The sequence below is a fragment of the Arvicanthis niloticus genome, chromosome X (genome assembly GCF_011762505.2).
Source record: "Arvicanthis niloticus isolate mArvNil1 chromosome X, mArvNil1.pat.X, whole genome shotgun sequence".
NCBI classification, from domain to species: domain Eukaryota; kingdom Metazoa; phylum Chordata; class Mammalia; order Rodentia; family Muridae; genus Arvicanthis; species Arvicanthis niloticus.
In genome coordinates, this window is record NC_047679.1 from 113,866,208 (window position 1) to 113,938,296 (window position 72,089).

Below are 72,089 nucleotides of genomic sequence, written 5' to 3' on the forward strand. Positions count from 1 at the left end.
CGGGGGGGGGGGGGAGGGGGGCTGGAATTTTACCCTGTGGGACCTACGTGTCCTCAACTGTTAGAGAATTGTGCTTTGTTAATGCTGGCAAGTCACTCCTGAAAACTTCCTGCAGCATTCACCTTCTGGGGCGTTTTTGTAAGACTCAGCATGTATTATTTGAAAGAGAGATTCTTTCCTGATTATAAAAGTAAGGCATAAGCAAAGTTGGGAGAAAGGTATCAGAGATCTTTCAAGACTCCCTTCCCACCCCCAGACTGTGTGTATGTGTGTATTTCTGCATGTGGGTGCATGAGTGCAGGTATCAGATCCCCTGGAGCTGGAGTTACAGGTGGTTATAAACCTGATAATGAGGGCTAGAGACTGAACTCAGGTCCGCTGCAAGAGCAGCGGAAGCTCTTACCACTGACTCATCTCTACGGTCCCTGAAGAAGATTTTTTTTTTTCTGAAGAAGATTTTTAAAAGTCATCTTAAAATACCATTTGTGAGCTAGTGAACAGTACAGCTCAACAGTCTTATATACAACAAATAAAGAACTTGATAATAAACCTTAAAGTCCTCCTGAGCAGTACTGTTCAAACAAAAGGTAATAAATCAGCAGAATGCAGTTATTTGACTAGATAAGAGCATCATCACAACAACAACAACAACAACAACAACAGTAGGCTTTAATGAAAATTATAAATTAGGCAAAACTGGTTTCTAGGTAATACTCCTTCCTCCCCCCACCCCAAAGTTGTACAGAATTCTCATTTGGGCTCCAGGATCTGCACCTGTGCTGTATAATCTCTTTCCTTTAAGTATGGGTAGGACCTGTGACTTCCTTCTAGTCAATAGAATATTACAAAGGTAATGGGTGTCACTGTCATAATTATGTTACATTATATAAGGCTCTGTGTCAGCAGATTAGAGGGAGAGCTTTCCCTGCTGGCCCTAAAGAAACAGCCGCGCATCATGAACATGTGATAGAGAGGGCTGTGTGGCAGGGGACATTAGCAGCAAGCAGGTCTGTGGGTGGCCCTCAGCCTTTGCACATACAGTCATGATGAGATGAGTTCTGCCGGCAGCCTTTCTGAACTTTACTGAGTGGATTCTTTCCCAGCTGAGCTCCCCGATGAAAACTGTGACCTGGCCAACACCCTGAGCACAGCTTTGTGAGATGGAGCAGGGGATTCAGCTAATCAGACTACGAGATAACATTCAAGTATGCGCTAAACCGCTGAATTGGTGATCATTTACCACAAAGCAACACAAAAAGCCTGCCACTCGGGCACCCGCTGCTCATAAGCTTTTATTTGGCCCCTTACCCCATGTAGATAAGGTCTTTCTTCAGTGATATTTAATGATTCTTCTTTTTAATTACATGCATGTGTGTGCCCATCTGTGGGTTTCTGCCCATGTGCATAGTGCCCACAGAGGCCAGAAGAAGGTATTGGCTCCCCTGGACCTGGACTTCCTTGACTTGAAGTGAGTCTAGGAATCAAACTCATGTCTTCTGCAAGAGCAGCAAGTCTTTTCATCCTTAATTAATTCCCAAGTCATTCTCCATATTTCAATATGCTGGCCTGCATCATACATAGAATGGTCTCTGGCTGACTCTCGTGCACACCATCCCTCCTAACCCAGATCTCCTCTTTTACACCTTGTTCTTTACCCATGAAACCTTCTGAACGTCTAGACCACAGACAAGTGCTGCCACGCTGTTTTTACTTGCATCACTTTTTTTTGTCTGTGGCTCATTAACTATCATGAGTTCACTTCTGAAATATTATTATTATTATTATTATTATTATTATTATTTTGGTTTTTTCGGGACAGGGTTTCTCTGTGTAGTTCTGGCTGTCCTGGAACTCACTCTGTAGACCAGGCTGGCCTCGAACTCAGAAATCCTCCTGCCTCTGCCTCCCAAGTGTTGGGATTAAAGGCGTGCGCCACCACTGCCCAGCCACTTCTGAAATCTTATTTTCAGAAAACACATAATATATCTATCACATAGAACATATAGATATCTAAAAACAGTATAGAAAACATTTGCAGATGTGTATGCAATCTTCCTGTTGTATTAAAATTGTATACCCATTGAAGCTCAAGATTCCAACTTGTGTACAGCACATTGCTAGAAATACCCCGCATCATCATCATCATCATCATCATCATCATCACCATCACCATCATCAGTGATGCAGAAGAATCAAACTTCGCACCTCACATGAGCTGGACAAACATTCTACTCTTGTGCTGCAACCCTACCTCATGGTCTATATTAAAAATAATGTCACAGGAGTTGGAGTGCTACATGCTTGTAGGATATGCTGAAGAGTTCAGGACCAGCCTGAGGTACATTTAAAAATTGAGTCATAGTCATATGAAGTGGAGAGCCAAGTGCAGTTGAACAGTTACTGAGTACTTAGATGGAGCCAGAGTTGACAACTTCCCTCTACTGAAAAATTAAGTTTCAGTACCATCGACCTTACATATTTCAATGATCGAGTCTACTACGGGTGCCTGGCACTTTGGTGGACGTTTCAATGACCCTGAGTTGAAGCAGAATACCACTCATAGAGAAAAGCTGCACAGACCGAACAGTGGTTTAAGTATCACAGGCTGGCCAATGTTTCAAAGCCCAAGAAAGCCTGTTCTTACAAAAGGACAGCTTAGGGTAACTGTTTTTGCGACAGTTTCCTTTTTAAGTAGCTACATGCTGAATACAACTAAGAAAACGACATGTAAACCCTGATCAGGAAGAGGGACTCATCTAAGGGAATTTGAGCAAGTCTGGCCAGGAAAGAAGTTTGCTGCTACTGAACGTTTTGGTCTTAGCCACTGGCAGGATTGATTGATTGTAGTTAGCATAGCGTTTTGTGTGTAGCCCGCTTAAACATCTGTTTCTATACAACTGTTGCTCAATTCTCTTTTCCTTTCGAATTACCGTCTTTGAAGCACGAAAGAAAATCCATCCAAACGACCTAACAAATTACCCTAACGGCTTCCAAATCCTTTAAAGGAGAAGCTGAGTTTAAAGAGGGTCCTTTACTCCCCCGCCCCTTACCTCCAGCATGGGTTCAAACTATAACTCTTAGGCTTGGCCCAAGTCCCGCCCTTTACCCAGTCATCTAATGAATATGTAAATTAAACATAATTGGCAGCCAATGGCGTGGGTCCTGGTCACATGGTGCTGATGGTAGGTGAGCAGACAGAAGTTGTGTCAGTGAACAGAGAGGGCTCTCAGTCTGGGGCGAGCACTCTAGTGAGCGTGGACGGATGCTTAGGCAGTAGTCCTGGCAGCGGCAGCAGCGGCGGGCAATAGTGGTGGCAGAAGAGGGGAAGAGAGACGGCCTGGAGACCTACACACACTCACACTTCCAAGTTCCCTTGGAGGGAGAGGAGTTGGGGCTGCAGAAAGAGGCCAGGAGCGGTCCCATCTATCCCATCCCGTTTCCCCCTTTTCCTCTTGCTCCCTGGCTCTGCGAGAGTTCAGGATTTGGGTAGCCATACGTGGCATTGAGGGCAAAGGGGCCGGGAGAGTGGGGACCAGAACCCGAGGTGTAGTAGAAGATGCCCATCCTGCTGTTCCTCATAGATACGTCCGCCTCCATGAACCAGCGCACTGACCTGGGCACCTCCTATTTGGACATTGCCAAAGGCGCTGTGGAGTTATTCTTGAAGGTAAAAAGAGGGGAAAGGAGATGAGGGGTTCGCTTTTGCGGGATGGGGGGGTTGGACTGTGGTGCTTCTGTAACGTTTGTATCGCTTCCCCTCGTTTCCTACGCGACCCCTCCGTCATCCCTCGCCCCGCAGCTGCGCGCCCGGGACCCAGCCAGCCGCGGAGACAGGTACATGCTGGTCACCTACGACGAGCCTCCCTACTGCATCAAGGTAAACAGGCCAGCGGGGGAGCGGTGGGCGGGAAGAGCGTGCGCGTCCACTAGCCTGGGGCTGTTGATCCCTTTTGCCTCCACCCGTGGCGACCCTGCGTCGCCCTGCAGGACAGGCTGGAGTGCCAGGCGCCGAAGGGCAGGAGGAGCGGGGCGGGTAGCGGCGGTCGGGGGTCGCAGAGAGGGGCGCGGAGATGAGCAGTCGGTGTAGAGAAGGCACGGGAGGGCCGAGCTCCGAGCACGGCTGCAGCAATCGCCTCCGAAGATGGCGGACATTTTGCTTTTGTATGAGGCAGCCAGAGGCAGGGTGAGGGCGCTGCTGAGATGGAAAGGAGGGAGGGGAGGAGGCCGAGGAAGGAGGGATCAAGGCTCTCGGTGTGGCTGCGGGCCCCTACGCCTGGGACTCCGCCCCGTTTTGCTCCTAGCCCCGCGCGGGTTTTGCTGCCGCCCGGGCTCCTCCTCTGGTCCCTCCTTCCATCTCTCGGCCCGCCCCGCCTGGGCTTCCTCTCCTTCCTCTCGCTCCCGTCCGCTTCTCCTTCACAGCATCTTCCCCTCCTCTTCCTGCCAAACGCGGGGCTGCACTAGCGCTGGCCTCCCAGAGCAGCTCCTTTGCATTCGAGGCCCTGGCCCCCGCCCCTCCCGTGCCACCACCCGCTAGGGACTGCTTTGCCTACGCTACTCCCGGCTCCCAGACCCTGCTCGCTCAGTCAGGTTGAGCCCAGTTCTCTGTTACCTTGGCGACAGTTGCTGTTTCATTGGAAATTCCTGCGAAGCAACCACAGAGCGTTTGGGGGAGGGGAGGGGCGCGGAGGGGGGGCGGTGCCCGGAAAAAAACCTTCTTAGGGAACTGGTTTAACTGGGGCCAGAGTTTTTTAGGGAGCAGGCCTACCTATTTGCATCCGAAATTAGGTTTGCTCTTAGCTGCTTAGGGATTTGCTAAGGGGACGATAGGACTCTGAGCAGATGCAGTAGGGCAAGTCAATGATTTGATTCTCAGGGTCTGACCCTTAGCCTCCGTGGAGTAGTTATTTGTGTTCCTATGGTGAAGAGATAAAGAACTGGTTCGCCTGCAGTGGTTAGATAAGAGGAACTCAAACTGTTAAATCATCCTGCATAAGGATCGTGCTTGCATGTTGAAATATTAGTAGGTTGTTACCATTATGCTTGATGTCTTTCACTGGTGCATCATGCGTCCATCCCGCCTAACCGCCTTCCCGGTCTAACTCAGCTCAGTAAATTAACAGGAGGTTCAGTCTGGATGTGTTGTAAGCCCTGGTTTAGTGAGTTGTTACCTCTCAAAGTAATTTGGCCAGAATGTTCTTTCAGACATAATGAAAGCGAAGATACTGATTTGGTAACTCTCTGCTTTGATTAAAAGTTTAGATTGTAGGTTTTTCCTAACACTATTTTGATTTCAGCTCACTTGTTTTCAATTTTTATTTATCTACCCCCCAAAAATGGAGCTAGTAAACGTCTTGCAAATATCATATTGTTTTAGAAATGCCAGTTTTCCAGGCCAGCCTGGGCTAACATAGTGAGAACCTAGAGCTGGAGACATAAATTTCAGTAATGGAACACTTACAGATATGAAGCTTTGCAAATCATTCTATCCTTACCATAGAAAAATAAAGTAAGATCCAGAGTCTGAATGTTTACACCCTCTGACTACTAATAACCGTATTTACGGGTTTTGTAGTGTGCCTATTTGAAGACATAGCAGTAATTTGAAGCAATGGAGGGGATAAACTACAAAACCAGTTCCTATCTATCGTTTTCTTTAAAGAGCCAGCATTTTTCCCCTTTAAAGGAATGTTGGTAGTTCCTAAAATAGTTTTTTGAGTTATAGGAATTACATGACTGCCTGTTGTGGTAGTGTATGCCTTTAATCCCCAGCACACAGAAGGCAGAGTGAGATGGACCTTTATGAGTTTGAGGCCAGCCTGGTCTACACAGCAAGTTCTAGGCCAGCCAGGGTTCTATAGTGAGATGCTTTCTTTAAAAAAAAAAAAAAGAAGAAGAAGAAAAAAGAAAGAAAGAGAAAAAAGAATTGCATGGCAATATTTACAAACTCCTTTCCCTTGGCTGGAAGAGAATACTTTGCCCTGCTTTAAAAGCCATTATTACATCTTTAAGCCTAGCACTGGAATTCCACGGCTCATACTATTTCTTTTCAGTGCTAGGGATACAAGTCTGGCCCTCCTGCATGCTAGGTGACTGTTCTGCACTGAGCTACAGTCCCAGCCAGTGCTTATTTAGACTCGGCTATCCCCACTTCTTTTATTCAGTGAACTACCCTGAGTTGCCACGCACTTTTTACTGGCTGGGTATTTTAGCCATGTGTTTAAGAAGCTTTCAATATTTGGAAGAGAAGAAAATGTTCAGTATTATATTTAGTGGAACTTTTATTGTAGTTTTTTTCTTTTGCCATGTTACATTCTACAAGAAGTATTCTACCTTTGGTTTCTTTTTTTGTTTGTTTTTTGTTTTTGTTTTTGGTTTTTTTTTTTTTGAGTCAGGGTTTCTCTGTGTAGCCCTGGCTGTCCTGGACTCACTCTGTAGACCAGGCTGGCCTCGAACTCAGAAATACTCCTGACTCTGCCTCCCAAGTGCTGGGATTAAAGGCGTGCACCACCACCGCCCGGCGTACCTTTGATTTCTTTTTCCTGTAGATCAAGTGTGAGAAGATACTTTATATACTATGTTTAATGATTGTTTTTTAAAATTGTATGTGCATTGGTGTTTTGCCTGTGTGCATGTCTGTGTGAGGATAACAGATCCCCTGGAACTGGAATTACAGACAGGTGTGAGCCACCAGGTGGGTGCTAGGAATTGAACCTGAGTGCTCTGGAAGAGCAACTGGTGCTCTTAACTACCTAGCCATCTCTCCAGCCCCTCTATGTTTAATTATTAGTCACTTCATCTCAGTCTTTATGCCTTCCCAAGCCTTTTCACTTTCTTTTATTTTATTTTCTTTTCATTTTACCTATGTGGAAGGAAAGATTAAGCATATTTCCTTTAAGATTACATAAAGATTTACATCAGTATGTAAATATTATTATATTCTTCTCCTTTCCCAACATCACTATTGGTAGACCATATTTAAGTAAGAGTTTTCTGAATTTCCATTTTGGACTTTACCTTTCTGCCTTGCCCAACCCTCTCCTCTGCCTGTGATAACCTCGTTCTTTTGCTTTTTAGGTTGCTTAGATCTTTGGGAATTTTAGAGCATCTGGTGATACTTTTCTTAAAATTCAGTATAGATTTTTACGTTCTAGTAGCTGGGAGTCCTATAGGACTGTTTTCTGTCACACGTGCTATCAAAAATAGGTCTTTCTTTGACTGTCAGCTGGCATCTTAGTTTCTACTTAAAACTTCATTCTCTCTTAGGGGCCCAAGATTCTTCTAGCAAAGTGATGGTTTGGTAGTATTTTATTGGTAGCAAGTTGTTCTGCAGAATAAATAAAGTAAATGTCATTTCAGTTTCTCTGAGGCTGCAGAGACATTGCAGCATTTTACTTCTCAGATCTGGATTATATCCAACTCCAAATGCTTCCAAATGAATTTTATTTTGCTAGTAGGTCCTCTTGTGTTGCAGCTGTAATAGGCATGAGTTGTGCATTTGCTTAGGAGATTTCTTTTTAACAGGCATGCAACTGTTCCCAGTATATCCACTTACAAGCTTTGACAATAAATCTTGGGCGCTTGTGCGAAGTTACTGCAGCAGGACTTTTTCACTAATGTATGCGGTCGAGTATGTAAATAGAGTATTTCACCAAAGACTTAGGAAGTCTCTACTGCACACTTCTTTGCATATAGCTGTCTGCTCTTTTTTTTTAATATTAGTCATACTGGTTCCATGCTGTGTGCTGGGTGTTGATGTAATTAAGTTTCATTTGGGGACCACGTATAAAATGCAAGCATTGTGTGTTAAATCTCTGTTAGTGTTGCGTCATAAACATGTTCCATCCATTGTGTTACAAGTGTTAATGCTCTCTCTATGCAGTATGCCTTCAGTGTACATAGCTAGATACTCCTGTTTCCTATTTTATAATACACTATGTATATTCTACAGTGGATCCTTAGAAGATGAATCGAGTACAGGGCTTTTAAAACATTGTGTGAGAGCTTTGTGGCAATAATTATAGTTCTTAATGGTCTTGGCTGAGATTCTGCTGTCTTGTATGTTTTGTTTTGTTATGAATCATAATTTCCTTTTATTCTTTGACTGGGAGAGGCAGGCTTGTCAGAAGAAAGCAAACTATTAGCCTGGGTTCTCTCCTAGTATAAGTATTCAAAATGATTTTATATTTTGAGCCACTTTATTAAAATTATTTTTATTTAAAGGAGATTTTTAAAAAATACAACACAGAATCAACTTTCTAGAAATAGTTGAAACATGCATAAATAGTGGTCAGAAGTATGTTATAAATAAAATGTAATGTTTCAGAGAAACACCCTAAGCAGGTAATTTGAAAACATGTATCATTTGAAAAAGTGACCAGGTCTCTTGGATGTTGCTATTCAACATTGTGTAGGTACTTTTGATTACTGGTGTCTGCATGCCTTTACCAATATGAACCAGAAAGAGGAAGAATTCTGCCTTACCGACTGATGAAGTAAACTCAAGATTAAAAAAAAATGATATATGTAATAGACATTTATTAGAATTTTGACTAAAGTGTTAAAGGAGCATTTTTGTTGTTGTTGTTGTTGTTGTTTTCAGTTTTTTCCAGACAAGGTTTTTCTTGTGTAATCCTGGCTGTCCCAGAACTCATGGAGACCCTCCTGCCTCTGCCTCCTGAGTGCTGGGCTCAAAGACATGTGCCACTACTGCCTGGATAAAGGAGTAACTTTTAATGTAGTCCTCCACTGAGGTTAAGAATCTATAGAAATGCTTTGGAGAGAAATAGAAATAGTAACAACATGACCTGTGAGAACCATCTTAGGCAATACAAGGTTCTTTTAAAACTCTAAATCCCAAAATGCTCAATTCACTTTGCTGATGAATTGTTTCCCCCATGATTTTGCCCCCTCCCTGCCCAACAAGGTTATATATTGCCCTGGTTATCCTGAAACTTTCTGTAGATCAGACTGGCTTCGAACTCACAGAGTTCATCCTGCCTCTGCCTCCCAAGTGCTGAGATTATGCCTAGCTTGATTTTAGCTTTCTTTCTCACTTCCCCTCCTCCCTAGCCATTTGAAGTATCTGACAGTCATTGTAAATTATCAAAAAGGGGGGTGGGTAGGGACTTAGCTCTAGAAGGCTATATCTCTGGCCAAAGTATAATTGTCCGAGTACAATGTTGCGATTAGGGATCAGCGGGAAGATAGGAGGAGACCACTGATAGAATTGGAGGAATCTATCTACTTTCTATCCTAGACCTCTCTTACTTATATCCAGTCATCCTTTAGGTGTCAATGTTTGCCACTTGTCACCAGGGCCACTGGTGTAGCTGACATTCAGTTGATAACTGGCCCTCCAGTCATTCTTCCCTGTCATTGCTAACAGTTTGTTAATCTTTAAATACAGGACAATAGTCATTTCTCTGTGAAAATCCTTCAAGCACTAGGTGTGGTGGCTCATGGTTGTAATCCCAGTTTGGTTTGCATATTGATACTTTGTCTCCAAAACAAAACTAAACCCGGAATAATGGCTTACTCCTGGGATTTCCAGCACTTGGAACCTTGAGGCAGGAGGATTGCCCCGAGTTCAGCTAGCCTGGGCTACAGAGTGAGATATTGTCTCCAAAAAAAAAGTGGAGAAAGATGAAAAATTGAAAAGTCCATCTGGATTTTCCATCAGATGTCAGAATAAAGTCCAAACACCTTGGCCTAAACACTAGTCATGCCTTTATCTGGATGTGTGCTACCTTTCCAACAATGTCTATCTAGTTTCTTTTCACATGAACCCAGGCTCCAATCACCAAGAGAAACTAAGCCCTCCTCCCCGAACTGGTTATACCTCTAACTTCTGTGTCATTGTATATATGTTGTTGTCTGTAGCCTGGACATACTTCAACTCATTTTGTTTGTTTGATCCAATGTATTACACTGTAGCCCAGACTAACTTTGAATTTGTAGCCGTCCTCCAGCCTCAGCCTCCAGAGTGCTGAGATCACAGAATTGTGCCACCATGCTGGGATTTGTTTTTCTCTCTATCCTCCTGCCTCGGGCTTCTGAGTGCTAGGATTAAAAGGCCCAGTGCTGCCACACCCTTTCAGCTTCAACCCTTTCTTGTACATTCTCTGAAGTGATTGGCCTCCTCTTCCTCACTTCCACTCCTAGCAGTGGAGCAAGTCCCCTTATGATTTGCTAAAAACGGTCCCTTAACACTTTCTCCACAGCCTCCACAGCCTCCACAGCCTCCCCACCCCACCCCCACCGCCTGCCTCTGCATTTAGCACTCTGATACTGTGTGTTGATATTCTTTTGGGGTATTGAATCCATGGCCTCATACATGCTGGGCAATCTTATACCTGAGATAGAGCCACAGCTCCTGGCATGTTAAATATATTAGTGTTCATCTTGGCCTCCCTGATATGAGCATCTGAACATACAGCTATTTGTACCTCTGGTACTAGAGAGTGCCCAGATCTTACTAGGTATTCAACAGGGAAAAACATTTCTGGCAATGTGTACATGCAAAAGCTACTCCCCCTTCCCCACCAACACCCCCAGTTTCAAGATTTTTTTTTTTTCTCCAGATAGTAATCGCCATTAACAATTCTAATTTATCTGCTTGCCATTTGCAGGGAAATGCAACTTTTATTACCGCTGTGATATGATCAAAATGGTGATTCCCAAGGGTGGTCTGACAGTACCTCTCTACCTCTGTAGTCTAGGCAGCAATTATATTTACTCTGTGCACTAAGCTTTGTTACAGAGACCTAGGGTAATACCAGGAAACACCCAGCTCAAGGGGAAAACCGGAAGGAGTCTACAAGAGTCTTGAGAACTCAGGTTATTTCATTACAATTCAGAGTAGTTCGGAAGAGAATTTTGAAACTGACGAGCTAAAGTTTGTATATTTCTTTTGAGAAGAAGGTGTCGGAAGTGGATTTGAAGAGAAATGGGGGTAGGTTTTGTCGTCTGTGCCTGTTTGGTTATGTTTTCCTAGCATTTGTTGAAGTGGGCCAGGGTGGAGAGGAAGTGGAGGTGGAGTAATACCGAAGGTTTAGTTGAGGTTGTCTTCTCTTTAGTTAGTGCTAGCTACTTTAAAGTGTTTCATCCTGGCACTGGGATTGGGGGTGTAGAAGACCAGGTGCAGGTAAGGAGAAGGCAAATATTTTCCTTTTCAGTTTGCCATTGCTTCTGGAAGAGAAATGAACTGCCGAGAACACAGGGTTCTTAGTTTCACAGTGACCAAACAAGGCAGCTGTTCTATGTCTTGGGGAGAAATGCGCTTTCTAGGGAAGGGCCAGATTGAAGGGCCCTCTGTGTGGGTGGGGGTGGGGTCTGAATAAAGAAAACCTTAACTCCTTTAATTTAGATCTTTAAGCGAGAGTCTCCTGTTACTTTCGATCTGGTCCAACAGCACGCACGGATACATGTTGGAAGCCTGGGATACTTATCTCTTGAATGCAGGGTTGCAAGTGGCGATTGACTCTCCAGGGCTTCCTTCCCAGGCAGGCCTTTTTAACCCATTAGGTCACTCAGCCAGAGAAGTACTGGGTTTATTCCAGTCTGCTTTGTTAAAAACACATCCTCTCTGCTACCATTTTCTTCCTCAGAACTCCCTGTCTGGTGCTGGGTGGAGGATATGGAAAAGGCTCCAACAGAGACAGCAAGGGACTGAGGGGACAGAGGCGGTTGGCATGTCTTTCAGATATGCCAGCAGCTATTCATGATTTTTACACCCGTTTATGTGCTCACCTCCATGTGTCACTCTGGTGCATGTGTGGAGGTCAGAGGACTTCGGTTCTCTCCTTCCAGTTATGTAGAACCAGGGATAAAACTTAGGTCTCCTAGCTCGGGTCAAGCACCTTTTTCCACTGGCCTATGGTTCTAGATTCAATCTTTTTCTACTGTTGGCGCAGCAGCCACAGCCTCTGAGCACTTTGAAAGCAGATGGTTTGTAAGTGTGCCGAACAATGCAAAATTTATTTGGTTATTTTATGTTAAGTAAATGTCATACAATTCCAGTTGGTTGTGTGTCTGTGTCTGTCTGTGTGTATGTGTGTGGTCTTACCATATTGTGCAGGCTGGCCTAGAACTCCTGGGATCAAGTGACTTTCTTACTGCTAGCTGCCTCTCTAGAGGCTGGGACTACAGGCACATGCTACCTACCATTCCTAGCTTTTACAGATTTTTTTTTTAATGCGGTTGCTTGGAAATATAAAGTTATGTGCATGTCTCGCAGTGCAGTTCCAGTGAGCAGTGTCTCTCTGTCATCTTTCTGAAGGTAGTTTCTGAGGTTCAGACCCAGGAAACTGTTTCGGAAGGAGGATCTTTTCTCTCAGAGTCCTGTTTAAAATGAACACCATCATAAAGGCCTCATTTATACATGAAAGGTTGTCTTACAGTTTAGAGTTGATGGCTTGATAACCCTCAGCTCTGGGGCAAAATATGAAGGCATCCTATTCTTGGCTGTACTGAAAGCTAGTTTGGTTGCTTAGGTTTTTGGATGCAGTTGCCGACCCAACTGGTTGGGTTAGATTTTTTTTCTCCTGGGCTAAGTATAACATAGTATACGTGTGAAAGAGTCTAACTGTGATAGTTCAGGATTCCATTTACAACATGTGTCCATTGGTAGAACTAAATGTTTCAGGCTTTCAGTGTTGTTAAAGTATTTACTATATCCTTTCTTAGATTTCCCTAGCTACTTGGTTCCAGATTCTACAGGAACACTTTTCTGCAGGAAAAGTAAGATAAAGGACACATTTTTCCAGCCCAACATAGTGCAAACCTAAGAAACAAAGGGAGTTTGAATTATTGCTCTCACGGAAGTTTATTTTAATGCCCCTTGCACAGTCCCGTCTTATCATGGGAAGTCATCAGAGGCTTAAAGAAGAATGCTTAGTGGTGGTGGTGGGGTGGTCCACCTGACAGGAAATCGCCTAAGATTCTTATTTCTGGGGATGCAACTTCCTAGTGGGGTTTCCAGGGCCATCTGATTGCATTATTACTATAAAAGCTCCAATTTAAAGAATAAATGTGTAATTATAAGGATGCAAGCACAGATAAGCCTGTTAATAACATGCAAAGTATGTGGGAGGGGCTAGAGCATGGCTCCATAGTAATTATTTAGAGTATGTAAAGCCCCAGCACTATTTTAGAAAAACCTTTATTTTAAAGACATAGATCATTTTAATACCCACGTTTTGGGTCCTCCTAAGTCTTATTTTATGGTCAAATGTATTGTCTAGACCTTATCATATGCCATATGCTTCAGATGTGAATGGACTCGGATCTGCTTCCTTGAAAAAAAAACCATGCATGTTTGCTTTCTAATAATAGCAGCTGACAATTATTGAGCAATGCTTATATACAGGGCAGTTTGCCAGTGAATATAAAGTGTTTATTCAGTTTATCTCACCAGTCAGCCTATGTCATAGTCATTATTATCACCACTTAATAGATAAGTCAGAGCCATTTATCTGGGGCCCAGAGAGGTTAAGAAACAAAGCCAATAGCAAGATGCCTGTATTTCCAGAGTCTTCTGATATAATAGTGCATAGTAAGGCGATCACCCAGCGAGGGAAAATTAGTACTGCAAAGGTTATTTTTATTATTTAGCTGGCTGTTTCTAGGTAAATATCATTGTACATTTTCATCTTGGATCTATCTCACAGTTGGAACCCTGTTTAGCACAGGTGTGAAGTTATTCTGGTGCTGAGTGGTTGGAACTTGAGATAGTGGATAGTGTATTCATGTATATTCTGTCAAGTGGGGAGGCTGAGTAGGCCCCAGAAGAACACTAGAAGGTTTGGCAAAAGCAACAGGGTAGTTCTTGGTTACTCAGTGATGACTAGAAATTACTGGAAAAAAATTTCTTTGCTTTACCAATCACCCGATAACTTTCTTCTGTGAAAAAGAAAAGTATTTAGTGCTCTCCACAGGAGCCATTTGGTGTCTTCTACTCTGCAACCTGTAGTCGAAGCAGGACTTTTTAAAGGTCTACATGCACCAAACTGTGTATGGCCTGTGCCGCTCCTCCTGCTGCTGTGGTCCATATCTCATCCAGCGCCCCTGCTCTCTTCAAACTGTGTTGAGAGAGTTCTCTCTTTCCTACTTAGATGGCCTGGAATTTAGATGGATTTCAAAGGAGTGGAGATTCTGGCAGAATGACCACTGAGATCTTGACAGGAGAAACATTGCAGGAAGACTTTTCTGGCAATGTGCTACACGCCCACAGAAAAAGCTGAGCTTTGTGTCTTAAATCATATTCTCCTGATTTTATAATTCATTAGTACTCACCATGCTCTGATCCAGCAGTTTGCAACCCATGGGTTGCCATCCCTTTGGCAAACCTCTTTCTCAAATAAAATTACATTACGGTTCATAATAGTAGCAAAATTGCAGTTATGAAGCAGCAACGAAAACAGTTTTACGGTTGGGGGTCACTACAACATGAGGAACTGTATTAAAGGGTTGCAGCATTAGGAAGGTTCAAAAGCACTGGTTTCATTACTTATGTCCACCCCTTGACTTGAATAAGCCAGTAAAATTAGTACCAAAAGCCAAACTTTGGGACTTGAATGCTATTGAAAAAAAAAAAAAAAAACTCGACAGTTTTATTTGTGCAGCTGAGGAATACTAGTGTTGAGAAAATATGGTTTATTACAGTCCTAGGTGATCTTTCCTTTAGGACTCATTGAGCAGGACTGAAGCGATGGCTCATAGGGTACAAGCAGTGCCCTCCAAAGCCTGGTAACCTGAGGATGATCCTCAGAAGCCTGGTAAGGGTTGGAAGAAAGAACTGAACTCGCAAAGTTGTCCTCTGCCTTTCACAGCTGCACTGTGTCACGTGGGCCCACACATTCGGTACACATATGCACAATAATGATAATAAAATCATACCAATTCCTTGAGCTTTATACACTTCGTTGCAAGGAGTTTCCCCTTGCCCTTAGCTAAGTTTGAAATGAGCTACCTCTTCCTTTCAGCAGCTTGTTACTTCCTTTACTCTGCAGCTCTGCTTTTCTGTCTTTCCATCTTTGTACTGTCTTTTGAATTTTTTTTTCTCTGATGAATGCATCCTGCTCTTTCCGTAGTTTGCCATATTCTGTCTGCATGGATGCTTCCCCCCTTCCGTTTTTCACCCAGCTACCTCAGAGGACTATAAGATGTCCTCACTGGCTGGCTGTTCTAACCATCACACCAGTTACAGCGTCCATGGATCTGTTGTCCTGTGGAGATGGAATCACGTAGGATTAAAAGCAAACCACCGTGTCGCTTTGATCCTTTCTTCCCATCTTTTTTTCCTAAGGCCTAGCTGGTGTCCCTTTGACAGGCCTCCTACACCCTTATCTTCAACTCAGTTTTGCTGCCCTTGTAATTGGTCTTCCAGGGACCTCCCATGTTCCTACCATCCATTCAAACGAACTGTTCATTTTCTTTAAAATTTCATCTCCTCACATTATCTTCCCCGTGAACCTTCAAAGACTCTCCATGTCTATGGGGGCCAAGTGTAACTTTCTCGGGTTTTTAGAGCTCTCTGGGACCTGACCCATGTGTCTCTTTATAAATGCATACTTCATCATTTGTGGCCTAACACTTCAGCCAGACGAGTCTCATATACCTGCTGAGTGTGACTCTCCACTCTGTCTTCAACCCTTAGAACCTCAGCTAACAAAGGACCTAAGAGATCCACAGCCTGGCAGCTGAAGGACAGGGATGGGGGAGGGAGGGATCAGGAAGGAAGTGAACTGAAAGGTTCCCATTAAGGGTGTGACTTGAGGGGGATGATGTGACAGAAGGTGCTTTTAAATTGTTGTTCTAATGGTGAGAGGCTCCCAGGGAATGGGGGAGGGAACTGGAGTATGACCTTTAGTGCTTTATTAGCCTGAACCAGACCAAAGTGGTTTGCTTTAAATTGGCCTGAAGTTGCCTAGAAGCACATTTGTTTAGTGAAAAGGCCCAGTCTCTGCATTTCTGTCGCCATGGAAGAGAGCCCACATAACTAGGCAATAGACTGTGGGATTCTTGGGTTAGTATCAAACATTTAATTCAGCCAAGGCACTGGAAAGTAAGGACTCCCTTCTGCTTCGTTTCTTAAAGAATGTCAGTGATGTATAAAGCAGGTCTCTCATTTGCATGAAAATTTCCACACGTATATAAACACTGTAAATTTCCTCTCTTCTCTCTTCTCTTCTCTTCTCTTCTCTTCTCTTCTCTTCTCTTCTCTTCTCTTCTCTTTCTCTCTCTCTCTCTCTCTCTCTCTCTCTCTCTCTCTCTCTCTCTCTCTTCAGACAGGGTTTCTCTATGTAGCCCATAGCTGTTGTGGAACTTGCTCTGTAAACCAGGCCACACATATCCACCTGCCTTTGCCTCCCAAGTTCTGGGATTAATGGCAGGCACCATTATGTCCCATGTGAACTTCAGTTCAAAGTGGTGCTTTTAGGCTATATGTTAAAAGTAGATTCAAAACCTGAGCATAGTGCATCCTGTCTGCAAAATGAGCCTTCCACTGCCCTGGCTTCCTGCATGTTGTGCCTGCGCTAGAAGGCAGGAGACCTAGGTTTTTAACATGAGTCTGCTACTAATTACACCCATGACCCCTGAGCAAGTTACTGAACCTTTTATGGTGTGAGTTTCCTCATCTGGTAAACGGCAGGATCAGACTGGCTTATTTCCACAGTTCCTTTCTGAAAAGGGAGTAGGAGAAAGCTATAGGGCTGAAAGGCAGGAAGCGGAATAATTGAGGAATGGAATTCAGTGTGATTTAACAATTACTTGAAGTTTCAGAAAATCACTTGCTCAAGTTGGTCAGTGGCACCTCACTTTCTAGTGCTTCTGTTTGCTGCTGCACTTGCTTTTCCTAAGTCGCCTGTCAATGATTACTTTGGAATCCAGGTGCTGAAGGGTGAGAGAGCAGACTAGCTTTCTTTTTATGTGTGGATTTTCAACAGTGAATGAATGCTACTTTTATTTTGTGCAAATCAACTCAAAACTTCTCTTGAGATAATTTTTTAAAAGGAATTAGTCCCCTGGGAAGAGATGCTGTACGATACTAGAAAGCCATAAATGACCATCCTGTTCCAGGAGACTGTTTGCATTGCTTAGAGTCATACCTGACCACGTGTGTTTTCCCCTAGGCCATTACTGTGAACTTTTATCTTGTATATGTGTCCATAAAGATGTCTCACTCTACCTAGGCTAAATGTCACATACTTGGATTCCTAGCAGTCAGAAGGCAAAGGCATAAATAAGGCTAGTGAGTTCGAAGCTAGCCTGGGCTATATAGTGAGACTCCTCAAAAAAAAAAAAAAAAAAAGTCTCATCTTAGAAGCTAATATTAAAAACGAAAATCTGCACAGTAGCTTTTAAAAATATTTGTTTAGTTATTTATGTGTATGTGTGTGTGCATGTGCATGCACAGAGGTCAAAGGAGGCTGTAGGAGCCCCTGAAGCTGCAATTACAAATGGTTGGGAGCCACCTGATGTGGCTGGGTGCTGAGAACCAAATTCAAGCCCCTTTGAAGAGCTATGAGTGCTCTTAGCCACCAAACCATTTTCCGGCCTCCAAAAGTGCTTTTTTTTTTTTTTTTTTTTTTTTTTTTTTTTACAGTTAATTTTGAGAGACCTGCTTTAGGCCTTAAGCTTGCTACCACTAAACTAGTTCTCCAAATCCAGAGGAAGGTTTAAGATTTAAGTTTTGTTCCATTATCTATAGCAGTAGACTCAGACAGAAGATTAAAGTTTCTAAACTATTAGTTTCTACATGTGCCTAGCCACTGACTGCTGAAGATCAGATTTCTTCTGCTCTTACCTTACTTTCCACTGGCTTGTTTGTTTTTTTGCTTAGTTCACTTAACACACGTAATCCTGTGAGTCTTTGTCAGTCCTTTGGAACACATTTCGACAGGCAATAGAGTGATAAATAAGCTTTTGTAGTAATATATAACAGGAACACTTTTTAATGAAGTGGATTTTGTTTTGTTTTAGTACAAGAGACAGTCTTGTTCAGTAGGACTTCCAGAAGCACTGGGAAGGAACGGTAGCATTCCTTGTCAGCAGGCAGAGAAATTCTTTAGTGGATGAGAGTGGACTTTGCATATTTTAGCAAATTTAAGACACTAGGGCCCTCAAGGAGTAACTCAAACAAAAAGGAATCAGAGAAAGCACGCATTCCTTAAACAAGTAAGTGTGTTGTAAGAAAGAGCTATACTAATTAAAAGATGAACCAAATGCACCTGTTGAGCCTCCCAAGGCTGTGTACCAGTACCTTTAGTCAAATGCAAAAGCCAAGGGCTGCTTCTCTGTGAGGTCAACATTAACCTTTTCTACATAGCAGTTTCCAGCAGGCCAGGGCTATAGCTCAATAAAATAGGGGGAAAAAAGTGAAAATCTTCACAAAGAAAACCAAGTTAAAATTTTCCATGTTGGGGGAAATAGGAGAGGGTAGGTACACAAAGCAACCGTTTTATTTCTGTAATGCTATGGCATCTTCTCAATGTATACTTCCTAATGTTAATACCTCCCTTCACAGGTAAATAGATAAACAATTTGAATGGCTATTTATTTTAGTGACTTCATCTGCCACAGTGTTCTATTACTGATACAACTCTATAGATTGGAGTGCAGACCTGACTGTGGTGACTCTTGTCTATAAACTCAGCATTTTGGAAGCTGAGGCAGAGGACTGTCATGACTTTAGGACCAGGACAGTCTATATATTGAGTTCCAGGGTGGTTTGGGCTACAGAGAGTGTACCTGAAATAAAAGCTAAAGGTGAGGTAGGAGAGATGGCTTAACAACTTAAGAGCACTTGTTGCTCTTCCAGAGGACTAGAGTTCAGTTTCCAGCACCTACATGGCAGCTCATGACCATCTGTAAGTACAGTTCTGGGGGATCCAATGCCTTCTGGACTCCCTGGGCACCAGGTGTGCATGAGGTACACATATACACAGCAGGCAAACATACACATAAGATAAATGCAAGTCAGGTTTTTTTTGTCTTGTTTTTTTTCGAGACAGGGTTTCTCTGTGTAGCCCTGGCTGTCCTGGAACTCACTCTGTAGACCAGGCTGACCTCGAACTCAGAAATCCGCCTGCCTCTGCCTCCCAAGTGCTGGGATTAAAGGTGTTCACCACCACTGCCCGGCACAAATCAGTTTAAAAAAAAAACAAAACAAAACAAAACTAAAACCTCCAAACAAAGAAACAAACAAAATAAACAAGCCCCGAAATTTGGGGGTGAGGATGGGTGGAGAATAAAATTGGAATCCACTTTAATGGCAAGGAGGGAATTCTTGACATTGAAAGCTTTAAGTTGCACAAATATTTGGCATAAAGCTAAGGGCAAGGACCAAGAGAAAAATCATATGTCTTCTGGAGAGACAGAGTTGATTGGAAAAGCTGGGCATATTTTTGTTACATCATTCCATCTTGCTCATCTGTTTACTGACACAGACCCAGTTCTTGATGACAAAGACGAACAGTGTCAAATTGAAGAAGAATGTAAACTGGTTAAAAAATACTGTTGAAATTGCTTTATTCCAGTGGTCTGGGTTGCTGCAGAGAAAGCTTTCCTTAAACTTATGGAGAGCAGATGGAAAAAGGAAAACTGTTTATCCTTCAACAAGAGAATTGATGGCCCTACTATATTTAGACTTTAACTTGGGACATCTGGGAAAATGCTCAAATCCGTTAATCATCTAGTTTGTAACTATCTACAAAGAAGCTCAAGGTCGAGATTAGCCCTTTAGCATAGGCTTATGAAGAACAAATACTATCAGGCTGATTTCATTTCCTTTCATGCAAAACAAAATGTGCGTTGAGGAGGGAAAGCAACATGTATTGTCTCCCCGGTATCAACAGCAGCCCTTGTTATTCAGTCGCTATGAAGGGCTCTCCTCAGCTGGGATGACTTGGACTATACGCTATCAGGAGAATGTCAACTGTGCTCCCAAATGAGGCAGTGCAGTGGCTCAGCACTAAATTGGGGTTATTGGAAGCTCTGCTATTCCAGAGAGGTCACTGACTGCTGTATAAGAGAGGCTGGGATGTGACAATCCATAGCATGTAATGATTTATGTTTATTTTTCATTTTTTACTCTTTGAAAAGATCCACTGCTAGCTAACCATAGTAGAGAATTTCAATCATCTATTTTTTTTCTGCTTATAAATACTCAATTTACAGATAGTTTGTAAGGGACACTTCCTCTATGGACATTTAGGTGCAGCTGTCCTAAATACCTTTATGCATGGCTTTGGACAGGGATGTTAATACTGTGTTTATCAAACGTTGGAATCATCTTAAGTCAAGCAAGGTCACTAATATTTTGGAAAAGGATTACAAACGACCTTTCGAGCCAGAGCAGAAAGGGCTCTAGCAGCGCTCTCATATCCCTTCCCTTCGGGCACCATGGACCTTCTATCTCCTTTACTTGCTTATACCTCCTGCCAAGGCTTAATAGAGGGCAGAGTTCCTCTATTTAAAAAATAAAGAAAAACCCTACATCAGAGATGTGGTCTCTGGGAAATGGGATGATGTCCAAGATGCTGAGATTAGAAGGGCTGCTAAACACTCTCCTTTTCCTCCATTTGAAAGCAGTGGAGAAATAGACACAAGAACCAGCTAAAGTCCCTTTTGTTTGTTTCTGAGACAAGGTTTGGCTTGCCTCCAACTTACTGTCCTCCTGCCTCAGCTTTCCCAAGAGCAGAGATTACAGGCATCACCTGTGACAGTCAGCTCAGAGTTCTAAGTAACACCTTTCTTCCAGAGGAAAGCTTGACTAAGAATCCAGTCTAGATGTGTGTTGGTCTGTTTAAGAACAGGACTGTGCTCGTTTCGGCAGCACATACACTAAAATTGGAACAATACAGAGAAGATTAACATGGCCCCTGCACAAGGATGACACACAAATTCGTGAAGCGTTCCTTTTTTTTTTTTTTTTTTTTTTTTTTTTGTAATACATATATGTGCCTTTGTGCTCAGCTTTAATCATTATGAACCATTGATTGGTAAATAAATAAGTTTTGATTGAGTGGATAAAAAAAAGAGCAGGACTACCTCATAAGTACTACAGGTCAGAGAACAAAGCAGGCAATTCAAAGGGGCTTTAGCAACTGTCTGGGAAAGACAACACTGGCTGCTTGGTTCGAAACTTGGCAGTTAGGTTAGAAGGTACAGATGGTGGTAGTAAGAAACCTTCATTGTAGGCTTCCCACCTCTGAGGAGAGTCTCTACTGTGTTCTGGTATAACTGGGGAATAAGTAGCTAGTGGCCAGTTAGGCAGAGCTGAGAAGTGGGTCACCCGATGTGCAGAAAGCCCTATGTTCTGTTAATATGAAATGATATTTTGAGTTGGCTATGCAAATTTAAAGTAGACTTTATAAGGCAGTAGGTGTTTTCCTTCTGTAGGTTGGTTTTACTTGAATGACTATTATAAAACATAGAATTACAGGGTAAGTAAATGTTTCTATAAAGATTGTTATGGGGTGTAGAATTATGGGATATGAAAATTAGAAGGGATGTTAAGATGTTAAGAGGTTTTTTTTTGTTTTTTTTTTTTTTGACAGAGTCTCACTGTATATCCCTGGCTAGCCTGTAACTCTCTGTGTAGACCTGGCTGGCTACAAACTCACATTGATCTGTCTGCCTCTTCCCTTCGAGTGCCTGGGTTAAAGGCGTGTGCTATCATGCCTGGCTTAGGGTTAGTTTTATAGCTCTTTCATTTCTTAGATGAGGAAATAGTTCTTCAGACATTTATTTTGGACTGTGCCAGGTTAGTTCGTGACAGCCAGGACTAAACCAGGGTCATATAATTTTGAATTTACTGCCCAAACCCTAAGAGTCCTGAACTTAGCCATCAGGGAAAATAGTCAGGCTAAGTAATATGAAATTTGAAAACTCTACTAACCTTGACCTTAGACATTAATCTAACAGCATGTGTATGACGTCACTTAGAGAGCTTGTGTGAGAGTGTACAATGAAGTGCTTTTAGTGGGAGGCACACGCCCTAAGATTAGGCTCCCTTCCTTCAAGATACTGGCTTGGCCTTGATAAACCTCAGCGTCTTCATCTAGAAAATGGATATAACAATAGTAGCGCCCTTCTGTGAGCTTCTGATTTTGAGGCTGAGAATGATATCTTAGATTCGGCATTACCATAGATGAGTTCCCTGTGACTGAGCACTGGTAAATACTGTCTGCCATTATCCACCATTCTCATTACTGAGACACCTTTCCAGCTTAACCTGCAAAGACAACAAATGCTTCCTTTCGGACTTTGCTCATCCTGGTTTAGGGTTAGTTCTTTGTCCTAAATCTCCCTTCTCTAGATCTCTTATCTTACCTTCCTCTTTTAGGCCTGCCCTCCATTACCGAGTCATAACTTGTGCACTTCAAATGTTTTTTCAGTTTACTCTGCCTTCATCCTGTCCCTATTCTGGTCCCGACAGCCCCAATCCTGGATTACTATATAGTTTCTTTTTCTGACTACTGTTTTCCTTCCTCTGGTCTGTTTTGGTTGTTTCTACCAGACTGATTTTTCAGAGGCATTGTTTTATCTTGTTTCCCCTGGCCCTGAAATCTCTAATGACTCCATTGTCTGCTCCGTCAAAGGCCAACCCTCATGCCTGACCTCCATGTCCTTAGCAGATTCAGTGACTAAAAGAAATAATACAATGTCTGCCATATGCAATTTAAAATATTAAAGTAGCAGTGGTTTAAAAAACACTTGTGTGATTGCACAGGCATTTAGTCCTAGCACTTGAGAGGCTGAGGCAGAAGGGACAGGAGTTTCCCTGGATGTATGTTACACCACATCTGACTGCTTTCTCTAGTATATTTTTTTAAAGACTTATTTTATTCTTTAATTACATATATGTTGGTATGTGCATGTTAGTACATAAGCCCTCAGAGGCAGAGGACTAGGATCCGCTGGAGCTGGAGTTAAAGGTGGTTGTGAGCCGCCCTGCACTGGTTGACTCCAACTTTTATTCTCTACAAAGCCAGTATGTGATTCTAACCGCTCAGCCACTTCTCCAGCCCCTTATTAATTAATTTTAGCTGAATATGTCTCAAAGAGTATCATTTAAGTATAATCAATATGAAACAAAGTCTATATGCTATTTGGGGGAGGAGTCTATATGCTCAAACTCTCATGTGTAGAGCTAAGGAGGTAATTCTGTGGTAGAGTCCTTCCTAGCGTGGGAAGAGCCCTAGGTTCTGTCCTCAGCACCATGAAAAAATGTCTATATGTATCACATTTTCATTTTGACTACCCACATTTCAAGTGTTCAATAGTCACATGTTGCTCTACTTGTTATCACTGTCACTTCCACAAAAAAAAAAAAAAAAAAAAAAAAAAAAAAAAAAAAAAAACCCCAAATCTTCCCTCTTCCTTGATTGTTCAAACAAAATAGAATGGTTGGGTTATTCTAAGCCACTATGAAGTGTGGGCATACTTTATAAGGGCAATTCTGCAAGAATGTATGGAAGAGACTGTCTTATAGGAGAGTAGAGTGTCCTGGAAGTAGAGTAATTTGAAAGAAATGCCTGGCTGGGGGTACTGCTCAGTGGTGTAATGCCTGCCATGAGACCAGAAGTCAATTCTGCAGTCCAGATAAAAGAAACTCTTCTGCAGTAGTGACTGGGACTGTAGCTCAGTGGTACAGTGTGTGGTAGAGTGTAGCTCAATGGTACAGTGTGTGCTGAGGATTCAAGAGACTAGGGTTTGCCGGGCAGTGGTGGTGCACGCCTTTAATCCCAGTACTTGGGAGGCAGAGGCAGGTGGATTTCTGAGTTCGAGGCCAGCCTGGTCTACAGAGTGAGTTCCAGGACAGCCAGGGCTACACAGAGAAACCCTGTCTCGAGAAACCAAAAAAAACAAAAACAAAGAGACTAGGGTTTGAGTATCTGTACTTCAACAAAGGGAAAGCACATTAGCTGTCCTGAATTAAACTGCAAAAACTGTAACCTCACACAATGAATGGAAAACATTAACATGTCCTTTTGCTTATTGTTTCATCATAATGTTTTTAAGGAAGAAATTAGTTACATTAATAAGGTTTCGTAATTTTATTTCGGGGTGTGTGTGGGTGAGACAGGGTTTCTCTGTGTGGTCCTGGATGTCATGGAACTCACTCTGTAGACCAGGCTGACCTTGAACTCAGAGATCCACCTGCCTCTGCCTCCCAAGTGCTGGGATTAAAGGTGCACATCACCATTGCCTGGCTGGTTCCATAATTTTTTTTAAAATTCTATCTCCCAGTCTTTCTTCCTTATGGAAAAGGAAATAGGGTCATTTATTTTCTTTCTTGAAATAGGATCCAGGCTGCTATCAAGAAAACCATTGCTTTCAACGCTTGCTGGTACTCAAGTATAGAATGACATTAAAACTTTTTCATGTTGTCCAATTCAATATAAAGGCTAAGAATTTACCTAAAAGCAGATGTTGGATATTTCGATGTTGAAACCATTTGTAAAATGCTTTCAAGCTGTGCTATTAAAGGACATTTTAAGGAGTAAGTGTCCTGACAAATTGATGATTAAGACTGGTAGAAACCAGGATGCACACAGTCTTTTAAACACCAATGAGTTAGCCCTCTCTGACCCAGTGCCTTGTGCATGCTAGGCAAACACTACCAGTGTGCTGCACGTCAGTTTTCTAAGTGCTTGGTTACAGCTCTACACCACCATGCCCATTAAACATTATGAGTATTTATTGGTTTATTTATGTATTTCCTGTGAGCACGTGTGGAGGTCAGAGGACAACTCTCAGGAGGCGTCTTTCTCTTTCCACTACATGGATCTTAGGGAATCAAAGTCAGGTCAATTTATTTATTCATTTGTGTGTATGTGCATCTGTGTGTATGCATATGGTCATGTGTGCCATGGCACACATACTCAGGTCAGAGGACAAATTATGGGAGTCAATTCTCTCTGTATTGTGGGTCCCAGGCTTGATGGCACACACTTTCACTCTCTGAGCCATCTTAACCCCTCCTTTTGAGATAGAGGTCACGCTGGCCTTCAGTTTCATTTGGAGCCAGGCTGGGCTGTCTCTACTATATGAGTGCTGGGTTTACAAAGAAGGTGCTACTACATTAAAAAAATATTTAGATTGTTCTTTAAATTTTTAAACCCTTTTTGATTCTTTGTGAATTTCACATCATGCAACTAAATCCCACTCGTCTCCCTATCCCTCCATAGCCACTGGTTACCCTTTCAACTTCCCCCAAAGAAAACAAAATGAATGTTAAAATAAATACAATCAAAAGAAAAAAAAAAAAGAAAACATCTTGCCACGGAAGCTGTACTCTGTGCCACATTATACCCTTTTGCCAGATCAGCTTCACTTTCAATTGTTCATTGCAGTGAATGATTGGCCTGGTTCAAGGCCTCCGGCTTCTGCTATGCTCTCAACATTAGATCTCATTGGTACTCCTCTCAGATAATCCTGTTGTTGCCCTGAGGTGTCACCGTGTTTAACAATGTTGATGAGTTTTTAAAGTGATTTCCAAATAGTACACTCATTTCTCTTTAGTCATACCCTGACCTGTCCTGTGGCCCTTTAGGAGTTCAACACTTAATATAAATGTAGACGTAAGTTTATAGTGTGAAACTGACTTTGCTGAATGAAGGATTCCATCATTCATAAGTTTTCCCAAGCCAGAAACCCAGACCTAACGCATGACCCCTTCTCCCTCACTCATTCCGCTAAACTAAGTGCCAAATCCGTACAAGTCCGCCTTTTGAAGTACTTCACTAGTCTGCAATAGGCTCTCATCCTTGCCGCCCCAGTTCGGGCTTTCATCACTTTCCTCTTAGCTATTGCAACAGTCTCCAAACCAGTTTTGCTGCCTTGAGCTTCAGCCTGCCCTCCACCCCTCAATTTAGTCTCCAGCTCCTAGCAGAACCATCTTGCTAAAATGCAGATGTGATCATACCGCTCCCCTAATTAAAAAGAACACCGAGTTCTTCCCAGGGCTGCAGATACAATCCAAACTTATGAGTGTGCTGTACAAAGCATTTAATAGTCAGAGCCCAAATTATCCCATTAGCCTTGACTTCTGCCTTATATCTAGAGCAATAATAATATTATTAGTGGTTCTCTAGTAAGACTTATCCTTTTAGGAACTGTTTTCTTTCTACTTCTTGCATCAATGGGATGTATCATCTTCAGGCTTGTTCTAATGTCCCTTCATCTCCACACTAGTCATTTGTTCTTTTATCCTTTGTGTCTTATTGTTTATTGAGAGACCTTGAAACTAGAATACTATTTGTTGTAGTTGTATTGATAACGAGCATTAACAGTTGGCTGTTAACCTTGAGATTTTTGGTTCTTTGCTGCTATTTATAGCCTCTGGGAGCGCCCAGAAACAGTTGCCTCATTGCAAAACCTTTTTTTTTCCTTCTTATTCTAGATTTGGGACCTTCTGAAGCTTTAATAGTGCCAATAGGATGTCTCCAAATAAATAGGGTTCTGCTTCATCTATCTATTATCTATCTATATCTATCTATCTATCTATCTATCTATCTATCATCTATCTATCCATTATCTATTTATGTTAGCTATGTGTATTATGTGTGCTTGCTTATCTGTATATGTACCACATGTGTTCAGTTGTACCAGAGACCAGAAGGTGTTGGTGTCTAGGAACTGGAGTTATGGGACAGTTGTGAGCCACCCAATATATATACTTGGAACTAAACCTGAGTCCTCTGCAAGATCAGCAGGTGCTTTTCTCCACTGTGCCATCTCCCCAGTCCCACTACGTATATAATTCTTTATTGTCATTTAAAAGTGAAACTATTGCACAAGAAGAATCTTGAGTATCAAAATTCATGTAATTCAGACATTCAGTAGCCCTTTTCTCTGTCCAGGACACCAGGACAGTATTTTTAAAGATACACACACACACACACACACACACACAATTTATTCTCTCATCACTCCACTAGTAACCTGAGGGAGCCTGCATGTATGAGTAGGTTTGGTTGAGTCTGAGTATAGAATACCTTCTTGAAACAAAGCCCTCCTGCCTGCTGTCATGAATGATTGTGTTGTTTGCTTGACTTCTTTGTCTTTAATCATTAAAGCTGGCAGAACTTTTTTAAAGTGACCATTTACTTTGGTTCCACTTGAAAAGTCAAGATATAGAGTAGAATTAGTTTAAAGAGGGATTAATTTGTCAGACTTTTGATACTGTGTTATTTGGTGTGTATTTGTCCTCTATATTATTCATTGTATAATTGAGAATTTCTTTGTCAATGTTTGCTTTTCAGGCTGGTTGGAAGGAAAATCATGCCACATTCATGAGCGAACTGAAAAATCTCCAGGCTTCTGGACTGACAACTCTTGGTCAGGCTCTAAGATCCTCCTTTGATTTGTTAAATCTCAATAGACTAATATCTGGAATAGACAATTATGGACAGGTAACAATTTTTTGAGTAAATACAGTTAATTTATTTTGATGACTTGGGGTAAGAGTGCAAAATTGGGCAAGATTTGTGGCACCCATAGTATCAAGCAAAAAGAGGTGCATGTGCCTTTTAGATGTACACGTCATAAAAACATTAAATAGACCCAACTTTTTTGGTTCTTTATATCAATTCATCAATCAATGGTTTATATAGTAAATGAAACTCCTATCATTTAATAATCAGAAATGTGGCAGTATAATGAAAAAGGTACTGTAAAATGTTGGAAGAAGACAGTTGGAGAGAAATCTTCTGTGTCCTTTCTTCTCTCCCCTTCCCCAAATCTGATAATTTTTTTTAAGCTCTCGAAAAAGGGGGAGGGCAGAGAAGAACTTGCTCCTGCCATCATTGTCCTTTTCTATCCTGGACAGTATCCCCAGTGACATTGTCCAAGCTGCAGAGCATATGCTACAGAGTCCCCCAATCTGTGCCAGGATGTTAACTCAGGTGAACTAGTTCATGAGTATGGGTGAGGCTTTTAGTTCTTATATACTAAGGAAAACTTGATCATGTTTGAGGGATCACTGGTAAGGCAGATGTAGGAGTGTAAGAGCAATTGTCTACTTTACACAGCTCTAATATTTTTTTTAAATATATTTTAGGGGAGAAATCCATTTTTTTTAGAGCCGTCTATTTTAATTACCATCACAGATGGAAACAAGTTAACAAGTACTGCTAGCGTTCAAGAAGAGGTGAGATATAATTTCTTTGAATTTCATTTAAATAGCAGAGAACATACAGCTATTTTGGTGGGAGGCATGTATTTCTAGTTAAGAATAACGTTTGCAACAATCTATCTTGGTAGTCCTTGAGAGATGGCTTAGTTCTGCTGAATTCCATGAAAGCGAAGCAAACCCGTTAACTCTTTCTTCATTTTGATCTGGGTTGCTATATTGAACCTTTTAAAATTTTGCCTTGTCAGCTTCATCTTCCTTTGAATTCTCCTCTGCCTGGAAGTGAACTAACCAAAGAACCTTTTCGTTGGGATCAAAGGTTATTTGCCCTGGTGTTGCGTTTGCCTGGAGTGGCTTCTACTGAACCAGAGCAGCTAGGGAGTGTCCCAAGTGATGAATCGGCCATCACGCAGATGTGCGAGGTCACAGGAGGTACTGGTGTTGTGTCATATCTCTGAAGGAAGAACTGTGGGTAGGAATGTAGAGTTGTTTCTTACTAAATGCCCTAGCTAGCCTTTGCTTGCTTGCCTCTGAAATCTGTGATCTCTGCTGTATAAGTTCAGACCACTTTCCTGCTACTGCAGTTGTGATGGTTCTAAATTGGATTTTGGGGTTTCAAATGCTTGTGTTGGGAACCAGTATTTGGTTTGACCAAATGGTGAGCTCTTTATTTTTCTCTCTGGCATAGGTCGCTCCTACTGTGTGAGAACACAAAGAATGTTAAATCAGTGTTTAGAATCACTAGTTCAAAAAGTACAGAGTGGTGTAGTTATTAATTTTGAAAAAACAGGACCGGATCCACTTCCTGTTGGAGAAGGTACAGTAATCGTTTTCTTTTAAAGCAACAACTTTTTAAACCATAAATACTATGTGTGAGAATGATCTGAGATTGAAAAGACATCAATCATGCAGTAGAATCTTCAGTAGCCATCTGCATTCCAGTCATTGAGAGCATCCATCAAGACAACTAATGTATGACCACTGCCCGTGCATGTGTCAGGTGGCCAAATTCTAGTAACCTTCATTTCATGTCAAACATTTCCCTGAGAAAATTTCTGCTTTCTCTGACCCTAGTTTCTGGATGACATTCATTCATTCCTTTTCTCTGCTCCCAAAATATTTGGATATCCACTATAGTGTAGCACTTGAGTAAGTGGATCTCATTTGGAGCTTGTGATGACCAAGAGCTAAATTATCTTTATGAAATCTGTGTTACTAACCACCCCATAGGAAAAGAGTGTGTATGTTTATTCAGGAATTTACAGTATTCTGTAAGGTCATTTCTTGGTGTTTTCTTGACCATTCTTTAACTGCAGTATGTTTTGACATCTACAAATACAGAAGCCATAGCTAATTTTGCATAAGGAGCTTAAACCATATTGAATCTCCAGATGGCATGTCAAGTGGATGTTTCTGAATGGGTTTCAGAGGGATCAGGGGGACTAAGTTATGCCTTAGTAACACAGTGCAAGATTGCCTTAAAGCTTGTTCTTGATTCTCCTTTCTCTTAGCATGCCTGTGTGCACAGACATGATGGAGGGTGGGGAGTGGAGGGGGGGGGACAGGGACAGGGAGAGAGACTGAGATTTCATCATGGTGTTTTGTTTGAGCTGACTCCCTTTGGTAAGGCTAAAAGGACCCCGCTATACATGGCAGAAAGTGATACATTTTTGTCAAAAGAAATGAATCTTGTGTTTCTTGACTTATTTTACTCTTTGGCTCTTGTATCCCTTTGAGAAATTATCACAAAATAGAGATTCCTTTGCCTGGAGGAAAGGACTTAAGTCACACACATAGTTTTATGCCTAATTTCAGGAATTTCTTGGATTTCTAAGTTAAGAATATCTGCCAAAGAAGACTGGGGCTTCACAGCATACTTTAAATAAACAATATATGAAGGGTGTGTTAGTAACTGACTGCCCAGCCCATAATTTTGTGTTTACTTCCTTATCATGAGTAGAGTGGGAAAGTTCCAGATGGCAATACTAGTTGGATTTGTTGTCATATAAATAGCTTAGGTATTCTTTCCAGCTCCATTGTTTCTCTTTATCCAAAGTTCTTTTAATCTTGAAGAATCTGATAAAAGTAAATAATACTTAGCTCAGAAAGGTAGGCATCCCCATTAGTGTGAGCCCAACTTTAGAGGGATTCTCAAATGTATTTACATCTTTCTCCTGGAGCCTATGAATCACTAAAAGAATCTCCTGGCCTGAAGTAATGACTTGTTGAAAATAATACCAAAATAAGTAAATCAAGAAAAATGATAGTAAAATATCCTTCCTACTTATAATTTAAACTACAAATCATGGCATAAAGGGGTTTTTGTTTTTGTTTTGGACAGGCAAAAGAAGTAAGCTTAATTTAAATAATTAAAACGCATTAATGATATATTACTATGTGGCCAGATTACAAAGAATTGTAACGGTGTATGGAAAAACATGGGGTGAATTCTCCCATGACGACCTTGAGACATTTGCTTTACATTCCCTGCCCCTATATATACACAGATTATGTCACAGAGATGTCCTCTCTCTTCAAGTGAATTTGGAATGTGTATGTTTTGCTTTTGAGGTCATTGGCTTTAGAGCAAAAATGTAAATGGAATTTATAATCTATTTTGCCAGATCCCCAAAACGTAAAGACTATCCATGGAACAAATGATTTCATCTGCCTAATTTGGTAACTGAACTCTTGAACAACCATTGTGTTGTGATGTGTTTAATTTATTTGTCCAAGTCACACATACTATAAAACTAGTTTTGTGCTAGTTTTCCACACAACTTCATATTTTCATAGTAGATTAAGAATGTGGGAGGTGTTGAGTTAAAGGGAAAATTAGATTAAAATTGTCTCAAGAGGGAAAGCAGAAATCCTTGGGTGGTCACTGTTCTTCCGTCCTTCATTTTACATAAACCATATTTTTGGTTTTAATTTGTCCTTTGCCTGAAACTGAAAGTTGTGTGCAAGAAGATAAATAACTGTGAAAAGCAGCTGTGTCTTCTCTCATGTATTTCTCTTTGTAGACACACTGATGGATTCGTGCAGGCCAAGCAACCTATCTGCTGCTCAGCCATGGCATAGTTGTCATAAACTCATCTACGTACGACCCAATTCTAAAACTGGTGTTCCTGTTGGACATTGGCCAATTCCAGAATCATTTTGGCCAGAACAGAATTTACCTTCACTAGTAAGTGTTATAAATTAAAAGGGTAAACACTGGACTGGGTTTTTAATTCCATGACAGTGAAACTTTTAAAAATGACTTTAAGGCTTTTAAGCTGTGCCTGAGGCAAGCAGATACCCACTCTTTTGGTTGCCGTCTCTTATTGAAAGGCTAGGTCTGTACCTTAAAGCAGGGGAGAGGAATGAATGGTCTTTATGTTTTCATACCGTTTTGTCTTTTGTACTGTTGCCTTTACCATGTGGATTTTAAAGCATTGCTTTTAATTTTTTATTTTTACATTTATTTAGTGTGCCTGAGTGTGTAACCAAAGCTAGCTTGCTTGCATGTATGTATGTATGTATGTATGTATGTATGTATGTTTTTTCAAGATAGGGTTTCTGTGTATAGCCCTGGCTGTCCTGGAACTCTCTTTGTAGAACAGGTTGGCCTTGAAATCACAGATATCCTCCTGCTTCTGCCATCTGATACCCAGTGATAAAATAGCTTCTCTGTTGTTCTAGTGTGGTGCCCCAAATACTCAGGCCTTTGACGTCTCACCAAAAGTACCCTCAGCTTTAGCTATTCAAAGCAAACCTGTGGGTATGAGCAATGCTGTAAAATCCCTTTGAGGCCTCGGAAGTTGTGACCAAATATATAAATATAGTTTATATATTTTGAATATGGCTATTTTGATGTGTTTGAAAGCAAATTAGGAGGTCATTATTTTTAATGTTTTCTCCTCCCTAAAGGATACATTTTTCCAAGTAGCATTTGTATTTATGATCTATCTAGCTATGTGTTTGCTTTTCTTATTTTTATTTTTCATAGCAATATTGGGAGTTAGTGCTTCACATGGTCTAGGCAGGTGCAGCCCTACATTGACTATTTTACTGTGGAAAATAAAATGGAAAAAATGTGATCTTTTTTTTTAAGTATAGAATAGAGTTTATTTAGGGACATGGGACGGGGAGTTGAGAAGGTAGTAGAGGCAGAGAGAGAGATCGTAGTTTTTACTGTCAATATTAGTGTACAAGAAGATAAATAACTATAAAAACCAGTGTGACTTCTCACACGTATTTCTCTTGTAGACACACTAGGATCCACATATATATGTCTTCTTGAGCCTGAGTTACCTTGTTTAATAAAGCGTTTCCCAGTTGCACCCATTATCCTACAAATTTGAGAATTTAATTTTTATGGCGGAAATTCCATTATATATACATTTTTTTTGCCATTTATTCATCTACTGATGGACATCTCAGTTCGTGCCATGTTTTTAATCAAGTGACTCTGTTTCATAGGAATTAACATTTGTTTTACTTTTTTTCTTAAGATGGGTTCTCACTCTAGCTCAGGCTGGCTTTGAACTCACGGGCAGTCCTTCTTACTCAGCTTCTCAAGTACCTATAGGCATGCCCTGGTGAGCCATTTACTTTTCAATGATTAGTGATTGTGCAATGTTTAAAAAATTATCTCTAAGCAAAGGTTTGTCTTTTGGTATCTGCATTTGGGAAAGAGAGTTGGATGCTCTAGTTAGTCTTAGTAACAGAGAAATTGACTTTTTCAGGGACAGCATTTAGGAAAACATGAGGCTATAGGAAACACATTCTGCTCCCTATTCTGAAGTAAAGAAAGCCCAAGTAATTCATGTGTGGGCTGTGTCTGAGGAAGCAGAGTACAAACATCATTGCTCTTCTCAAATACTTTACTTGCCTCATTCAGATAATCTGTATTTTAAGTTCTAGAAATTTCCAAACTGAACTGTGTTTTCTTCTGGGCTACACTTTTGGATTCTTATATTTGCAGGCAGGAATAGCTGTGGAAGGCTCAGAAAAACTACACACCTTTTTGTCTCTTCTGTGGGTGAGGGAAAAGGTTTCTTTGTTTTCTTCTAGGGCTCCAAGGAGGCAAACCTGTCAGCTCTTAGCCCCTTCAAACCCCTAAGTAAATGTCTCAGTGACAGATTTATGGGTTTTACTCTGGTGGTTATTGATGTTTTAAAAGAATTCACAGCTAAGAAATCAGAAACATTTTACAACACTGGTTAAAATTGAAATAAGGGACTGCTACAATAATGGAAACTCCAGTAATTGATAAACAGTTCATATTACCATTCCCCCACATGTGGAAGGTCAGTGGAGAGCTGGTTTTGTCCTGTTTCACACATCTTATGAGTTTATAAATGATAAAAAAACATCTCTCAGCCTTGCTGTCCTCCTGTCTCTGTGGTGTTCTCTAGTTATACAAACCCAGTGATAAAATCTCTGTTGTTCTAGTGTGGTGCCCCAAACACTCAGGCCTTTGAAGTCTCACCAAAAGTACCCTCAGCTTTAGCTATTCAAAGCAAACCTGAGGGTATGAACAATGCTGTAAAATCCCTTTGTGCCCCGGAAGTTGTGCCCAGATCATTCTCACTGTGTCTCTTGCCCTTCCATACCTTTGCTCTTTTTCTTTTACTTCTTGGTGGCTTGAGCTCTGCCATTACTTCATCAGAAAAAGACCAAGATTCTCCTTGCCCAGTGGTGTCTCAATTTTCCACCCTATGATACAGAGGAATCTATGATACAGGGAATGCTTAAAGGTCACAAAATGGATTTTGAAGTGCAAGTTTATCCTATGGATGTAAGGGTTACTTTAACCTAAGTAACGTAGATCATGTTTCACTGAAATTCTAGCTCTGGACTACCTTATTTTCCCTCTTCCTAATGCTAAGTAGAGGTTAGAGGTGAAGAACTTGAGTCAACCCCCTCCCCCCCATGGAAGCCACTGGGGATTCTCAAAGCTCTAAAAACTTTTGAATACTAGTCTGTATCTTAGTGACGGTTTGACAAAAATATAACAGGGCTTTCAGAATGGTTAAAATTGTGAGCTTGCTTGATATCCAATCATATTTCCTCTCTTTCTCTTTTTAGCCTCCACGAACATCACATCCTGTTGTGAGGTTTTCCTGTGTCGATTGTGAGCCAATGGTTATAGATAAACTTCCCTTTGACAAATATGAACTTGAACCGTCTCCCTTAACTCAGTACATCTTGGAAAGAAAATCTCCTCATACTTGCTGGCAGGTACTTATCTAATCATTTTGGGATCTAGGAATTGTCTATAAAAGTTTCAACATTGGGGAGGGTAGGTCTAGACAGATAGCTCAATGGTTAAGAATGCATTTTGACCAGACTTGGTGGTGCACGCCTTTAATCCCAGCACTTGGGAGGCAGAGGCAGGTGGATTTCTGAGTTCTGAGGCCAGCCTGGTCTACAGAGTGAGTTCCAGGACAGCCAGGGCTACACAGAAAAACAAACATAAAATGCATGCTATGGCTGGAAAGATGGCTCAGTGGTTAAGAGCACTGGCTGCTCATGCAGAGATCCCGAATTCAATTCCCAGCAACCACGTGGTAGCTCACCACTGTCTGTAATGGGCTCTGATGCCCTCTTCTGTCATACAGGCATATATGCAAATAGAACATTGATATACATAAATGAACCTTAAAAATTGCATTCTAATCTTACAAAGACCCCAAGTTCAGTTCTGTTCTTCACATCAGGTAGCTCCCAGCCTCCAGTGATTATAGCCCCCAATGATCTGATGGCATCATTCTCACCTCTGGATTTACCATACATGCACATACTCCTCTACACACATACACATACTTTAAATAAAAATAGGGCCTGAAGAGATGCTCTTGCAAAGGATACAGATTCAGTTTTAGTATTCATGTGGCATGGGGCAGTTCACAGCTGTCTATAACTCCACTTCTAGGGATCAGATGTCCTCTACTGGCCTTTGTGGGTATCAGGGATATATGTGGTGTACATACATATATACATATATATACACATACATACATACAAAACACTCATAAAATAAAAGTAAATAAATTTTTAAAAATTTAAACTTTAAATAGAATAAATTAAAAGATCTTTTAAAAATTATTTTAAAATATTTCAAATTTGGTGATAATTATAGTGTCTTTTTAAAAATGCAATAAAATAAACTACACAGCCAAGAAAATAATTTTAGAAAGGTAGGAAGCATTAATGCAGTGTACATTGTCATGTATGGAAGTAGAGTCTGATGAAGTCATGTATTTGAGGATTTGTGGTTAGGTAGACAAGTTCATATCTGTTCCCCAGGTTAAGACTCATTAAACTATAGGGTGTGATTCGATTCAGGTAAGATCAAGACTCTCAGCTCTTATTTTGAACTTGACAAATGAGAAGTCCTGGATATTTTGAGCCAAGAAGCAAAAACTCTGAGATAACCTTCTGTATGAGTATAATGCAATTAAAATATGGTTTTGTTAATACAAGCTCCACTGATGTGTGGACTGGGAATTTTCTAAGATGAGGCAAGTGCAGAAGATACCATTCACTGGTTTTTCCAAGTACTGTACCGCAGTAAGAAAGACTTGCTCATTGCTTAGCAGAGTTACCTATGGAATTTGACTTGTTAAATTCTAGACTTGACAGTCACAGCTTTCTTATTTGGGGATACAGCAAAAAAGTCTTACATTATAAGTATGTCTATAAGACATGAACTATAAGACCACATAGCATGCAGGCAGGAAGTTTTGGGTTCTATTGACACAGGGAAGTTTCAGACTCCCATCTGTTTTGTTCTAAAATATGAAATCACTAATGCACGGTACATACACACTACTTGAATTCTTTCAAGATGCTAAGGCTAGTTCAAAAGAAGAGGAACAGGCTTAAATCAGGTGGAAAGAGTTAAGAAACAAAATTTTAACTACAGAACTGAACAGAAGTCAAACAAGAACAATTACATACTGTATACTTGTATTTTTCTATATCCAGACAGCTAAAATTACCTTCCTCTGTCAGAAGTCAGAATGTTTCCTCCTCCAGGGTAAGAAACCAGAAAGGCGCACAATTGGGTTTCTTATAATGTAAACAACAGCTAGGTCAAGAAACAGAACAGGACCAGCAACTCCCTCCTCTCCTTTTCTGGAATATTCACCAAGCCATATACTTGTTTATCCTTAAAGTTCTAGAAACGTGGACAATAGAAGACTAACTTAATGATAGGAGGTTTGAATTTCTACCACAAAGTTAAATAAAATTATACATCTCACCTTTTTTCTTAAATTTTCTTTCCACTCCTTCACAGCATCTCAAATGCCATCATCCTGTCCTGACTTCATACTAACTTGATCTGATTGATTTGTGTGATTGAAAAAAAAAAAAAAAAAAAAAAGAATAAACCAAGACCCAGGAAACTCCTCAAAACCAAAGTAGAGAAGGTGTTTGAATCGAGTTGGAGAGAAGGCTCAGTCAGTAAAGAACTTGCTCCACATTCATGAGGACTTCAGTTCATTACCCATTTAAAAAAAAGCCCATCGACTACATATACCTTTAATTATAGCATGGAGAAGTAGAGGCAGGAAGGAGCTCACTGGCCAGCCAGGGCAGCTGAAGTGTTGAGCTCCAGGTTCAGTGAGAGTATGTTTCAAAAATAATGTGGAGAGCATTTGAAGACAACACTCAACATTAATCTCTAGGCTTATACGCATGTATATGCATGTGCACCTGTATATACATATGCACCTGCACGCACATGCACACACACATGCATGCACACGTGCGCACACACATACACAGTTTTTCTTGATGTATTGTTCTTATTATAGTTACCTGTTTAAAATTTGAATTGCAACAAAAATCTAGAAGAATCATTTTCAGCACTGTTTGTGTTTTATGGAGTCATCAATTACATACGAGAAATTTCTTTTTTTTGTGGAGGATTGTTTTTTGTTGTTGTTTATCAAGACAGGGTGTCTCTGCATAGCCCTGGCTGTCCTGGACTCACTCTATAGACTACTTTGGCCTGAAGCTCACAGAGATCCACCTGCCTCTGCCTCCTGAGTGTTGTGATTAAAGGCATGCAGCATTACACCTTATATTTCCATAATAACTAAATTTAAGAAGAATTTCCTGAACTCAGGTGATATTGCTATTATGAAGAACTAGTGTGATAAATGGCTGTTGTTAAGGGAACCCTAACAAAGGTCTTTGGGAAGGAATAGAACCAGGTCTCTAAAAGTTAGCGCTGGTGTCCTCATTTGGACTAAAGAATTTAAACAAGGAACACAGATAAAGCATGGTAGCTGGAGGATGCTGGCACAGTATATCAAGTGTATGGAAGCTGACAATATAAGACATACCAGATGAGAATCAAAAGAATATAACTAATGTTCTAGTCTTTAAGTTTGATATAGCCAAGAAAATGCATTCCAGATTGAAAGAAAGCATCTCTTTGCTGCCTCGGGAAATTGACAATAGTTTCTGTCTACTAATAGGTTACTCTATACTTATTTATTGAGTGAAAACTCAAGACAATAGTAGTATTGTGAGAAAGGCTTGCATAATCTTACAAATGGCCTTTCTTTTTGGAATACTATTTTAGCAGCAATTAACCAAGCAAATATCCGGGTCTTACTGATATGTGCTGGGGTCTCTGAGTGGTCACCATATCATCTAGTTTCACTTGTAATATAATTATGGAGTATCTATACTTTGAATATTCATATTTAAGCACGTTATTTTTACATAGCCCTATGCAAAATTACCTAGTCTATTTTTTGAAGTGCTGTGCCACAGATGGTGCTGTGAGGTGTTGCCGTGCGTCTGGCTTTATGTAAAAATGATTATTGCCATAACTACATTGCTTCATGTTCCTCTTAGGTGTTTGTTACCAGCAGTTCAAAATACAATGAACTTGGATATCCATTTGGTTATTTAAAAGCTAGTACGACTTTAACTTGTGTAAACCTCTTTGTGATGCCTTACAACTACCCAGTTTTACTTCCTCTTTTAGGTGAGTAAAATATGTGCTACTTAATAATCTTTAAAATGTGGCAGAAGTGCTAGGTAGATAAAATAAGCATTTCAAATGCCATCAGAGAATAATCAATACCAGAATATGTAAGTGTGTCAAAACAGATTTGGAAAGATAGAGCTTTGTTCTTTTCAATTTTTTTTTTTGTTTGTACATCAAATAGAAGACATAGATACCTGATGTTTGCTGTTCTTCAAAGTGCACGCTCTATTAATCACCCTCCCTTCTCCATGTTTGCCTTAGCTGTAGATGAGTTTGACTTCCCTAGAAAACTAGTGTGTGTGTGTTTACATGCTCATGTGTGTACATATTGTGAAGGCCGTAGGTCCATGTCAGATATCTTTTGGAATTACTTGAATAGCAGTATCTGTTTATAGTAATACCATACATACTACATGACACCCTTCTAGTTGTAAAGTTTTGAGGGTTTTTTTTTTTTGTGAGAGTTTCTAAATGTTTTGCTTAAAAGATGAAACATTTACAAAATTTGATCATGGTACTACTATGAAAGTACAATGTGTTTAAAAGGCAGTACTTTGTTGATATTTAAGAAATGTAAAAGTAGGTCATCATAAATAAATCAGCATGGTTGGTCTGTATAGTTTAGCTACTTTATTTTTTAGTCCAGTCTGAACATATCTTCTTTGTAATAGTTGCTACTGGTAGAAAATATCTGATCTATGATAGAGGATACTAAGATTACAAATAAAGGGGTTGGGGGCTTGCTGCTCTTCCAGAATATGCAGCTTCCCGGGCTTATAACTACCTAGAACTCCAGTTCCAAGGATATGACACCCTCTACTGGCCTCTGAGAGTATTGCATGAACATGATGCACAGACATGTTGGCAAAAGAGTCATGCACATAAATAGAAACAAATAAATCTTTCTCAGATTACTAATAAAATATGCTTCTATTTTGTGTAATCTCTCACCTATCTTAAATATGTCTTTATGATCTCAGTTTCCACAAATATATAATGAAAATGGTGTAATTTTTATTTAGACAGTAAACAATGTTAAGAAAAGTATACTTTTGGTCCATTTTATTGCACTAGGATTAACATACAAAAAGCTATACATAATGAAACAGCACTACAATTTATGTTCTAAACATGCCCTATTCATGTCTTTCAAAGGTTTTCTTTATTATTATTATTTTTGTGACAAAAGCATGTAACGTAGGATCTGCTCCCTGAATAAAATTTCTGTATACAAAACACTGTTGCTAGAGGCTGGAGCTTGGAGACTCTTATGGAAGAACAGGAGGAAGGATTGCAGGACTTGAAGGGGATAGAAACTCCACAGGAAGACCAACAGAGTCAACTAACCTGGACCTTTGGGGCTCTTAGAGACTAATCCATCAGCCAAAGAGCATACACAGGCTAGAGATATGTAGCAGATGTGCAGCTTGGTCTGCATGTTGGTCCTGAACAACTGGAGCAGGGACTATCCCTAAAGCTGTTGCCTATATGTGGGATATGCTCTTCTAGCTGGGCTGCCTCATCTGTCCTCAGTGAGAAAGGAAGTGCCTAGTCTGGCAGAGTCTTGAAGTGCCAGGATAGAGGTAGACGGAGTTGCTGGGGCACCTACTCAGAGGAGAAATGAAGGAGGAATGGGGGAAGGACTGTGGGAGGGGACTACTGGGAGGTGGGCAGTGAGCGGGATGTAAAGTGAATAAGTAAAAACAAAAATTTAATAAAAAAGACATTGATGCTAAGTATAGGCATTGTGCTGGAGGATGTTATACTGTAGGAAAGGAAGGAGACATACAAGGACAAATAAGGACACTCAGCCATCTTTCCAGCTCCATCCTTACTGCCTTACTGTTTCTAACAGTGCCAAATGCTTTAGTCTATTTCTTGTCAGTTTTTTAAATATTAGGGATGAAATACAAGTTCTTGAGCAGACTAGGCAAGCTCCCCTACTGAGCTACATCCAGCTCTTGTAGATTTCCACATAATTGCCAAGTGTCTTCAAGAAACAGCACAGTAGAGCAGGGTTTCACTGCTTCCTGTTAAGATGGGAATGGTCTGTAAAGGGCCTGAGAGCTTTAGTCAGGGATGCTTCTGATCTCTTCTTTCTTCTACCCTATAGGAGAAGAACAAAAGACTTGCTTTTATGGCTTTGTAAATGTATTGAAATTTGTTTCAGCAAGAGTAAATAATTTATTAGGGCAATAAAGAAAAAAGTATACAGTTACTTTTCTTTCTTTCTTTCTTTCTCTCTTTCTTTTTTAAACATCTTTCTGTAGCTAAGCCTCCATAGTTGTATATTTATTTATTTATTTATTTATTTATTCATTTATTTAGTGTAAGTACACTGTAGCTGTCTTCAGACACCCATATGAGGGCATCAGATCTCATTATGGATGGTTGTGAGCCACCATGTGGTTGCTGGGATTTGAACTCATGACCTCTGGAAGAGCAGTCAGTGCTCTTAACCACTGAGCCATCTCACCAGCCCCTACAGTTACTTTTCTTAAGCAAAGTGCCTCTTCAAGAATTGACCTATTTGAGGAGAATATATGTGTTTTTTCCTCTTAAGTAGAATATTTACCTTATGAAGCTTAAAGAACAGTAGAGGATCTGTTGGTACTAATGCTGCCTTTATAGTCGGTACGGCAGGTAGATAGATGTTGATGGCTGCGGAGACCAGTTGGAATTATTAAATTAGAAATCTCTTTCTCACAATGGAAGGACATAAAGAGGGTGTTTGGAAGCTTTCATGCAGTATGCATAATGTGTATATTTAGATTTCTAAAATAATTGTATTTAACTATTAAAAGATAAGGAATGTCTGCATATTTAAGGTAAATACCTTGAGTTCTGTGGGTACACATGATGCTCAAGGGGCTTGTTAAACCGGATGTGGTGGTGTGTGCCTGTAATCCCAGCAACTGGGTGGCTGAGGCAGAAGGATGATGAATGAACCGAGCCTGGCTAGGTACATTTAAACCTTATCTAGGCTACACAGTGAGACTTTACCTCAAAAAAAAAAAAGGACAAATGAAAACAAGACTGGGGCTGGGCAATGGTGGCCCACACCTTTAATCCCAGCACCTGGGAGGCAGAGGCAGGCAGATTTCTGAGTTCGAGGCCAGCCTGGTCTACAGAGTGAGTTCCAGGACAGCCAGAACTACACAGAAACCCTGTCTCAAAAAAAAAAAAAAAAAACAAAACAAGACTGGGAGCATGCACATGCCATGGCATCTGTTAGCATTCTGTCTAAACTCCACCCCCACAGTTACCTGGCAACAGCCAGGTAGGCCTGACCCACTATAAAAGGGGCTGCTTTCCCCCTCATCTCTCTCTTGATCTCTTGCTCTTCTCTTGCCTCTTGGTTCTCCCTGTTCCCTCACCCTTTCCCCCCTTCCTTCCCCCTGTCTCTACTTGGTTATGGCCAGCCTTCTTTTCTCTTCTCTTCTCTTCTCTTCTCTTCTCTTCTCTTCTCTTCTCTTCTCTTCTCTTCTCTTCTCTTCTCTTCTCTTCTCTTCTCTTCTCTCCTTCCCTCCCCTCCCCTCCCCTCCCCTCCCCTCCCCTCCCCTCCCCTCCCCTCCCCTCTACTCTCTCTCCCTCTACTACCCTCCTGGCTCCCCTCCCCATGCCCTGAATAAACTATTCTATACTATACCGGTGTGTGACTGGTCCCTAAGGAGGAAGAGATGTCTCTGCATGGGCCCCACTGAGACATCCTTTTTTCCCATACCTCTCCACACACCCACAGAACATATTCTTTATCTCTTTATCTTTTTTAAAACACATCAGCATCTGTGTGGAAGTCAGAGGAATCTGTTTTCTTCCTTCTAGCATGTGGCTCTGAGGGATTGTCTTGACTTCAAGCTCCATAGTTGCTGAGCCATCTCACTGGGCCCCACCCTCTATGGTTTTTCTTTGTTGGTTTGGTTTCCCCCTCCACCCCCCACCGCCCAGACAGGGTTTCTCTGTGTAGCCCTGGCTGTCCTAGAACTTGCTTGGTAGATCAGGCTGGCCTCAATCTCAGAGATCCACCTGCCCCTGTTGCGGCTGAAGGCCTGTGCCTGGCCCACCCTCTGGTTTTAAACCAAAGAAACATTAGTTTGTCAACCAGTGACTATGGATTCCCCCCCCCCCAGGAGAAATTATAGTAGAATTACTAATACATAACACAGGAGGAAAATATTTCAAGCAGATCCAAATCAGTATTATATTTTAATATTATACCATATAAGCTTAGCAAATGGAAGATGAATGTATAATTGATCATCTATTTCATTATTTAGATAAGTACAATAGATATGCTTCTTGACTTATTATGGGGTTAAGTCTAATAAGCCGTATCTTAAGTCCAAAAATGCCTGTACTACACCTACAGTGCAGATCATCATTGCATAGCATTGGGAGAAAGTTCTGTATCTTATATCACTAGGCTAAGGAATGACCACAACTTAAAAGTTGAAATGTGGTTGCTACTGAATACATTACTTTCCTCCCATCTTTAAGTTTTTTTTTTAAAGTCCTAAATTGACCTGTTATAAGTTGGAGACCATCTTATATAACTTTGGTAGGTATAACAACCAGGAAAAATGGTCAGATAAATGCCAATGAAATAAATATTTATCTAATGTAAATAATATCTGATTTCAGGTTGTTAGCTGTTCAGTTTTAGAGCTTGCAAACTGTTTCTAGGCTAACATAATTGCTTGATTTTGTGTTACAGATGACTTGTTTAAAGTTCACAAGCTTAAGCCAAATCTGAAGTGGCGACAGGCTTTTGACAGCTACTTAAAAACTCTGCCTCCGTACTACTTAATAGTATGTATTTTTTTTGTATGTGTATATATATATATATGTATATATAAACTGTCACTGATGATTCTTGTCATAAGGAATAAGGAATCAAAAGCTTTACCCCTGTAAGAAGATAACTATCTTTTTACTTTACAAACATTTGTGTCGTCATTGTCTTCTCAAATTGTATGCAAGAGTTTAGAGGTGACATGGCGGCACAAAAGAGCATTGTCTTTCTCTGTTTCCTTTATTTTTAACTGCCATGGTCATTGTTGTCAACACATCTATGTTTCTCTTATTACAACTAACCTTACCCAATTGTAATTCTGGAATGTAAGAAAAAAATAATGTCTCAATTCATGTACACCAACTTCCCTTTTGAACTCTAGAAGCTCAGTGGGCATTTCACACCTTAAACAAAGTTTGGAAGAAATTATAGTTCTTTATAGCCAGTTAAATGCATCCCTGACACAACATGATGTGGAAGCATTCGCATTAGAGAGGATCCAAGGAAAAGAAAATATGGCTTGCCTTCATTCTGGTTTTTATACTTTGAGAAAACTATGTGTAATGATTCTGAACTGATCATGTAAGCAAGATGATCAAGGCCATTTCAGAGGTCGTTGTCATAACTTAATGCCACGTTTCTAGAGGTTAAAAGGCCGAGTCTTCAATGGGACCATTGTTGGGAGGGGTAGTGGGGTGTGTTGCTATTTCCCATGGCAAGCGTGGGCTCTGCAAAGTTGATGCAATGGGAATTGATTGATGTTGGGGATTAAGACTGAAAGCAATGTACTTGTTTGCATTGGCTGCTACTGGCTCTTCTTACCCACTCTCTTCTGATTTTTTTCTGCTCCTTACTTCTCTGCTATTTTCATTGCCACTTTTTAATGTTCCATGTTTGGTTTTATGTGCAGCACCTTGACTTCTAAGAAATGAATCATGTCCCCTTGCCCCTTATAACTGAACTTTTGAGTATTTAAGATTTATTCTATTCTTACTGTTGTGTATTTTGTTTCCTTATAGCCATTAAAGAAAGCACTAAGGATGATGGGAGCTCCAAATCTGATATCAGATAATTTAGATTGTGGACTTAGTTACAGTGTTATCTCTTACCTTAAAAAACTCAGCCAACAGGTAGTATTGGTAAAAACGAACAAACCAAAATCCTTTGCCCTCAGAAGTGCATTTCCTTATTCTTTAGTGTAATTGTAACTTTTCAAATTAAATGTGTATATATCTCTACACTTTATGGATTAGTAATAATGTGATTCTCTATGGCTTTTAGCTTTACCATTAAATGCCGTTAAGGGTCTGTCAGTATCATTGGATGCTGTGCCATTTCTCCTTCTGCCTGCCACTTTGTCCTGCCCATATGCTGGCTGATATTTTGTGGCCTAAGAGGGGCAGAGGCTTAACAGGATTCTCTTGTGGGTCACATTTTGTCTGTCCTCCAACTAGTTTCTCCTCGATTCACTTGGCTAGCGCATCGCCCTTTTGTAAGTCAGCACATCAAGGTCTGGTGTGATTCCATACCTTGCCCGATTTTTCAGGCAGCATGTTAAGTTCTTCTACTCGAATGCTAGCCCTTGGACAAATACCTGCCTGCTTTTCCCTGGAGAAGGGGGCACATGAGACCAGTATTCTTCAACCTGGAGGGTGATAGACCCCAAGGGACCTGGAGAGTGGAGTTCTTCCTCCCCTCTTCTTGCCCGTCATCTTTCCCTTTAGACCCTGCCTCATTCACCATTATTCAACTTGTCCCTTGCCTGCCCCTCTCTATTAGCACCCCATCATCCACTCACCCCTCCTTATCATATTTCTCACTCTTACCTAGACTATTCTTGTAGGATGGAGATATTTGGAAACTTCTTTGCTAGAGCACTACGGCCACACAATTGTGTTGTGTGATAAATGAATGCAGCCGCTTTCCGCTCTTATTCACAAATGCATTTTTAGGTAGGGAGTAGCATTTGCAGTAACTACAGCATTTCAAGCTGGGCATGTTTGCAAATTTGGCCTTTAGAAAACTGTCTTGAGCAAAGTGTCAGATTTCACTAAGGGCCCTGGAAGGCTCCATAATTGGGATGCTGACACGCCTTGCTAGGAATGAGCAAAAACTTAAACCCACATTCTAAAGCTCACAAGAGCGTACTACTCTAGCATGCTCATAAGTGCAAAAGAAAACAAAGGCAAGCCCCGACTTTTGACCTAACAAGTCCCCTGACTCCCAGGCCTCCCTGCTAATAGACTGTTGTTGTAAATACCTTGGTTATTTATTGATCTATTGATATTTTTTAAATTTGATGTTTATGTTGGGCCTTTAAGGCTTTGTTAAGGTATGGCCACAAAGGAAGGAAAGTGAACAGAGTTGAAACTAAATGCTAGTGCTGGGACTTTCTGGGACACACTGTATTCTTTTATTGAATGAGCTTTCATGGTCATTCAAGAAAACAGAACCTTTATCTACTTCTGTCTCATATTTCATGACTTAAAAATTTGCTTGAGTTCATATTTATATATATTTTTTTTCCAAAGTTAGTTAGTGAAAATAAATATCTCTGGCCAATCCATAAAAAGTAAAAATTTATTGGGGGCTTATTGAACATTAGTGGAATTTTATGTTTTAGAAAAGGAAAAGATTGTTAGTAATTTTTACTAATTTTTTATTCTCTAATTACTAATTTAATATCTATGTCACCATTGTTCCTTGAACCATCTTAGATGTATCTAAAACACAAAATATGCCAAAAACCCTGCTTTCATTCATTCAAGCAAAATCAATTGATAAAATGTCTTTTAAGGAGATTTCTCAATGTTAGTGATAAACTTACTGAGTAGACATTAAAAGTCATTTGCTTAGTAATATTTGTTCAATTAAGCTTTGGTTTTATAAGACTTCCTGGATAATCTGATATTTTTTAAAAATCATAATTTTTAATGTTTTCAGATATAATACCAATCTATATGATCTGAATCTAAATAATACTTTACATGTATAAGTACAAACTTTTAAATCCATGTGTCTGGATCCAAACTAAAGGAGTTGATTTAGATTAGATTTAGCAGTAAGGAGATGTACTTTTTTGTGTCTATGAATGAAATTCTTGCCCATGGTTTCTATTTTCTCCATGAGTCGTTCATAGTTTTGACACTCCAAAAGACACTTTGCATGAAGTCCTTTGTCTTTCCAGTCCCCTCTGTGTTTGCTGTGGTAGAAGAAGCATAGGGAGATTCACTTACTGTTTTTTTCTGTGATTTGTACATGAAAACTGTTTGGTGGGGTTCTTAAAAGTATTTTTCTTAAAGAATAAAATGATATGGTAGATATTTTCATAACATATTCTGTACTTCCATTTTAGACCAAACTAGAGTCAGACAGAATTCTAGCATCAGTGGGGAAGAAACCCCCCCAGGAAATTGGTATCAAAGTGAAAAATCATTCTGGATGTGGCCTAGCCTTGGCTCACAATAAGAGTTTTAGAAAACTGCTGAGAGAACTCATAGGGGAAAGCACAGCAAGGCTCACAGAACTGAACACCAAAGAGTTTGCTGGCTTCCAAGTGGGGCTCCTAAACAAGGTAAGTTGTGACATTGAAAGCCAGGCTCACCTCACTTGACCTCACTTGCTCTAGCATTTTTGTTGTCTGTGTTGCTTTAGTTTGAAACAATGGCCTATTTTGGGGGTTGTTTTTATTGTTGTTGTTGTTGTTGTTAGTAGTAGTAGTAGTATTTTGGTTTTGTGAGACAGAGTTTCTTTGTGTAACCCTGGGTGTCCTGGAACTAGCTCTGTATACTGGGCTGGTCTTGAACTCACAGATGTCCACCTGCCTCAGCCTCTGCCTCTGCTAGGATTAAATATATGCACCACCAGGCACGGCTTAGGGTTAGTATTTTTTTTTTTTTCCGAGACAGGGTTTCTCTGTGTAGCCCTGGCTGTCCTGGAACTCACTCTGTAGACCAGGCTGGCCTCGAACTCAGAAATCCGCCTGCCTCTGCCTCCCAAGTGCTGGAATTAAAGGTGTGCGCCACCATTGCCCAGCAAGGTTAGTAATTATTAACAAAGCCATTTTAAGATTACTTTGCCAGCACATACAAGCATGACATTAGATGTATAAGATACATTGGTATCAAGATAGGGTTTTTTTTTGATACATTGGTTGGTAGGAATGGGTAGTAAACTGGACAAGATACTGCAGTGGGCAGGCAGATCCTGTGCACATCCAGTACCTATGACAGAAGTAGCTGGTAGTCCTTGGAGAAAGCCTCAGCCAGACCACATGACACCTCTGGCCCCAGGCTTTCTCTTGGAGGAAGTGAAGCTGCTCAGAGCATCTCTGCACTTCTCAGTCCCTGGCCTCTAGCAGCCTGGCCCATGCTCTGAGCTGAAGCAGGCTCCAAGGGCACTGCCGCCGGGCGCTAAGCCAGTTCTGCACAGTGTGCAGTCAGCACTTGCAAGGTTGTAGGGAGATGGCTGCATTCTGCCTCACTGTCTGCTGGGGGAAGAGATGTAGGTTTCAAGCAGTGGTACTGCAAGGCAGCTACAGGCACATATAAATCTTAGAATTTGGAATTTTAAATAATATACTTGAAAACTGATAATTCCCGGTGACTTTAATGACTTATGGTGTGTTAGCATTCAGAACAATAACTAGAAGTTTCCTACTGGAAAAAAATGGCTCCACCCAGTAGTATTAAATATTGTTCTCTTCAGTAAGACTTTAAGGGGGTTAGGTATTACATTTCTCTATTTAAAAGCCTTAGGAGTAACTGAGATTATTCTATTTGAAATAGGATTTGAAACCTCAGACATATAGAAATGCTTACGATATTCCGCGTAGAGGACTTTTAGACCAATTGACCAGAATGAGATCCAATCTACTGCAGACTCGGAAGTTTATTGTTGGACAAGATGAAGGTAACTAAACAATGGCCTACTTTTCCTTAGAACAGCAGACACAACTCCGAGAAAAGTCTTTATTGCAGAATGATGTTGTAATGTGTTAATGTGTACAAAGTTCACATTCACTCAAACTCCACATCACCTCAGTTTTCATCTCCCTCAAGTTTTAAGGCAAGCCTGTAGGAATTAGCATCCCAGACCACTGGTGCCGTTATTCTATGTGGTCATTCAAGCAAACCTCAGAATCACAGGAAACACATACTGATCCATGCCCATTTGAAGAGGAAGCATTTCAATAGCTTGCTCGAACAGGTTGGAAAGTGCCAGAGCTTAGGTCTGACAGATTTCCAAACCTGTATATTCAGACATCGATTATGTCCAGCCTGCTATGATGAAAGTCAGTAAAAACCTGCTCTCCATGAGAGTAATGAACTCTAGTCATGTCCAGGAATATTGGGGCTGTTTGCAGTGTTTCTTTATCCTATTTTGTTAATTTTGAATGAATGGGGGTCAGGGGCTGGAGAGATGGCTCAGAGGTTAAGAGCAACTGACTGCTCTTCCAGAGGTCTTAGGTTCAATTCACAGCAACCACATGGTGGCTCACAACCATCTGTAATGGGATCCAATGCCCTCTTCTGGTGTGTCTGAAGACAGCTACAGTGTACTCACATATATAGATAAATAACTCTTTGAAAAATTGTTTTTTAAGAGATGAACAAACCCCTAGCCAATTCTCTGACATTATACGTGTGTGTGTGTCTGTGTCTGTGTCTGTGTGTGTGTGTGTGTGTGAGAGAGAGAGAGAGAGAGAGAGAGAGAGAGAGAGAGAGAGAGAATGGAGAAAATGTATTTAATCAAATGCTCAGAAGGAAAGATCATTAACCAAGATGCTCTGCGTGACAAGACAGTACCATAAAGAGGGGCATGGTTGCTCAGCACTCAAGAGCCTGAGGCTGGAGGAGTCTACAGATTTGAGGCCAGCCTGGGCTATAAAGTGAGACTCTTTTCCAGATAACAGAGAGAGGGGCTGTAGAGGTGGCACAGAGGTTAAGAGCATTGGCTACTCTTAGAAGAGACCCGGGTTCAGTTCCCAGTACCTACAATGGTGGCTGTACATGGACATTTGTACTGCCCATGACTTCAGCTCCCCCTGTCTGACACCTTCTGGATTTTGCGGGCACCCCGTGTGTATGTAGTACACATACATACATGCAGGCAAAACATACACATAAAATGAAAATAAATCCTGTTTCTTTTAGAAAACAAAGAATACCAGAACACCATGGAGTCTAAGTGCTTCAAAATGAAGTACACAGGGTTTTGAATTCAAGTGGTCTAGCCGTCCAGCAGCCATGGATGAACTGGGTACCTGAAAGGGGGCTAGAAATGTAAAAAGAGACAGAGGGGCAAGAGAAGCATGAAGCCAAGACAAAGGTTCTGATCAAGGCTCAAAGTTTAATATTCAGCACTGAGTTTATGTAGGGGAAGCCCAGCAAACCCATCCTTCCGTTCAGCTGGATTATATTGCAAAGTAGGCTCGGCGGGCAGTCTCTTCTTCTAAGTCCTTGCAGGAAGTTGCAAGTGTAAGCAAAGCAGCTGACTTCACCTCGATGTTAAGGTCCTGTGTGGCAAACAAGGTCTGTTCACTCTGCTCAAGGCTGAGAAGGGCACAAAGTAGGGGTACACAGGAAGCCAGCCCATTCTTAAATGGTGTTGGGATGAAGTTACTCTGGTCCTTGTGAAGTGAGCCCGTAGGTACTATAGTAACTGTAGACCACTGATTCATATAAACAAAGATGATACTAGATGCCAAAACACTAGATTTAAGATTTCAGACTATAATGCCGAGCTACATGCTGCTAAGACTGCTATGACAATATCCATATACTTCAGCTGTTATCAGTTTCTCTGCCGGTGATTTTACAGATTCACTTCATAGTGTCCCAGTTGCACAAATGGGTAACTATCAGGAATATCTAAAGATGCTGGCTTCTCCACTACGAGAACTCGATCCAGATCAACCGAAACGTCTGCATACTTTTGGCAACCCATTTAAGCAAGATAAGAAGGTAGTATATCTATTTCTGTGTCTGTGATATTTTTTTGCTATAACTCTTTCTGCTTTAGCCAAATGTACACAAATCAGAAGTAAATATGACACCAAAACCTCTGTGTGGATTGAAAGTGGAGTCTCCTAATGCAAATTGTGTTAGCTGAATAAAATAATAGCTGTCTTTTGTTGTATATATACTAGGACTTGGTGCTTTAAATGATGGTGTTTGCACCCAGAGGTGTTTTGAAAGCTTGCATCTACTCTATAAGAAGAAACCTAGGCTTAAATTAGCTGTCAAATCACTGTAATATGGTTGACAAAGACAGGATTTGAGTTTACATCTTTCTGGACCCACATTCCATATTTATTCATACGACTACACACTATTTCTTTTGATATAGAGAATACCAAGTGTTTCATCCATTTCCACGATCAGCTCTTTACTGCTCTATTGAAATAGTTATGTGTATGTCCCTAGAACCATGCCTGTACTATTTGGTGTCACTTTGAATTATTATAGAGTTCTAAATATGAGGGGTGTGTGTGTCTTGTGAATTACTGACTTGATCATTTAATGATGAAAAGAAATGGGATTATAGCTATACACTTCTTTCTATAGGTGAACATGGATATAAATCATGGATACATTCGCTATCTCTCTCATAAAATTGAACTAAAAAGTATTCCAACTTATGCCAACCCTTAGTTAATTAATGATTTTTTAAAAATCTTTTTGTTGTGCCTTGTTTTTTTTTTTTTTTTTTTTCATGTAACACTGGAGATAATGATTGCACCAAACTGACAGAGCTTTGTGGGGTATTGAGTTATACATCTACGCTGTTTAGACTACTACTGAGCATGTACTAAAGACTCGGTTAAAATGTTGTGTCTTGTTTTGTATGGTTACTAGGGGGAGAACATCCTTTAGAAAGATATTTTTGCCATGATTTTTTCCAAGTTATAAGGCACATTATTGGGCTGTCTATGATGATAGCAGGTTTTATCTAAGATAAGGTATTGCTGACTCTCATTTTTGTCTGTTCTCACTTTCTGAGTGTCAAGGCAGACAGGCATATTTGAATCCATATTTGAGGTTGTGTCCGAGGGAATTCTGTTCTCACATCTGCCCACCATTCATTAGCTACATGCACAGCTCTGTACAGGAATGGTCAGTGTTTCTTAAAGCCTTAAAAAGGGTTAGTACAAGATAGTTTTTATACTATTAAAAGGTTGACTGTGGGTGCCAGAAAGATGGCTCAGCAAGTTAAGAGCACTTGCAGAAGACCCAGGCTTGATTCCTAGCACCCATATTAGGTGGCTTACTACTTCAGTTTCAGGGGGAATCTGATACCCACTTTTGGGTTCCCTGGGCACCTACACACACTGTGCACACAAGCATGTATGGGTGTACACACATAAATTTCTTTGAAAAGATTTTTAAGGGTGACTGTTTTTTTTTTCTCATTTTGAGGCTTTCTAATAACCTTAGACAAAAACCTGCATGTTCGTTTTCTCCTTGTTCCACTTAGATGGGATTAAAATTGGGTTGCATTTTCTGATAAACAGAGTTGCTATAAAAATTATAATTAAGGCTCATCTAAATGATGCTGTGCATGGCCAAGGAAGTGTGTGTATGAAAATTGCTTGAACAGTTATTTTGTTTGCTTTTTAAGGGTTGAACTTCTGTTTTTAAAAAAATGTCCATTTATTTATTTATATTTATTTTTAGGGAATGATGATCGATGAAGCAGATGAGTTTGTAGTAGGGCCACAAAACAAAGTGAAACGTCCTGGAGAACCCAACAGTCCTATGTCATCTAAGCGAAGGCGGAGTATGTCCCTGCTGTTGAGGAAACCACAAACAGCACCTACTGTAAATAACCATGTGGGCGGAAAGGAAGCACTCTCAGCCTCCTGGCTCCCATCTTGTGCAGGCCTCATAAAACACCCCTTTGTACATCCAGGTACACAGTAGTGCTGCTGATTTCCTGATGGCTCCTAGACGACTAACATGTTAAAAATGTCATTTGCCTCTGTACTTCTTTCTATGTTTATTTATTATTTTTTTGTTAATAAGCAAACCATTATTAAAGCATCTGTGGTAGCAGCACAATAGACCTTATGGGGAACAGAGACCCCGATTCAATGATCTTAGCAATATGAGTGGAGAAAAAAAAAGATCTATTACATAATATTAACCATAATATTAGCCATGCTAATTAGTGATAAATACATGCTTAGTAAGTATCCTCACAGTGGCCAGTACAAAAATGAGGAGCTCTGAGCATGTCTGCTTGCAACCATTTGAGGTTGGGGAGACTAACCAATTTCTAAGGTCGTAGAGCAACGAGGCTCGGTATTAACAGGTTAGATCAGCAGTTTTTCTTCGTGCCCACAGCACCCATTCATGATTGAACTGGTACAATCTGACGTCCGCCTCCTTGACCCCAGTGGAATAACCCTCAGGTCACCAGTGCTTTCTGCCCATTGCCATTCCTTCTCAATAGTGTTTTGACTGTTCATGCCCTGCTCTATGGAAACAGATTGCTTTTCCAGCCAGGAGTGACTCCATCTTTTACTGTTTGCTCCCTTTCTTTCTCACAGTTCAATCCTGGAACCTCACCTTGATGTTTTCTCTTCCTATGTGGCCTTGAGGCTTTAAAATTGGGTTTCTATATAAACAACTTTCAGTTTTTATATCTCTAGACTACAATTCATTCCTCTGCTCTCAACTCTATATTTACCCATGGATGTGGTGCCTTCATCTTGGAGTCTAGTTGATAACCATGTTTTGTCTGTCTGTTTGTTTGGTTTTTGGTTTTTCAAGACATGGTTTCTCTGTGTAGCCCTGGCTGTCCTGGAACTCACTCTATAGACCAGGCTGGCCTCGAACTCAGAAGTCCTCATGCCTCTGCCTCCCAAGTGCTGGGATTAAAGGCGTGCGCCACCACTGCCCAGCAATAACCGTGTTTTATTTGTTACAACTAAATGCCCAGCTTTGCCTTTCTCAAGAACAGCTCTCCTAGCATCCTTCTGTGGGGCTATCTCTCACTCCACTGGAAAAGCTATATAACACCTTTAATGATCAGTAAAATCAAAGAACCTTAGGGTAACGAAAACTGTGTTCTGGTGTCAAGTAATCACCTTAAGGTCACTGAATCAGAGTAAGGAAGAATTGGGTATCATCTACTCTCAAAGCCAGTCATATGCTGGCTCCTGGACACATGATTATTTATCCAATGGTCTAGGTGACAAACTTGAAAAACTACCATGAATTTTAAAATTGTCTTTCTTCCACTAACAAGATGAGGTAATTTGACATTCAGTTTAATTCTGTATTTCACTATTTGTCTTCCTTCCTTCACTTCATGCTTGCATGGCTTTTCCCCAACCCACTGTTCTTAGATGGTCTCCCGCTTCCCATTCTTGTTTAATTCCTACCTATCTTCTCTCTCAGCTTGAAGCCAAAGTGAAGGTGTCAGCAGATAAATAAAACATGCCACATCCATACAGAGAACACATCTTCTGTATTCCTCAGCACTCATGATACAGCCTGAGTACTAACCCTGGTCCACATAGGCCTCCACGTGGCCAATCACCACAATCCTCTCTTATCTCAAGTTCCAGTGAGATCCTTCTCACCCTTCACTCCTCTGGCCCTGGCTTATCCTCCTGTGTCTCATGCCCTCAATACAGACTGGCATCCTCCCAAAAGGTTCTGCCACCACCTGGAAGCCCTGGAGGCTCCTTTTACAGAACCTGCAGTGTCATGGGGACATCAGAGAGGAACTACATAGTTAGCAACAACACACTCAAAACTGTTCTCATTTGAGGAAAGGCATAAATAGAGGATGAAGGCAGGAGTATCAGATCCTTTACTTCCTGTTTGCTGCTGATTCCTAGCTCCTACTCTGGAGCCGGGCACAGCAGAAGCTAAGTAAATGGCACAGGGTATTGGCCTGAAAATAGAAAAAGAATTACTCTGACCCAACAGGGAAAATAGGCAGAATCATCTACAGATAGGCATTTGCTTAGCAGGTGGGGGGCAGAGCATTTGTTCAGTCCCAGTAGGCATCTAAATTTGCTCAGGCTCTTTGGTATATACAGGAGGCAGACGGTATTATTCATAAGTTGTATGGATTTAGACTCACTAGTAGGTAGCTCTTTACATATGACTTGGAAGCATACAGGTTGACATTAAGCCCTGAGGACCAGGGACCTATGAGTGCTTATTAGTATATTGTTTTCTGCATTCATCCTGGGAAGAGGAAAGAAGGCCTTGTATTACATTCCTATGCTTGATTTAAATAGTCTCAGACCTGTATATTCTATGGTTTTCCTCAATGAAATCAGTCATTTCCTTGAAACTGAGGAGCATGGAGATGTATTTGCGGGATCAGCATCATGTATCCACTTGACAGCTCAACCTCTTAATTTGTTTTCCAGACACCACTGTCATTCATGATACCCATGAAGAGAAGATGGAAAATGGGCAAAGCCCAGCTGACGGCTTCTTATTAAAATCTGCTCCAGCAGAGTTTATGAATGTGTCAGGAGAAGGCCTTATATCCAACCAGTTGGATTCTCTATCTGATGACTTTACTGGTCTCAGGAAAGATGGATTCATTCACAAACCTGGTAATAATATACTTCTAGGAGGATCCAAAACCTGCAGTCTTTCTGTAGATGACCAAAAAACTACAATGGCATCTGCTTTGGAAACGGTGCCAAATTCAATGCAAATTACTCCTGCAATGGCCCAAGGCATCAATGCTGACATAAAGCATCAATTAATGAAGGAAGTTCGAAAGTTTGGACGAAGTAAGTAGGGATGGAATATCCTTAAATAATGCGATGGACAGTCCCGCTTGTTGTATGATTCAAAAATTTTTGCAGTTCATTTTGAGACAGTCTCTTATACAACTTGGGTTGGCTTCGAACTCACGATATGATTCAGACTGGTGATAATAACTGATCTTCCTGTCTCTACTTCCATAGTGCTAGGATTACAGGTATGTGCTACCACAGCCAATTAACATGGGGCTAAGGAATGGACCCAGGGTCTCATGCTGGCTAGGCAGGCACTCTGTCAACTGAGTTACATCCTTAACCCCAGAGTAGAGTCTTGACATGCATTTCTTGGTTAATCGTGGGCTTTCACATAACTTCAAAGTGATTCTTCTGCCCTTAACTTACAGTAATCTCATTTTGCTGGTGTAACAAGTTATCAGACAATCCATAGCTTCAGATAACACAAACTGATTACAGCTCTGGAATTCAGAATTTGGAATACATTTTCACTGGACTAAAAGTGAAGGCAAGCTAGCAGGCCAGTGTTTCTTCTTAGGAATAAAGGCAGGATCCATGTCCTTGTCTTCCCTGGCTCCAATGACTGCACTTCAATGTGCCCATGGTCCCATCCTGCATCCTGTCAGCAGCACAACCCTTCTTTATTCCCTTTGCTGTCCACTTCTGTTACTGGCTTCTTTTCTTCCTGATCTTTATGATTCCCTTTTTTATGAATTCTTAGAGAGATCTCTACAATATATTTTGATCCTATTCACCTCCAACTCTCCCCAAACTCTCTCTTAGATCCACCCCATCCCCTACCCCCTCAACTTCCTGTCCCTCCTGTTCTTCCTTCCTGTCTTAGCGACTAGTTGAATCCACTATGTACTCCTAGGTGCAAGGCCATCCAGTGGAGCACAGTCAACTACCAGGAGCCACACCTTCAAAGAAAATTGATTCTCCCTCTTCCAGAAACCATCAACTGTCCATACTGCATCTTAAAGGGATACATGTGGTTACACTGAACCCCTGTGCATAATCCAGGAAAACTTATGCAGAGCCTAATTCTATCAGCACATAGTGCATAAATGATAATATGTTCACAAGCTTCATGGATTAAGGCAGTTTGGGGTAACCAGTATTCAGATTACCTCATTTAAATACTGTGTATAAGAATTTCTTTCATAAATATATGCAGACATTTTGATTTTTAGTGTTTAACATACCATGTATACTTAGGACTTTCTACCCATAAAGAATGATTTCTGATGATTTGTGATGATTGAACTTTATTTTTCATGCATATTTTTTTATAACACTGAATTTTTGTAATGTCACCAGAGTATGAAAGAATTTTCATTTTGCTTGAAGAAGTGCAGGGACCTCTAGAAACGAAAAAACAGTTTGTTGAATTTACCATCAAGGAAGCTGCAAGGTGGGTATAAACAAAACTTGTAAAGGTTTTCTAGTTGCTTTGGGTTCTATTTTTCTTTGTTTTAATTTAGTAGTAGGATCCAGTGAAGGAGAAAGAGGGGGATAGGTTCTGTTTTGACCTGTGAAAGCACTTGTTCTACTCATAGGAAAGGCTGCTTCCTACAGTGTTCAGATAAATGCTACCAAAGTCCTGACTCATGGATCCTGGCGAATGTGTATGTACGTGCCTAGGATTGGCATGCCCACTTGCTCAGCCCTACTCTTTCCATGAGGGTGACTTATATTCCCTTTAGCCTGTTGACTGCAGAACACACGGTACGCTGTAAAGTTGTCTATGGTACTTATGGTTAATAATATTTCCTTTTATCTTCAGGTTTAAAAGAAGAGTCTTAATTCAGTACCTTGAGAAGGTACTAGAAAAAATAGATTCCCACCACCTTCTTAACAATGTGAATCACATCAACAGCAGCAGATCATCATGTTAATGCCAAGCCAAGTGAGGAAAAAGACCACCTTTTCTGTGCTTTCAGATGCAATGGGATGTTACTGAAGCCCAATAGAATGTTTGAGTGACAGAGCGACCTAACTCAGGCTATGAGAAAGCAGTTGACTAGAGCTGTTAACGATTATCTGGAAGTAAGATCTAGGCTTTTGCCTTAAGAATTATAATTGAAAATATTTTTTTTCACTCTGTTGTTTAGTTTTACAATTAGGAAAACTGATGCTAAATCATAGAGCAGTGCTGCTCCTACTACAGCTGTAGCATTCACTCATTGGGCCTTGCCATTCCAAGGTGGTTTCAGAGTGAGTAGGGGCTGGCCACCTCGGAGACGAGCACTACCTACTGTCCTCATTGTGTCCTATAGAGCACGCAAGCATAGAGTCCACGTGGTGATCATGTGCTCAACGAACTTTTCAACAGTTCCTAGCTGTGCCTTTTAAACCATGCAATATTCAGGATAGTTGGAATCAAAGAGTAAAAGGCTGCTATTATTTCTCTCTGGGAAAGGGCAGGGGGAGTCAGCAAACAATCTACCTCGAGTGCTCTTCCACTTTGTCTAGACCCATTACAAAGTGCGTCTGAGGCTGCACTAACCCGGCATCTGTTCTTGCATGTGACAACAGAAAAGCCTTCAGGTGGACTTGTACATTTTTGTGCTTTGAAAGCACTAAAAGGAAAAATAATATGTATATTTTCTTTGATGTTTATACAGAAGTTTATATGGAGCAGTATTGGTGTTTTTATTTGTAAAAATGTAAGTGATCAAAGAGATTTTCACTTTGCATATATGAAATAAAATCATTTTATTGATTTTTAAAACTACATTTCTAGGTGTATGTCTCCTGTGTATGTCCTTTCACAAAACAAACAAAATGCACACTATTAAACAAATTAACATGCTAACAAGAGGACCCATAAGACGGCTTAGCAAGCACAGGCCCTTGCCACCTAAGTCTGATCCCTGGATGTACCTGATGAAAGGAGAGAACCACCTCCCAAAAGTTGCCCTCTGACTTCTACACACACACTGTGGTACAAGCACATGTGTTATATACATAAATGAACAAATGGGGCTTTTTAAATGTTAACAAAGTAGTTGAACTTAGAAGCATAACTCACAGGATTGAATGGGGTTATTTAGAAGGGTGTGAGGAGGCCAGACACTCCCAAATACAAGTAACTGGGGAGAGAAAACTGCCAAAGTCAAGTTTATTGGGACTCTGAAATACAGCCAAAGGGTTTTTCTCAGCCTTTGTCCGCTGAGAATTTCATATATGTATTTTAAACATATTCACCCCTGCCAAGTCCTCCCATTATTCCCTCTCCATCCACCATCTGTTGCCAAACAATTTTGAGGTTTCATTTTTTTTCTTCTTTACCCATCAAGTCCAGTATGTGTTTCCCAGATGGTCGTGGGGGTGGTGCCTTCTCTAGTATGTGGTCAACCTACTAGGAGTCACATCATTAAAGAAAAACTGCCTCTGAGCCACTGAACACAAAGTGGCTCACCTTAACCCAGTGAGACTCCACCCCCAGGCTCATCCCATACACAGGCACTTCTTTTTTTTTTTTTTTTTTTTTTTTTTTTTTTTTTTTTTTACTGCCATGCCCGCTGCTCTCTTTGGAGTGCACTAAATAAACTTGTTCTCTATCTGAAACAAAAAAAGAAAAACTGCCTCTTCCTCCGCCAGCAACTAGCAAATGCCAGTAGCTCCTTAGCTAGTGGTGGAATTCCATGTCTACCTTTGCCCCTCTGTGCTAAGATTTTTGTCTAGTCTTCTGGATGCTGTCACAGTTGCTCTTAGCTCATGCGTACCTGCCCTGTTGTGTCTGAGAACAGATTCTTTGGTATGATCAGCCACATCTAGCTCTCACAGTATTTCTGCCGCCCCTTTCTTCAGAGATCCCTGAACATTTTGGGCAGGGGTATTAGGACTGAGCACTCACTCCAATCTCTTATTCTTTGCATGTTAACGAGTCGGGTATCTCTCTGTCAAGTGCCATCTACTACAATAAGCTTCTCTGATGAGAGGTGAGAAATGTACTGATCTATATTATATGTTAGCAACTACACGTTAGCAACATCATTAGGAGTCATTTTTAGACTGTGTCCATCTAGCAGAATAATAGTAATTGATTCTTCCCTAGTGATTCTGATCTATCTAGCCTCGGGTTCTTGGCTACTTGAACAATGCCAAGTATGGGTCCCATTCTCATGGAATGGCCTTAGATCCAATCAGAAAGTGATTGATGGCTCCCATAACATGCCCTTATTGCATCAGTGGGCAAATCTAGTCAAACCAGTTCTTGTAGTTTGCAGGGTTCGCACCTAAGTGAGATTGATGATGACCTTCCTCCTCCAGCAACATACATAGCATCTTCTAGCACCATGAACACTAGCCAATTTGGGATAAAGCTTCCAGGTAGGTACCAGCTTGATTTTTCCATGTTCTGTGACTTTAGCAATAGGATCTTACCATCAAGTTCTGGAGTATAGCATTATAGATCATAGTCTATAGTACTTGGAAGTCTATGTCACCCCACTGAGCAACAACTCAAAAAGAGATTGCTGTTGTTTAGCAGTTTCCTCCCAGATTGAGAAACTCCATCATGCAGGGAAGCTCTTTAACAGAAGTTAAACAACTCAAAATAGCTTGAGGAAGTCCCCCAAACTGACCAGACTCACTAAGCCCCTCCTTCAAGAGTAAAGAAGACTTTTGAGAGTCACTCTCACACAAGACAAGCTACAAAGAAAACCCTGAGACCAGACCAGCTGCCTGGAAGAAGCAGAGATCACTTTGCAGCCTGGAAGACGTTTAAACCAACTGCTGCACTTGGAAAGGACTCTGTCCAACCTGTTGAGCTGCCTGCAGGTTTTGCAGTGAGCTCCAGGTTCCCAGCTTTGTGAGTTCTCACCCATGCTGGAGTGGACTTTGGTGATGCAGCTGTCGTTGAGTCAGTTCTGCTTCTGTAGGTGACCTCTCATCTATATTCCTGTAAGTAATCACAGTAAAACTTGTTTGTCTGCCAAGTTGAACTTCAGTGGTATTTGTACTTTGGGTGTGTTATGGAATCCCTCTCTGGGGTGAATAGATGCGTGTGTAGCATCTCCCCAGGAAAAGTCTTGTCACATAAACATCACCCCTTTTCTGGTACTGGAGTTTTGTTTTGTTAGTGTGGGGTGTTTGGTAGGAGAATTGTCCCTGGATTATAGTAACCAAAATGAAAGTGGAATAATGTGAAAAGCCACAAAAAGGGGAGCTTTGTGCTGTTTCAACCTACACTTGACCAAGTCCTTTCAAGATACAGCCATGGTTTTGAAGATGGCATAGTAACTGGATTTATTACATCAGTTGTCTTAGATATCAAAAGAGCTAGAGGAAAACATGGATAAACAGTCCTATAAAAGCAGGAAGTTAAGGTATAAACAAATAATAGGAATATGTAAACATAATGAGAGGAAACGAATAGAGAATATGGACCTGAAAAGTACAGAAACTGACATGGAAAATCCCTAAAGGAGTTCAGCACCAGAGTTTATCAGACAGAGGAACCTGTGAACTTGAAGATAGGTTGATTGAAATTATCCAATCTAAGGAGCCGAAAGAAACTGGGAGTATGAAAGGGAAGAGAGCAGAGGATATACCTGTCAAGAGACCTGAATTCTGAGCCTTAGCACTAAACAAAAACCAAAACCAAGAAGTGGAGTTTGAGAGACTCACCTTAGCCTATGGGCCACCACTGAGCATGACAATGTATATGCCTTAGTTACTTTTCTACTGCTGTCACAAAACCCCATGAACAAGGCAACTTATAGAAGAAAGTGTTTATAGGTGCTTATGGTCTCAGAGGATGAGCTCATGACCATCATGGTGGGGAGCATGGCAGCAGGCAACCAGAGAACTTACAACCCTTATCTGCCTTAGAAGGCAGAGAGCTAACTGAGAATGGTGCAGGCTTTTGAAACCTAAAAGCACACCCCAGGGACACACCTCCTAATCCTTTCCAAACAGTCCCACCAACTGGAGACCAATTATTCAACTATATCAGCCTATGAGGCCATTCTCATTCAAACCAACACAGTATACATAATAGGATCTCTGGAACAAGAGGTAAGAGAGCACTGTGACTATATATATATTTAAAGATCCAGTAGTCCCAAGCTTTTAAATTTTATAATAAATGTGTATCTGAAAAGCCATCCAACTCAAGGAAGTACAAAGCAGATAAACAGAGAACCACTGACATAATCAAGCCAGTAAAAGACAATGAAGATTCTGAAGGCACCTGAGTATCTTGTTATGTAAGGCCCCATGAAGGGAGGACCTCACCCAAGCCTCAGGAATTCACAGCCACCCAATAACTCACAAGACACAGAACTTGATGCAATCAGAAAGAGGTACATTTCGATCAGCATGCTGAGGTCAAGACCCATGACCCATGCAGGGGCAGTGGGGTCTGACCCCCCAGGCTTTGGAGACAGAGGGAATTTAAAGCCAAAAACCACAACCCAGGGGAGAAACCACAATCCAAGGAGAGCGAAGGGGGGTTATTGGAGAGTACCTGTGAAAGTCCCAGCCTATTATTCAGTTTGTGACAGGGTCCAAGGAACAGTCATGGAGAACATTTTGTATAGGCTATTGTCTAATAGCCTGTACATAATCAACCATCTAGCTTGTGGTCAGCCAAGTTCCTGAAACATAGAGCTCACAACCAAGTTGACCTGCACTCTTGGTTCTGCTCAGCCTGCTAGGAGTTTCTGAAAATTTTTAACCCTTTCATTTCCTCACTTCTTCTGATGGAAGAGTTCTAATCATAGAACTAAATTTTAGCATCTTCATAATCTAGATTTTCTTGACCCTGTAAAGTGTGATGTTGATCAAAATCTGAACAGCACTTATTCTTTTTCTGATAAAGATAACTAATCTATTTAATATATAGGGGCCTTTAATTAGAAGTTCTTTTCATGTGGGAGGCATGAATCTAAGTAGAGATGTCTTCGACTTTTACCACTGTGGGGGTTGTCAGGAGCACCAGGTATGGTCCTTTTTAGTGAAGTTCAAGGTTCTTGACCCAGTGATGGCAAATGAGAACAGCATCTCCAACCTGGAACTGATGTGGCACACTCTGGTCTCCAGTCTCATAAGCTTCTTTTAACTGCTCCCAAACCTCACGTCAGACCTCCTCAAGTGTTTTCATGTGAGCAAACAGGGATTTAGAAAGAACAACATCAAAATCATATGCTCTACCTATCACAGTAAGTGATGGAGACCCCCACACACACATAAAATTTTATAAGGTGTTAACTTAAATCATAACCCAGAACAAGGCAAAAGGAAGGAGGGCTGTCCAGTCATCCCCAGTCGGTCTCTAAGTCTAATTTAATTAAGGTCTCTTTTAATAGCTCTATTTATCTTTTTTACCTGTCCTGAGCTCTGGGGTCTGTAAGCACAATGTAATTTCTAATTAATCTCTAGTTGAGTGGCCAGTCCCTGACTTACCTGGGCAACAAAGGCAGGTCTATTGTCAGACCCAATTATTTTGGTTATCTAAGATCTTCTTAGCCATCATGTTGGCAGTCTCAGTCTTTGTAGGAAAGGCTTTTACCCAGCCTGAAAAAGTATCTATAAAAACTAATAATTATTTGTTACCATATTGAGCTAAATGATGTAAATTTGTCACATATCTTTGTCCTTCTTTTTGTGGAAAGACTATTTTTAACATGGACATCAAGGTATTTTCTAGGACTTTTAACAGTCAGGATCATAGCTCTTTGAGCAGCCTTTTTAGCAGTCAAATCTGTCATCTGATTTCTTTTAGCAACAGTATCTTGAGTTTTTTGATGTCCAGGACAATGAACTATGGCCACTTTTTTAGGCAAATGGATGGCCTCGAGGAGGCTCAGTATTTTTTCTTTATTCTTAATGTCTTTTCCTGCAGAAATCAGCAGCCCCTCTGTCTGTAAATTGTCACATGAATATGAACAGTGGCAAAAGCATACCCAGTGTTCTTTCTGTCAGGCTGCTGGCCCAATCACTTGTTTTTTATCTACCACTGCTGCTCCTGCCATCCGCTTACCTTTAGTCACAAAGGTGCTTCTGTCTGTATACCAGTTCAGACTTATTGGTCAAGGTTGTTCTTCTGCCAGAATGTCAAAACAGTGATGGATGGGGGAGGAATCATCAGTCTCAGGCAGCAAGGTGGCAGGGTTCAGGATGGCCGGGGGGCAAAGATCACCCTTTCATGTGGGCATTAGTCATCTATCGGTCAGGGGGCTGCTGGATAATATTTTCAAGGGAGTGGGGTGCCACAACAGTTATTTGCTGTCCCAGAGTCAATTCAAACAAAGCCACAGCAGTGATGGCTATTAGACAAGCAGCTCATCTGCTGGCAACTAGGTCAGAAGCCATCAGTGTCAAGGAACTCTGTCATTTGTCTCAGCTCTTTGTAGGCCTTTAAGTGTAGTGGATGTAGTCAAATGTAGTGCCTGGCTTCTTTACCGGTAGCAGGGGGGTGTTCCATGGCGACTGGCAAGGAACCAGAATGTCCTGTTGTAACAGTCTGTGAATGTGAGGTCTAATTCTTTCTCTGGCTTCGACTCATTGGGTACTGCCGCACTCCAATAGAGGAGGCGCTGGTTTTAGTCCAAGATTTTAGAAATTTTGTTAACCATTTATTAATGTGTGTGTGGGGGGGAGGGGGGCTTCTTGCAGTTTTTGAAGCTCATGAAGCCATTACTCATCTTCTAGTTTTAAGGCCAATATCATAGAGGTGGGGGTTCCCCAGGTCACCTCTGGTCCTGTCTGAGTAAACTTCAGCTTTGTCTTTCCCCAACAAAGGCATAGGGCACTCAGGAATAACCAGAATGAGACACTTGTCCTTTCCCCGGATCAACAGTTCGTGAAGTAGTCCAAGAATATTGTTTTTTGCCAGTTGCCCTTATGACTATGGTCTTTTTAAAAAATTTTCTCAGTAATTGTTTCAGAACTGAATATTCTGTTCCAGTATCCACCAGAAAGTCCACAGGGTCCCCTCTAGTTATCTTCTTTGAGAGCCAGGACCTTAGAGGTCCTGACTTTCTTCTTTGGGCAGTCTTGAGCCCAGTGTCCTTTTTCTTTACAGTACGCACACTGATCTTTTTTAAACAGACATCTTTGCATCTCTCTGCTCCCATATGGTCTTAGTCTTCTGTTGCCCAGGTTCTCTGTCTGTCTAGACCCTGCCATTTCTCTCTATCTCCTATAACTGCAGCCAGTATTCTAGTCTTCAGTCTCTCTTTTGTGATATACCTTTTCTGTCTCTTTAACTAAATCCTGCAGGGTATAATCCTGTAATCCCTTTATATGCTGTAACTTCTTACCTGTTACCAGAGCCTGGTGGGGTAAACTTTCAGCTACTCCCTACCTGTGGCCGTGTCACAGTCTGGTCGGTTAAGGGAGGCTTCTAACAGGATCCCTTCTCATTCTTCTGTGGTAAAGAGAACCTGTAAAGGCTGCTGGCAGTCATTCCAGGAGGGCTGGTGGAAAAACATTAAAGACTCTTCCAGTCTTGTCAGACTGGTAGGGTTATCTGAAAAGGAAGGATAATTAATCTTCCAGTTTGGTCTGTGCCTCATTCAGCAGAGGGCCAGGACTCGGGAGCCTGGCTTCCTCCTTCTCACCCATGGTGGTGGATCTTGGACCAGATCCTGCCACAGAGTAATGTATGGCTATTGATCAGTATGTGACCCCGGTCTTTCCTGAAAAATAATACCTTTAGCTTTAAAAATAATAGTCAAATCAAAAGTCCCTTCTAGCAGCCAGGCAACATCAAAAGTTGGCCACTCTGAGGCACAAAAAGTCTGTTACAGTCCTTTTTTTTTTTTTAAATCTCAACTGATAAGTTATGTGCTCTGGTTCTAATTTCAGTCTAATAGTCTAAGGTTAAACTTTAGTTACAGTCTGTCCCATTGTCACAAATAACATAAAACCCAGACAAAACAAACACACAGAAAGACTAACAAAAACCTGTCTCAATTGCGAGTGCCAGCCAGGAGGGATTCCCGCATCCTCCCCGGCACCCAGTGCCATCCAGGATCGATTCCATGTTCTCCCAACCAGGAGGACCGCCTTGTCCTCCCCAGCACCCAGATGGGAATCTTCCAGGAGTCCCTGAGAATTCCTGCCCTTTTGAGACGTCTCCCAGGGCTACGGCCGGTGATTTCCCTAGCACATCTGCCAATCACTCCATTTGTCTCCTCCCAAGACAGAAATGGCTGAAAACAGCTGTAAAGGACTGAAAGTACTTTCACAAAACCAGCTTACTGAGACAGTACAGACAAGAGAATGGGCCCCAAACACAGAAACCTCAGAAACAGAAATCTTTTACTGAGACAATATAGACAACAAAATTGGCCCAAAACACTGAATTCATACCTCCAAATAGGTTCTTAGAGCTTAGGGTGGTCGCAGTTTCCCGGTCAAGGAACCAAAGATGTAAAGCTCCCACGAAGGGAGGACCTCACCCAAGCCTCAGGAATTCACAGCCACCCAATAACTCACAAGACACAGAACTTGATGCAATCAGAAAGAGGTACATTTCGATCAGCATGCTGAGGTCAAGACCCATGACCCATGCAGGGGCAGTGGGGTCTGACCCCCAGGCTTTGGAGACAGAGGGAATTTAAAGCCAAAAACCACAACCCAGGGGGAAAACCACAATCCAGGGAGAGTGAAGGGGTGTTATTGGAGAGTACCTGTGGAAAGTCCCAGCCTATTATTCAGTTTGTGACAGGGTCCAAGGAACAGTCATGGAAAACATTTTGTATAGGCTATTGTCTAAGAGCCTATTCTTAATCTACCATCTATCTTGTGGTCAGCCAAGTTCCTGAAACACATAGCTCACGACCAAGTTGACCTGCACTCTTGGTTCTGCTCAGCCTGCTAGGAGTTTCTGAAAATTTTTAACCCTTTCAGTTACATACACAAGACCCAACTCTAAGTTTAACATTTGGTTTCTTAACAGAAGCATGAAAAGACAAAAGGTAATATAATAACATTGAAAATGCTTTTTAAAAAGGAGTTGTGGATATAGCTGTGGTACAGTACTATCTAGTCTGTACAATAATCTGGGTTCCCAGCCCTGCACACAGAGGAAAAGGATGGATTCAAACAGCAGAAGGGAAATGCCGTCAATCAGGAATAGTATCTCTAGTCACTAATGAGGGAGAATTTAAGACTTTCTGAGAAACAAAAGCATAAGGGAGTTCATCAACATTTGAATTTCATTGCTTTAAATAAGGGTCTTCCAGGCTGAAAGGAACACACATCCACAAAGCAGTAACTGATACAAAGAAAGAGAAAGCAACAGTGAAGGTAACTGAATAGGTTACCCTTACGTTTTAGGTTAAGTCTTGGGAAATGAGGATAACATAGTTATTAATGATTACAGAGTTTTTCTTGGTGGGTTGAATAAGTTTGGAAAGGGGCATAATGGCTGCAGAAAATTATATGTGCAAAAAGCCACTAAATTGCATGCTTAATATGAGTGAAAATAATGAATTTATGTTATAAATATTTAAGCATGATTTTTTAAATGTCAGCTACCAAAAGCCACTAAACTATAACTTACAATGGATGAATAGCACTCTGAGAGAGTTATAGGTCAATATTTGTTGAATGTTGGGAAAACAGATTTTGAAAGAACATGATGTAACTATATGCTGTGTGTGGCCGCAGGCAGATTGAAAATGAAAAGGTAAAAGCAGTTACCCCATGCAAATGATCACCAAGAATGAGATTGGTGACAATATAAGACAAAATAGATGTGAAGCCAGAAAAAAAGTATGTGAAACAAATAAAGACCTTATGTATTGATAAATGTGTCAATCCACCAAGATGTAAAAATGATAAGGCACTAAATGAGTAAAAGTAAATAAAACAAATATTGAGAGAATGGGAAAATATAGAGCTCCACAATAGTTGTTGAAAACCACTAAGTAGAACTAGTCAGAAGATGAGTAAAGAAACAGAGGACTTGGACAAAGCTAAAACCCAAAAAAAACCCCACAACTATATCCAACATATCTATAAAACACTCCCCATTGTTTTTGTTGTATTTTGTGCATCCATACGATGATAGCTGATTTTGCTCACCAGCTCCAAAATCACTCTTTTCCTGCTCCCATGAATATTCTGATTTCTTTAAATGTCTTTTTCTTGTGGCAATTGTCACTGACGTCTGTCTACAGTCTGTCTACAGAGGACTCCTGGACAGTATAAAGCTCCTGTTTCTCTGGCCATTTACTTCTTTTCTAGTCCTCTCAGCCACTAATAAATTGGATTCCTTCTGGCAAGACTAGTGTCCCTTTACTTCATTCAGTTCCAGACACTGAGAGAGCATTTTCCAGTGGCCAATACTCAGAGGACAGCTTTCTATAATGTTCCCAAGTAACCACACTGCACAATCACTAGGCTTCCACAACATCAGAATTGCAGCGTTGAGATTCATATGCTGTTCCCTGGGTGAATGCTCTCATTTAGAGTGGAAGGAAACTCCAAGTTAAGCATTCTCAGTGTATCGTGGGGTCCTAATTCTGTAGGATATTTAGGATGGCTCTTTAAGACACCTCTAATGGCCGCTGGGCAGTGGTGGCGCATGCCTTTAATCCCAGCAATTGGGAGGCAGAGGTAGGCGGATTTCTGAGTTCGAGGCCAGCCTGGTCTACAGAGTGAGTTCCAGGACAGCCAAGGCTGTATAGAGAAACCCAGTCTCAAAAAAAGAAAAGAAAAGAAGAAAAGAAAAGACACCTCTAGTGGGTGGCTGTTTGTTCAGAGGTAGAGCATGGATTTCATGCAAGTCCCCCACTGTTCTCTAGATTAGAGTAGGCTTCCTCCGGTAGGGTTCTACCTCAGTTCTCTGGGGGATTTCTGTGTAGCCAATAATCTGGTATGCAACTTCTCTGCACATGCGCAAAGAATCCTCGGGAAGGACAGAATTCTGTGATGTTGGGAGGCGAGCTGGTGAGGCTCGACAGGTTCCGTTCAACCTTCTTTTAGCAAGATTCTCTTTTTTCTCTGTGACTCCTCTGCTACTTTTGAAGCTGGAAAGAGTCCCATCAATTGTAAGTCTTAGCTTGGAATTAGGTTTCTAACTTGACTATGCCTTCTCAGCCTCAGGTGAGGATAAATCCTCAAGAGCTGGCCTAGTAGTCTGAGCTGGGATGGTTTTGTTTGTTTTTCTGAGTCAGCCATTTTGGACTGGGTCTCATCAATGCAGGAGTGGGAGTTTTCCTTGTATTCTCAAACTTGCCAGGCTAGGACCTGGTCTCAGCTACAAAGGGGTGACCAATTTCCTTGCATATTGGAACTCAGCCATGTTAGTTAGGCCTTTGGGGTGGCATCTTTTCTTGGGTCGTTGGAGTCAGCTATGTTGGACCTCAACTCTACTCAGGGGTTGCAAATTTCTTTGAAATTTAGCCAGGCTGGAACCTGACTTTAACCACCCAGGGGTGGTGATTTTTCTTAGGCCCTTGACTTTTTTAATGTTGCGAGATGTTTCAATAACCCATAACTGATGGTTTTGCTTGGATTCTTGACCTCAGTCATATGGGATACTAGGATGCAGCACTGTGTCTATGCCCTAGGGGGATGGTTTAGGTGAGCATTTTCCTGTACATTGGTGGTATGTAGAGACATCAGGATGACTGGCTTGAGCCATAGGGTGGAAGATTTCACTGGGATCCTTTTGTTTTGGGCACAGGAGGGAATCCAGTAATTTAGGAAACTTCCAGTTGAACTACTTACTTCCCCCAATGTGAATTTTTGTCACTTGGTTTTCCATCTTTGCCACTCAAGTGTGCAGGGCATAGATCACTTGCTGTATCTGGACTTGTATTTCTCTAATGACTAGTGACATTGAGAACCATTGTGTTTCTGACTTCCTGAACAAATTTTGTTGGGGTGTTTGTATTTGAAAACTCACTTTGCAGTTCTGCATATATCATGAGTTCTGCACATTTGTTGCTGCTGCTGCTTCAGCCACTGCAGCTGCTATTGTTGTTGTCATTTCGATACAGGGTCTCATATACCCCAGGCTGGCCTCAAATTTGCTTTGCAACTACAGCTAGCTATGGACTCCACTCCTCCCACAGCCTCCCAAGTGCTAGAGTTATAGGTATGCACTACCATACCTGGACAATTCCACTTATTTTTACACATATATGCACACTCAGAAGTTCAGAATTTTAAGTTTCCTCTCTATCTCCTTTCTGTTTTTAAACTTCTTTTTTTAATTGGGTTCTTGCTGTGTAGACCAAGCTAGCCTCAAACTGCATCCTTCTGCCATAGCCTTCCCAGTGCTAGGATTGCAAGAATGTGCCACCATACCCAGTAATAACACTTGGAACTAATGTCTTTTAGTTGAATGGAAATTAAAATTTAATTAATCTTTGTGAACAGTAGTTTTATTCTCAAACAAATCTTTAGTTAAGATTGCCTGGTGGTACAAAACTATAATCCTGTCTACTTGGGAGGCTGATGCAAGATATCGCAAGCTGACAGCTGCAGTGTACTCATATAAGATTTTGCAAGCTGAAGGTCTGTGTCTGGGCTAGCTAGCGATAGTGAGATTTGTATCAGTAAATAAATAAATAAATAAATACATAAATAAATAAGACTAATGATGTATCTTAAGGTACAAGGCTTGCCTAACAGCTTTGAGGTCTTAGTTTCAATCTACAGAAGCAAGCAAAATTAATCTTTGACTGCCTGAATATCCACAAATATAATATCCTAAGAATACTTACATGTCTCCCATGAACTATAAGTTAAAGGATAATTTTTCTATGTCTCTATGACATGAAATTATTTTTTCATTAAAAATTTCATCAATATATTTTATTATATTTTCCTATCCCTTAAGTCCACTCAGATCCTCCCCTCCCTACCTGCTCCATTTTATGCTTTTTCCCTCCCTCCCACTGCAAAAAAATATAAAACATGTAAGATCGCCCTCAAAAAAGCCAAAATAACAGAAAAGGAAACCAAAAAGCTTCCCTCAAATTATGGAATTTATTTTTAGTTAGCCAACTATTCCTAGGCATGAGGCCTCCCTTGAAGTGTGATTGATATATCCAGTAATAATCCATTGAAGAAAACTTACTTCTTAATTAGGGTTTTATTGCTGTGAACAGACACTATGACCCAAGTCTTAAAAAGGACAACATATATTTGGGGCTGGCTTAGAGGTTCAGAGGTTCAGTCCATTATCATCAAGGCAGGAACATGGCAGCATCCAGATAAGCATGGTACAGGAGGAGCTGAGAATTCTAAATCTTCACCTGAAGGCTGCCAGCGGAAGACTGATTTCCAGGCAGCTAGAATGAGAAAACTTATAACCCAAACCCACAGTGATATACCTACTCCAACAAGGCCACACTTTCTAATCCTGCCACTCCCTAGCCCAAGCATATATAAAGCATCATATTCTACTCCCTGGCCCCCTTAGGCTTGTTCGAACATATGAGTCTATGGGGGCCATACCTAAACATAACATAACGTAAAATACATTTAATCCAACCTCTAAAGTCCACATAGTCTATAGCAGTCTCAACAATGTTAAAAGTCCAAAGTTCATAGTCTCTTCTGAGTTTAATACAATTGCTTAACTGTAATCCTCAAAGCAAGACAGGAAACCAGATGGGCAAACTCCAAATTCTGCATCTCCAAGGCTGATGTCAAAGCAGTCTTCAGATCTCCATCTCCTTTTTCATCTTTGTTGATTCAACAAACTTCTTTCTCCTGGGCTGGTTCCATTCCCTGTTAGCAGCTTTCCTTAGAAGATAGCCCATGACTCTGGCATCTCAAACATCTTGGAGTCTCCAAGGAAACTTTAAAGTTACAGTTTCTTGTTCCAATGTCTTTTTTTCCTTTTTTTATTAGTAACTTTTAAAAAAATGTTAATCAAAGGCTTTATAAGTTTGGTAATGCTCAATAACAAGATGCCCATACAATCAGAAGTGTAACCCGATACCCAACCTAAATATAACAACTATCTTTGACTGGTGGAGACATGAGAACAACTGCCTCCATGTACCCGCCCCCTCTTGTCTCCTAGCTCCTCCTTTCCTTCTCCTCTTTTTCTCCTTACTCTTCCTCTTCCTCTCCTTACTCTTCACACCTTAGCTCCTCCTATATATCACCCTCCCTGTTAAAACTTTTCTCTCAAAATACTATACCAATTTGTATCAGTAAGGTACAAGATAGACCTAATACCCATTCCACCATTTTGTTGACTAAACAGAACCTCTGTCGTCTCTCCTAAATAAAAGACTTAGTTCTGAACCTGGATTTTTTTCTTGGCTTTTCAGAATGAATGTCAGCTGAAAACCATCCACTCAAATCTTTTCTCTCAAAGTAAATACCTGAGATATTTCGTCTTCAACCCCTTCAGAAATCCAGAATGGCGGAATTAACTGAAATTATGGGAAGCACAAAGCATAGCTTCTAAAACTTAGCCAATTTATGGAGACCGCTGAACACCTAGACAGTACCTATACTACAAGATGTTGGAGCATCCAATCTTCAGTCTTCTGGCCGAGGATCATCTGACAGACCTAGTGATGCAGAATTATTAAGGGCTGATTACTCTGTCTTGGAAGATATAATCAGTCGACTATTCTGCAAGTGTGTCCCTTTTCTGGACAGTAATTTTTCTATAGATGAACAGAGGCAATTCTTGCCTAGTGGCTGTCCCACCACAACTGGAGTAACTCCAAAGATGCTCAATTTCTTCTTAGAATCCAAGACAGGAAGCTGTCAGGACCAGACAGGTCTCTAATCAAAATGAACATTAATACAGAAATGTTTGTAACGTAAATTCCATGGACTTCTGATGTTTTGAAAACCAACTATCCAAGTAAGGCAATCTGTTAACTCCTCTCAGCTATCTCTAAATAAAATATAGAAAACACCCTAACAATAAACTCAGAGCCATGAATTTGCTGTAGGCCCTTAACTCACAGGCTAACCATCTCAAATAAGTTAAAAAGGTTAAAGAAGGACTGGGTCTAAGCCTTGTATTCCTAAATGTGTTATATAGGCACAATGCCTATCACAGTAACAATATTAATCTCACTTTTATATTAATAAGCTCATACCAATGAAAACCTTAAATTTGAAATCAAAGTAAGTTTTGTACCATTTAAGAAATTATAACTTCATCTTAATAACAATTAAACATATTTCTACCAATAGGTTATGGCTATGCAATAAATCCTAGCTAATCCTCCCTGCTCCAACAAAACCACTACTTTTCCCTAGAAAGACAGCTCAATATTAACCACTTCAGTCCCCAAGCCCAGGGCATAGGGGCGCCAACTCTTCATTAACTTCTTCAAGCTGATTATGGGCATTGAGATATTAGAAGAGGGGTGGGGGGAAGAGTAAATTGATAAGCCTCTGATGCTGTATCTCCACTGCATCCAGCTGGAATTCCAGGACATCA

The 72,089-nt window shown here is 40.9% G+C and overlaps 1 protein-coding gene and 1 non-coding gene across 7 annotated transcripts; both read left to right on the forward strand.

Moving 5' to 3' along the window:
• The first annotated feature begins 3,167 nt into the window (after positions 1-3,167).
• On the forward strand, positions 3,168-57,428 carry LOC117694457 (integrator complex subunit 6-like). 6 transcript variants are annotated; one of them, XM_034485372.2, is made up of 18 exons: positions 3,189-3,667; positions 3,800-3,877; positions 27,273-27,422; positions 28,070-28,159; positions 28,390-28,573; positions 28,830-28,958; positions 31,165-31,328; positions 34,217-34,369; positions 38,006-38,138; positions 42,856-42,950; positions 43,953-44,063; positions 46,289-46,507; positions 47,721-47,844; positions 49,756-49,898; positions 51,612-51,846; positions 54,329-54,703; positions 56,012-56,105; positions 56,478-57,428. In XM_034485372.2, exons 1-18 carry the CDS (start codon positions 3,557-3,559, stop codon positions 56,587-56,589), a joined length of 2,700 nt encoding a protein of 899 aa, XP_034341263.1. In that variant the 5' UTR covers positions 3,189-3,556; the 3' UTR covers positions 56,590-57,428. The 6 variants fall into 6 exon arrangements, with proteins under 6 accessions (XP_034341264.1, XP_034341263.1, XP_076774703.1 ...); XM_034485373.2 differs by lacking the exon at positions 43,953-44,063 and having other exon boundaries at positions 3,168-3,667; XM_076918585.1 differs by lacking the exons at positions 3,189-3,667; positions 3,800-3,877 and adding an exon at positions 10,933-10,951.
• LOC117695686 (U6 spliceosomal RNA) lies at positions 20,821-20,927 on the forward strand. The gene has a single exon (XR_004604711.1). It is a non-coding gene; the product is annotated as a U6 spliceosomal RNA (small nuclear RNA).
• Positions 57,429-72,089: the final 14,661 nt, after the last annotated feature.

What these genes read in the sequence shown, in the direction of transcription:
- LOC117694457 (XM_034485372.2), top strand. Translation starts at nt 3,557, where the DNA reads ATGCCCATCCTGCTGTTCCTCATAGATACGTCCGCCTCCATGAACCAG. An exon ending in TGCCTCCGTACTACTTAATA is followed by an intron (nt 42,951 to 43,952) that starts GTATGTATTTTT and finishes GTTTCCTTATAG; the next exon opens with CCATTAAAGAAAGCACTAAG. An exon ending in AGTTCGAAAGTTTGGACGAA is followed by an intron (nt 54,704 to 56,011) that starts GTAAGTAGGGAT and finishes TAATGTCACCAG; the next exon opens with AGTATGAAAGAATTTTCATT.